At 39.4% G+C, this 72,089-nt stretch overlaps 1 pseudogene; it reads right to left on the minus strand.

Annotated features, from left to right (window-relative positions):
* Positions 1–17,961: 17,961 nt before the first annotated feature.
* LOC124722079 lies at positions 17,962–43,527 on the minus strand (annotated as a pseudogene).
* Between the last annotated feature and the right edge of the window lie 28,562 nt (positions 43,528–72,089).

Genomic DNA, 72,089 nt, shown 5'->3' on the forward strand with positions numbered 1-72,089 from the left:
GTATGCTTGAAAATAACAAACGATCAATATTTTAATTAAAAAAAGTACTGACAGCAGTAAGCTGTATTTATCACAATTCAAAAAGTTTGTAAAAGCTGTGGACTCTTGTTTTATCATGTCAATCCATTTGTGCCAATGGCTAACAGAGTACCATTCACGATCATGTCAAGTGGCAATAACAGTTTGCTTGCATCATAAATATTGAGTGTCAAAAGTTAATTCTAACAATATGAAATAGGACAGATTGCTACTCACCAGTTAGAGCAGGCAATGGGCAGCAGACAAGCATACTGAAAGAAAAAGAAACTGTCAGATACTATATACTCAAAAAAACACTTAGGTACTGAACGAATTATCCAAATACCAAATAGGGCTGAAATCAGTAAATGTGACATACATGTGAAGACAAAAAAATAATTACAGTTTCAGAAAAAACTGGACGATTTATTCAAGAGAAAGAGCATCACAAATTGGATGAGATGGTCCACCTCTGGCCCTTATACAAGCTTGGCTCTGGCTGATTGAGTTGTTGGATGTCCAACAGAGGGACATCATGCCAAATTCTATTCAAATGTCACGGTAGATAGTCAAAATCTCGAGGTGGTCTAACGGCCCTGCCCATAATGCTCCTTACATTCTCAATTGGGGAGAGATCCAGCAACTTTGCTGGCCAAGGTAGGGTTTGGCAAGCACAAGGACAAGCTGTGTGCGGACAGGCATTATCTTGCTGAAATGTAAGCAATGTATGGCTTGCCAAGAAGGGAAACAAAATAGGATCTACAGTATTGTCAACAGACAACTATGCTGTAGGGGTGACATCCATGTCACACCTACAGCATAGTCGTCTGTTGACCAAAAGGGATCTGTTACGAAAAGAAATCGCACCCCAGATCATCAGTCCTGGTAGTTGGACCGTATGGGATGTGACATTCACGGTGGTATCCCACCGTCTGGGGCGTCTTCAGACACATCTGTGCTGATCATTGGGGCTCAGTTCATAGTGGGATTCATCACTGAAGCCAATTATATTCCAGTCAATGCAATTCCAGACCAGGGACGTGCCTGGGGACACACCAGATAGCAGTGCGATACCAACCCGGGTGCTGGCTGCCATACAGCCAAACGAGGACTGATGGTCTACTGTGCCATTTCTTTTCATAACAGGACCCCTTTGGTTGTCATCTGTGTCACCATTACAACACAGATATCTGTTGACGATATTATATACCCCATTTTGTTTCTCTTCATGACAAGCCATCATTTGCTTACATTTCAGCAAGATAATGCCTGCCCACACACAATTCGTCTTCATACTTTGCCAGCAAGGTCACGGGATCTCTCCCCAACTGAGTATGTCTGGGGCATTATGGGCAGGGCCACCCTACCAGCTCATGATTTAGACGATACAATGCGCCACTTGGATAGAATTTGGCTTGATGTCCCTCAGGAGGACATCCAACAAATCTATCAATACCAAGCTTGTTCAAGAGTCAGAGGTGGACCAACTTGCTCAATTTGTGAAGCTCTTTCTCTTGAATAAATGATTCAATTTTTCTGACATTGTAATTTTTTTTTTTTTTTTTTTTTTTTGTCTGTGCACGTACATCACATCTACATATTTCCATCCCACACAGATAATTCTTTCATGCTGCATAATGTTTATTTTTATCTTACGAGTGTAATCTAATGGACAGAGCCCACCTCAGCATAGGGAGTCTCTGCTGGTTGGGAGTGTGGAGGTGGACAGACAGAGAGAGGTGTACTAGGGGGACAGTAACAGTGTGTGAGGTTGGAATGGGAGCAGGGGAGGGCATTGAGGTGTGGGGCCACAGGAACGAAGCCTAGAAACTCTAGCTGCGACATATTCTTCACTCCTGTAAACCCCCGTTACCTAAACCTTTGCTAGTCTCTCTGTCTCACATATCTAGGCCTTTACCTGCTCCCACCCCAGCCTCACACCACCACACCTGCTTGATGAGGACTGTCCCATACTTTCTAATATCTAAAAATCTTCCTTCAATGCGCCAGTCTGCCACTCAGTGTCTCCTCTAGGTGGGGAGCTGAAAGCTATCCTATTTCATATTATTGTTATTCCATCCCAGATTTCCCAATGCTTAAAAATTAATTTTAGGCTTGCCATAAAGTATTACACAAACACTAAGTGGTTATTTTTTCTGATATTCAAATTATATTTTACTCTCATTTTTGTCCCTTTATCTAATCAACTTTGCAGTGTGACATTTCTGACGAAAGTACGAGTTATTCAGAAAGTAGGTAAAAAGTAGTGAATTCTTCCTTTGAATCACTCTCACTTTGTCTCAGGCGCGAGCAAATGTGTGTACCCGTATATGCGTTTAGCTGTATCAAATTATCTTCCCCAACACACAAAATGGGGGTCATTATTCAATTTATCTTGAAAGTATGTGTGAAACGCACTTTCCACAAAAATGCTCAGATGCATAACTCTCAAAATATGTGTTTGAACAATAGGTCTGGAATTTTTAAAGACAAGGTGAAGAAACCATTGGATTGTATAATTTTTTTATTAATCACAAAGAAACAACATGATTCAAAGACATCAACAACAGCATTGGAAGTTCAAGTGAATTGTCTGCCTCCAATTCTGATCACAGAGAAACACTCCAATAGGAAAGAGGGCACAACATCCTGCTCCATTTTCAAAAGCTGCAAACCTGTAACAAAAAAAGGTCATGTGATAAATATTGTTTACATATCGATTACAGTAACAGAGGCATATATGGTCTAATAGGAAGGGGGAACAGAAGGGCAGGACATGGGGAACAATGAACAGATGAGATGTGAAACCACGGTAAGTTAATAGTGGCGATAATGCCAGTTAATGACGTGTGGGAAAAGCAACCACTCTTGCAACTCAGAGCTACTCTTGTTTCTGCAACTGATCTTCCGTTCTTTCATTGTTCCTATTTTTCTCATATTAATAATTCTAGTTATAGAAGGTTTTCTAACTAAAAGCTTATTAGCATTTTGTAATGAAACCGATAAACAATACAGTCTCATTCTCTAATGGAAGAACACAGTACATCGCATTCGTAAATAACTTGATCCAACAAAACTTTTCATATGAGTATCTGGACATTCATTACATGACATTTAATTTTAAGTATCAATACAAACACTTACATAAAACATTATTTACACTCAAAACCCATTATTCAAAACTGATGTCCATATGTGTAACTGTTTACAGTAGCAATTATTAATATAGTTACTATTGCTAGCTTTAATATGGATTGTTAAAAAGTTTAGAATGTTAACTTAAAAATGAACTGTAAGCAAAATCTTTTCTGTTAAAAAGTTAATGTTGGAACCACTGGAGAAACATTATAATGTATTATTGTAGTCATCATGTACACTGAAAAAAAAAAAATTGCAACACCAAAAAGTAATTAACGTACAGTAATGAAATTTCAGGAACATATATGTCTAAGTAACTTATTTAAGTGATTAACGTTGCAAGATCACAGGATAATATAAGTGCGAGATACACCATTGCAAATGTGATACACTAATACATTGAAATCCAGTGTAACTGCCCGAATGTAAGCATGGAAACGTACATGCATTGTGCTGAATATGAGTTTGTGGGATGAAGTTCCATGCCTGTTTCACATTGTCATCAAAACAGGGATGGTTAATGCTGTTTTTGGGAGACACTGGAGTTGTTCGATGATGTCCCGTGTGTGCCGAATTGGAGCCAGACCTGGTGATCAAACAGGTCGAGGCAACATGTTGACATACTGTAGAGTATACACCCATGCCTCCATCTTTGCTACCCTCCCTGTTTACCTCTACCCTGTTGCTTCATAACCTGGGTTGTGAGTAACTGAATCCACTTTCTCTTCTTCCCCTTCTTTCCCCTCTCTCCTCCCTGATGAAGGAACAAAGTTCCAAAAGCTAGGATACGTAAATTTTCTGTTATGTTTTGTGTATCTATTGGATGTACTGGCCAGCCCCTCTATCTCTTTGTTAGTATTTGTTTCACGTCTTTATATGAGATTTTCCATCATCACAATAATGTTAGTTTATAATTTATGGACAGCCTAATCCATTATTTCCTGTCAAGGTTTGAAACTTTAGTAAATCATAATTTTTGTCTTGGTAAAATAAAGGTGATTAGATGTTTCCCTCATGCACATGTAAGAGACTGTCAGTTCACATCTACGTTTATAATCTGCAATCCACCAGGAGGTGCATGGTACAGGGTAAGTCCCATTGTACCAGTTATCAGGGTTTCTTGCTGTTTCATTCATGTATGGAGCGTGGAAGAATGATTGTCTGAATTTGTCTGAATGCCTCTGTGTGAGCAGTAATCTTTCTAATCTTATCTTCACGACCTCTGTGAGAGCAATATGTGGGGGGTTGTAGTATATCCCTAGAGTAATCATTTAAAGACAGTTCTTGAAACCTGCCGCCCTACCTAAAACCTCTTTCCTCATTACCTTAGCCAGCTTCAACCTGACACAACTTCTTCACTTTTGAAGGCCAGACACACCAACAATTAAAGGGAACAGCCATGGGTACCAGGATGGCCCCCTTGTACGCTAACCTATTCATGGGTCGCTTAGAGGAAGCCTTCTTGGTTACCCAGGCCTGCCAACCCAAAGTTTGGTACAGATTTATTGATGACATCTTCATGATCTGGACTCACAGTGAAGAACTACAGAATTTCCTCTCCAACCTCAACTCCTTTGGTTTCATCAGATTCACCTGGTCCTACTCCAAATCCCATGCCACTTTCCTTGACATTGACCTCCATCTGTCCAATGGCCAGCTTCACACGTCCGTCCACATCAAACCCACCAACAAGCAACAGTACCTCCATTATGACAGCTGCCACCCATTCCACATCGAACGGTCCCTTCCCTACAGCCTAGGTCTTCGTGGCAAATGAATCTGCTCCAGTCCTGAATCCCTGAACCATTACACCAACAACCTGAAAACAGCTTTCGCATCCCGCAACTACCCTCCCGACCTGGTACAGAAGCAAATAACCAGAGCCACTTCCTCATCCCCTCAAACCCAGAACCTCCCACAGAAGAACCACAAAAGTGCCCCACTTGTAACAGGATACTTTCTGGGACTGGATCAGACTCTGAATGTGGCTCTCCAGCAGGGATACGACTTCCTCAAATCCCGCCCTGAAATGAGATCCATCCTTCATGAAATCCTCCCCACTCCACCAAGCGTGTCTTTCCGCCGTCCACCTAACCTTCGTAACCTCTTAGTTCATCCCTATGAAATCCCCAAACCACCTTCCCTACCCTCTGGCTCCTACCCTTGTAACCGCCCCCGGTGTAAAACCTGTCCCATGCACCCTCCCACAACCACCTCCTCCAGTCCTGTACCCCGGAAGGTGTACACGATCAAAGGCAGAGCCACGTGTGAAAGCACCCACGTGATTTACGAACGAAACTGTCCATTCGCATGAATGGACACAGGTTGGTTGGTTTAAGGATGAAAGGGACCAAACTGCAGAGGTCATCGGTCCCTTTTTCCAAAATACTAAAAATACCCACAGAGATTAAAAAATGTTCAACAGAATAGGAGACAGACGACACAGAACAAAAGAAACGTAGACAAGGACCAGACAAAACAAAATAAAATCACACAGAGTGCGACGGTGGTCAGCCGACCATAGGAACAAAAAAAAGGAAAAGTCAACCACCGAAAACACATTAAAAACTGAGTTTAAAACTGTAGGCCAAAGGCCAAAATCAACAAATAAAACACACGCATTTATATTAAGCGATGAAATCCCCCTGCCTGAATAAAACGCAAAACTAAGTCCGCTATGGCAGAGTCGTCAGTTAAAAGCGCAGGGAGCCTATCAGGCAGCGCAAAAGTCTGCCTGAGCACAGTTAAAAGGGTGCACTCCAACAGAATATGGACCACCGTCAAGGACGCCCCACAACGACAAAGAGGTGGATCCTCACGACACAGTAAATAACTGTGCGTCAGTTGGGTGTGGCCAATGCGGAGCCGACAAACGACGACTGAGTCCCTGTGGGTGGCTCGCAGGGATGACCGCCAAACAGTCGTCGTCTCCTTGATACGACGGAGTTTGTTTGGCACAGGCAGGTTGCGCCATTCAGTGTCCCAGAAATCGAAAACTTTGCGGCGTAATAGTGCCCGCAAATCAGTCGCCGGGAGGCCAATCTCCAGAGGTGGTTTACTGGTGGCCTCTTTCGCCAGGCGGTCACCATTCTCATTGCCGGGGATCCCAACATGGCCTGGGGTCCACACAAAGACCACAGAGCGGCCGCTACATGCAAGAGTATGCAGGGACTCATGGACAGCCATCACCAGACGAAAACGAGGGAAATACTGGTCGAGAGCTCGTAAACTGCTCAGGGAATTGCTACAGATAACGAAGGACTCACCTGAGCAGGAGCGGATATACTCTAGGGCACAAAAGATGGCGACCAGCTCGGCTGTGTAAACGCTGCAGCCATCCAGCAAGGAACGTTGTTCAGAATGGTCCCCTAGAGTAAGCGCATATCCGACACGACCAGCAACCATCGAACCATCAGTGTATACAACGCCAGAGCCCTGATACGTGGCCAAGATGGAATAAAAACGGCGGCGGAAGGCCTCTGGAGGGACGGAGTCCTTTGGGCCCTGTGCCAAGTCGAGCCGAAGGCAAGGGCGAGGAACACACCATGGGGGTGTCCGCAAAGTGGCCCGGAAAGGAGGTGGAACTGTAAAAACCCTAAGCCCGGAGAGAAGCTCTTTGACGCGGACCGCGATCGTACAACCTGACCGGGGCCGATGTTCAGGAAGATTGACAACCGATTGCGGGAACAGGAGACGATAGTTTGGATGCCCGGGCAAGCTAAAAACATGGGCAGCATAAGAGACCAGTAGATGTTGGCGCCTCAATCGCAGTGGAGGGACACCTGCCTCCGCAAGTATGCTGTCCACAGGGCTGGTGCGGAATGCTCCTGTCGCCTGTCGAACCCCACAGTGGTGAACGGGGTCCAGCAGTTGCAACGCTGAGGGCGACGTTGAGCCATACGCCACACTCCCATAATCAAGCCGGGACAGCACAAGGGCTTTGTAGAGCTGCAGCAGCGTATTACGATCGGCACCCCAAGTTGTGTTGCTGAGGCAGCGAAGGGCATTCAGATGCTGCCAGCACTGACGCTTGAGCTGACGAATATGTGGAAGCCAAGTAAGCCGGGCATCAAACAGCAATCCCAGAAAATGGTAAGTGTCAACAACCCTGAGCATGGCATCCTGAAGATAGAGCTCAGGGTGGGGATGGACAGTTCGACACCAACAAAAGTGCATAAAACAAGTCTTCGCAGGAGAAAATTGAAACCCATGAGCTAGGGCCCATGCCTGCGCCTTGCGTATGGCTCCCTGCAACCTACGTTCTGCAACACTAATGGTGGAGGAGCTGAACAAGATGCAGAAATCATCAGCATATAACGTGGGTGAGACAGACGACCCTACTGCTGCTGCAAGGCCATTAATGGCCACAAGGAAAAGGGGCACGCTCAATACTGAGCCCTGTGGAACGCCGTTCTCCTGGATATGAAGTGAACTATGAGATGTGCTAATTAAAACGCGGAATGTCCGAACAGATAATAAATTCTGAATAAAAATGGGGAGAGAGCCCCGGAGACCCCACCCGTGCAACGTGGCAAGTATATGGTGCCGCCACGTCGTGTCATATGTTCTGGAAACAAGGTGTTGGCGCCTGGAAATAGCAGTGCGGATTGCAGACTCAAGAAAGACCAAAGTATTGGCGGTGGAACGTCTCTGACGGAAGCCGCTCTGGCACTGAGCCAGAAGACCCGAGACTCGAGCAGCCAACACAGCCGTCGACTCACCATACGTTCCAGTAGCTTGCACAGAGTATTTGTCAAGCTGATGGGCCGATAGCTATCCACAGTAAGCGGGTCCTTACCAGGCTTCAGCACCGGAATGATGGTACTTTCTCGCCACTGCGACGGAAAGACACCATCGCTCCATATGCGGTTGAAGATGACAAGAACACATCGCTGACAGTCCGGGGACAGGTGTTTGAGCATCTGATTGTTGACGCCATCTGGCCCAGAGGCTGTATCGGGGCACTGTGCCAGGGCACTTTGGAGTTCCCACAAACTAAATGGGGCGTTATACGTCTCAGGGTGGCGAGAAGCAAAAGAAAGCCGTTTGCCTTCCTCCCGGCGTTTAAGCGCGCGAAACGCAGGCGGGTAATTCCCCGACGCAGAGGCCCGAACATAGTGCTGTGCGAAATGCTCGGCGATTGCATCAGCATCGGTGGATACCGCCCCGTTGATGGTAAGCCCTGGGGCACCTGTACAGTGCTGCACTCCAAAGGTGCACCGAATATTCATCCACACCTGGGAGGGTGAAGTACGGGAACCAATGGTGGAAACGTACCTCTCCCAGCACTCCTGTTTCCGCCTCTTGATGAGCCGCCGTGCCTGAGCACGGAGACGTTTGAAGAAAATGAGGTTTTCCAAAGACGGGTGCCGCTTATGTCGCTGAAGAGCCCGCCGACGTTCTTTAATGGCTTCAGCGACCTCCGGAGAACACCAAGGCACTGCCTTTCGCCGGGGGCACCCTAACAAACGAGGAATGGTACGCTCCGCAGCGGAAACAATCGCTGCAGTCAGTGTCTCAACCGCCACATCGATGGTACCGTGGGGGAGAGATGCAACAGTGGCAGCAGAGAATGTTTCCCAGTTTGCCTTGCTAAATGCCCATCTAGGCAGGCGTTCATGGGATCGACACTGGGGTAGTGAAAGGAAGATGGGAAAATGGTCACTACCACAAAAAAGTCGTCATGGACTCTCCAGTGGACCGATGGTACAAGCCCTGGGCTGCCCAACGACAGATCTATGGCCTAGAACGTGCCATGCGCCACACTGAAATGCGTGGCAGCACCAGTGTTTAAGAGGCAGAGGTCGAGTTGGGAGATGAGATTCTCGACATCTCTGCCTCGGCCAGTAATCTTCGATCCACCCCACAGGGGATTGTGGGCGTTAAAATCCCCAAGGAGAAGAAAAGGCATGGGAAGTTGGGCGACAAGTGCAGCCAGTTCGGTCAGGGAGACTGTACCACCTGGAGGGAGATAGACACTGCAGATGGTTATGTCCTGGGTAGTCCTTATGCGGACAGCCACAGCTTCCAAAGATGTTTGAAGGGGCACAGGAGCACTATATACAGAGGTAAGGACATACACGCAGGCTCCACCTGACACACTATTGTAAGTGCTACGGTTGCAGTAATAACCCCTGTATCCACAGAGGACAGGGGTCCGCATTGCCGGGAACCAGGTTTCCTGGAGAGCAATGCATAAAGCAGGTGTCATGCTTACAAGCTGACGTAGCTCAGGTAGATGGCTAAAATAACCACCACAATTCCACTGGAGGATTGTACAAAGTGTGTCCTGTAGAGGCATTCAGGCACCGAAAATGCAAATTACTGGGCAGGGTCACATGCTGCCACCGACTGAGTGACGGACGTCGCTACGGCCATCGTTTCTGAGAAGACGGCGAGACCCATGGTCATCAGGGGACGCAAAGAGCTCGACCTCATCCTCAGAGGCTAAGCTGACAGGAAGCGTTGGTGCGGGAACCACTGGGTCCTTATCCTTCTTGGAGAGCTTCCTCTTCTCTCTCTTGTCTTTGGGAGGAGGGTTGGCATGCTGGGAGGGCTTTCCTGACGCATTATCAGGAACAGAGGAAGAGCATGAAGCCCTTCGACCAGCAGCTGGTGGCTTCTTCAGCCACTGGCTAGTGTCTTGTGAGACACTGGGGAAGTCCATGGAAGGGACTCCCCCAAGGGATCCCTCCCGAACAAGTGAGGCCGGAGGAGGCTGTTGCGTCTCCGGCTGAGCAGCCAGAGAGAGCTGTCGCTTCCCCGGCTGAGGAGCCGGAGAGGGCTGTCGCCACTCCAGCTGAGAGGTGGGGACCGAAGTCCCCGGTTGCTTGGGGTGCACTGCTCCCAAACTGGGTGTTTTGGGAGCAGTGGAAGAGAGAGTGGCCCCCACCGGTGGTGGGGCAGGCGAAACGTGACTGTTCGGTGGGCCAACTGTGAAAGGAGTCTTTGCAGGAACTGGTGGCTGCAGTGTTACAGCAGCATAACTCTTCAACATAGGTGTGGGGTTGAGCCATTCTAATTTCTTCCTCGCCTCTTGGTAAGTTAAACGGTCCAGGGTCTTAATTTCTTGTATCTTCCGCTCTCGTTGGTAGGCTGCACAGTCTGGCGAGCAGGGAGAATGATGCTCCCCACAGTTAACGCAGGTGGGAGGTGGAGCACACGGAGCATTTGGATGCGAAGGTCGTCCACAATCACGACACGTGGGGCTGGCAGTGCATCTGGAGGACACGTGTCCGAATTTCCAGCACTGGAAGCATCGCATAGGGGGCGGGACATAGGGCTTGAAATCGCACTGGTAGATCATGACCTTGACCTTCTCAGGCAAGCAGTCGCCCTCGAAGGCCAGGATGAAAGCACCGGTAGCGATCCTATTATCCTTGGGTCCCCTAAAGACACGACGAACGAAGTGTGCACCTCGTCGTGCCAGGTTCTCCCGTAGCTCGTCATCAGACGGTAGCAGAAGATCTTTATGAAAGATAATCCCCTGGACCAAATTTAGTGACTTATGGGGAGTGACGTTAACAGGTATGTCACCAAGCTTCTCACAGGCGAGCAACGCCCTTGACTGTGCAGAGGAAGGTGCTTGTATCAAAATGGCCCCGCTCTGCATTTTGGAAAGAGAGGCCACTTCCCCGAACTTATCTTCAAGATGGGTCACAAAGAACAGAGGCTTAGTCCCCAAAAATGAATCCCCATCAGTTCTGCTGCACACAAGATATCGCGGTGAATATGGCTCCTGTCTGTCCGCAGCCCTGCGTCCCTCCCAGGGCGTGGCTAGGGAAGGGAACGATTTGGGGTTATATGCCACAGCATTAAAGTCTATTTTACCGCGCTTAGAGACGTTGGTGGTCGTGCGACCACCGGATTGAGATTGTACCCGCTTCATTGCGGGGTATCCGCCCCGATGCCACCCACTCCGACCAGGGGCTCTCCCCACGGGTGCCATCCTGCCACAGCAAAGGCCACCTAGCAGGATGGTCGTTGCCGGGAGTCCTGATGCCCCGGAGAGACGGGCATCTACTCCTTGGCTTACGTGGGGAGGCGGCAGCGCAGGCATCGGCAGTAAGATCCCTGTGTTGTCAGGGGGCTACAACCTAGAGGGTACATGACGACCCCACCACAACGGGCTGGCTACCGTGCTGGATTTTGGGTGCCATGGGTAGCCCATAGTGATCGTGGGTGCAGATTATGATGCACTAAGGGCGTAACTTACACAATCCATCAGGTGTGTATGCCCAAAATGAGGGATGGAGGGTGCAGTTACGACACCCAGACGATAAAGAGTGCCAAGGTCTTAGGGCACAGAGGACTGATGGTGCACCATGTAAGGGGTCCTTCCCCAAAAGGCCTTACTTCTGTTGAATTTGGAAAAATGGAGGTCAAACCCTAATGGGGACCATCACATTAAAGGCCGAAACAGTTGAGACTCCTTTTAGTCGCCTCTTACGACAGGCAGGAATACCGCGGGCCTATTCTAACCCCCGAACCCGCATGGGGGAAATGGACACAGGCAGACAGTGATTGTTGGTAATGAGGATCACCCTGTGGCTAAACATGCCTTGGTGCACGGCCAGCACATCTTGGCACAGTGTTACACCGTCCGGGTTATCTGGATACTTCCCACTAACACCAACCTGTCAGAACTCCGGAGATGGGAACTTGCCCTTCAGTATATCCTCTCTTCTCGTTATCCGCCAGGCCTCAACCTCCGCTAATTTCAAGTTGCCGCCACTCGTACCTCACCTGTCTTTCAACATCATTTTTGCCTCTGTACTTCTGCCTCGACTGACATCTCTGCCGAATCTCTTTGCCTTTACAAATGTGCTTGTGTCTGTGTATGTGTGGTTGGATATGGGTGTGTGTGCAAGTGTATACCTGTTCTCTTTTCCCCCTACAGTAAGTCTTTCCGCTCCCGGGATTGGAATGACTCCTTACCCTCTCCCTTAAAACCCACATCCTTTCGTATTTCCCTCTCCTTCCCTCTTTCCTGATGAGGCAACAGTTTGTTGCGAAAGCTTGAATTTCGTGTGTATGTTTGTGTGTCTGTTGACCTGCCAGCACTTTCATATATATATATATATATATATATATATATATATATATACACACACACACACACACACACACACACACACACACACACACACACACACACACTCTCTCTCTCTCTCTCTCTCTCTCTCTCTCTCTCTCTCTCTCTCTGTTCGAATTTTACGATTCCAACAGGATAAAAACATGCCGTGTGAACTTATATTTGAAGAAATTCTAGCAGAACTAGAGAACCATCAAGAGAGTGACGATGAAGATGATATATAGAATTGGCGATTATTCCACCCGATGCAGATGTAATAACAGATGAAGAAGACACTGACGAAAATGTACTGTTGTACAAGATGACGCCGGTACTTTAGAGCTCACAACCAGCTGAGATGAAGTTAATGCTACAGTTGTACATCCAGAAGCCAAAAGAAGGAAAGCATTGGGAGGTGGAGGAGAAAGTGGTATGTTATCTACAAAAAAAATATATATGTAAGTGGTATAAATGTCAACCAATGTACACAAACAATAGTGAACCAGGGAAGAGCAACAAACATTATGATGCGGAATGTCTAGCAAGTAACACAGTGCCCCAGGTGTTCGAGGATTTTTTTTTTTTTTCTGAGAAACTAATGGATACTATTATTGAACAAAGCGAAATTTATGCTTGCCAACATAACAGAATAAATTTTCTGCTAACCGAAGAAGAACTAAAATTATTTATTGGCGTACTACTTCTGAGTGGTTATCATAAGCTTCCCCACAAGAATAAGTACTGGGAACAGGTTCCTGATGTCGGTGTTCCTTTAGTCTTCAACTCCGGGTCAAGAAATAGGTTTTGGGAAATAAAGAGATTCATTCATCTCAATGACAACTCCAAAATAGACAGAAACGACAAGATGTACAAACTGAGGTTATAATTTGAAATGCTGAAATAGGAATTTGGTAAATTTGGCGTATTTCATTCAGAACTCTCAACTGATGAAATAATGGTATATTATTATGGCAAACATTCAGCTAAAATGTTTCTGAGGGGAAAGCCTATGAAATTTGGATATAAAATTTGGTGTCTTACAAGTTCCAATGGCTTTCTTTATAATTTTTCACCATACTGTGGCAAGATTGACAACAAACAGGAGCCTTTAGGTGCAAGGGTAATAAATGAACTAACCAGCATGATTCCAGAATCAGAGTATCCGAATTATAAGCTTTTCTTTGACGACTTTTTCACCAGTGTTGACACACTGATCACACTCGGAAAGAGTAAAATGAAAGCTGCAGGAACAATAACAGAGATCCGAACTAATGCATGTCCTTTGATTGACTCAAAAAGAATGGCAAAAGGAAGGAACGAGGATTCTATGACTACATATTTGACAAAGAGAATGAAGTTCGGGTTGTGAAATGGAGTGACAACAAACCAGTATGTGTAGTGACAAATAACAGTACTATTATTCCTCGAGTTCTACTAAAAGATACTCACGGGCAAAGAAAAAGGAAATATCTGTGACACTGCCACATATCATTGAAGAATACAATGCCCATATGGGTGGCATATATCTACTGGACAAGCAGATATCACTTTATAGGACGAGGATAAGGTCAAAGAAATGGTGGTGGCCATTATTCACACAGATGATGTATATCTGCGTAGTAAACACATGGCGTGCATACCAAATTGCTAACTCTAATGAGAAGCTCTTACTTCTGGATGTCCGACAGAGAATAGTGATGTTTTTTCTATCAAAGAAAAAAGGATCAGTACCAAAACAAAGAGGACCACAAGGAAGCAAATTGATGGAAATGGAAATGTCGTGTGGCTAGGGCCTCCCGTCGGGTAGACCATTCGCCTAGTGCAGGTCTTTCGATTTGACGCCACTTCGGCGACCTGCGCGTCGATGGGGATGAAATGATGATGATTAGGACAACACAACACCCAGTCCCTGAGCAGAGAAAATTTCCGACCCAGCCGGGAATCGAACCCGGGCCCTTAGGATTGACAGTCTGTCACGCTGACCACTCAGCTACCAGGGCGGACAGCAAATTGATGGGAGGACGGGTGAGCACAGATGTACGACTAGATCCAGGAAATCATTTCTTTGTGCCAAGTAAAACACAGAAGAGATGTGCTTACTGCAAGGAAAAAACAACAAAAATTTGTGATAGGTGCAATGTTGGTGTACATGACAAGTGTTTTGCTTCATTTCATACTGAATATACATTCCATAATATTAAAATATTCTTTATTTAATGTTTGTGTTGCTTCTTAAAATATTATGCATGGAGAATAAGACTGTGAATTTGGATAGCGCATTTGGCCAACGTCCCAAAAATGGGACGTCTGTAGTTTTTGTTCTAATAAACTGAAACTTTTCAAAACAACTTTTTATTCAATTTATCACTCAATGTAACATATTTATGTATAAAAGTTTGCAAAAAAAAGATCCAATAGAGTTCTGGCCGGTAGAGCGTTAAGGGAAAACCAGATGTAACACAAAATGTCTGGCAGAAAATCTGCTACAGGAACTACATCACAAACCCCGACTGCTCACAGATTATGCAAAGGACAATGGTAACTTCCGAAAATTCTCAAAAATACACATTTATTTGCATTGATATACAATGAAATTCAGGGGTGATGTATATTTTGGCTGAGCTGTGAACCACAAAGCATTGATTTGCTACGTAAATTACGTATACAAAACACTGGTAGCACTAACTTACAAAGTATAGTTTTGCAGGCATCTCAAAATTCTGAAACTAAGCTATTTCTCACATAATTGGACAACAAAATAAGAGACAGACTATTTTGAATGAGGATGATAGGCATACTGTTCTAAAAAATTTTGAAAGAGCACAATTTAGTTTAAGCCTACAATTGACGCTAATAGTACTAGTTTATCACGAGATTCCCAAATGTTTGAAATTTCACAACATATCAGAATTCAAACAAGTATCGATACAATTAATGAAAAATTACGCAGAAGTGACATGAACAGCAAAATATACTAATATAGAACTCCAAATAGACACATTATCTAGTACAAACGGTCCCCACATAAGGGAAAATTCCTAAGTCAGCTTTATTTAAATGGGTAAATAAAATAAATAACAAAACTGGAAATTGTCCCTCCTCTTGCAATGGATTGCTACTGGACAACTGCTTTTGTACATTAAATGGAGAGTACAGTACACATCTAATTAACACCAATGGATTTCTTTTCACAGAATAACAATCTTTGGATACTGTACTGCATAGTGTGGGAATTCTGAGACATTCTGGGTTGCTGCAGAGTGATTCATTTTCTAAAATAGACAGTGTAGTGGTGTACACTGTTAACACACTAGGCATATTACACGGGCCACTTGTTCACTCCTTTTGTACACACATCAGTTAGACTGAGGTAGCAATGGAGTTTAAAAGAAGACATTCATACATGGCACTGAATTTAAGATAGAAGTGAATTTAAAGCAGTATTTGGAATCTCTTCATGCAATAAACCAACAGTCTGCTGCTGATTTAATGATTTCTGAGACACACTCTTGAAGACTGAAGTCAATAATGACAGCCACTACTGAAGGAAACTAGCTTCACCTCTGGATAATGATGACTGAAGAGGACAGCTCCCCACTGTCTCTACAAACAAAATGAATGCAATCTTTGAATCAGATCAGAACTAGTTTGTTGAGTTCCTGCATGGCAATCTTCAGATCAGAAAAATAGTTGTTAGATACAACACCTTTTAACACTTGAGTAAAAAAACTTGCTGCTAAATCCTGATATTAAACAGTTGAAAAATTTGATTCTCAGTGGTCAAAAGCAGCATACAATAACTAATGACAGAAAACAACTGTACCAATCTTAGAAACAAACATGTGATAGACCTTCTCAGAACACACCCACATGGCAAAAGTGAAAAAGAGGACACAAAAATTATTAATGTCATTGGATGAAAACGATACTTTTCAACTTAAGATAATATAGTTACTAAAAATATTTTTAGTTAAGCAACTAGTTTCAGCTCGAAAAGCCATTTTTCGGTTTACACACATAGCGAGGTCTCACAGAAATAAAAAGGCAGCAAACTCACACTATGTGCTACTGTTCATCATGGCTTACAAATTACAGTAGAAATGCTACTGTTTGTTGTACTTTAAAAACATTTAAAATGGCTTTTTGGGCCAGAACTAACTGTACAGGGTGATTCAAAAAGAATACCACAACTTTAAAAAATGTGTATTTAATGAAAGAAACATAATATAACCTTCTGTTATACATCATTACAAAGAGTATTTAAAAAGGTTTTTTTTCACTCAAAAACGAGTTCAGAGATGTTCAATATGGCCCCCTCCAGACACTCGAGCAATATCAACCCGATACTCCAACTCGTTCCACACTCTCTGTAGCATATCAGGCGTAACAGTTTGGATAGCTGCTGTTATTTCTCGTTTCAAATCATCAATGGTGGCTGGGAGAAGTGGCCGAAACACCATATCCTTAACATACCCCCATATATATATATATATATATATATATATATATATATATATATATATATATATATATATATATATATATATATATATATATATAAAAAAAAAAATCGCAGGGGGTAAGATCAGCGCTTCTTGGAGGCCAGTGATGAAGTGCTCCGTCACGGGCTGCCTGGCGGCCGATCCATCGTTGACGTTCAGGTAGTTACGGACAGATAAGTGCCAATGTGGTGGCGCTCCATCCTGCTGAAATACGAATTATTGTGCTTCTTGTTCGAGCTGAGGGAACAGCCAATTCTCTAACATCTCCAGATACTGTAGTCCAGTTACAGTAGCACCTTCGAAGAAAAAGGGACCAAAATCTTTATTGGCTGAAATGGCACAGAAAACGTTCACCTTAGGCGAGTCACGTTCATACTGAGTTGCTTCCCGCGGATTCTCAGTGCCCCATATACAGACATTGTGACGGTTGACTTTCCCGTTAGTGTGGAAAGTTGCTTCATCACTAAACACAATCTTTGAAACGAAAGATTCATCTGTTTCCATTTGAGCAAGAATAAAATCACAGAAATCGATTCTTTTAATCTTATCAGCTGCAGACAGTGCTTGAACCAATTTCAGACGATAAGGTTTCATAACTAACCTTTTTCGTAGGACTCTGCATACAGTTGAATGTGGAATTTGCAGCTCTCTGCTAGCTCTGTGAGTCTATTTTCCTGGGCTGCGAACAAATGCTTGCTGGATGCGTGCTACATTTTCATCACTCATTCTCGGCCGTCCAGAACTTTTCCCTTTGTACAAACACCCATTCTCTGTAAACTGTTTATACCAACGTTTAATACACCACCTATCAGGAGGTTTAACACCATACTTCATTCAAAATGCACGCTGAACAACTGTCGTCGATTCACTTCTGCCATACTCAATAACACAAAAAGCTTTCTGTTGAGCGGTCGCCATCTTAGCATCAACTGACGCTGACGCCTAGTCAACAGCGCCTCAAGCGAACAAATGTACAATTAAATGAAACTTTATAGCTCCCTTAATTCGCCGACAGATAGTGCTTAGCTCTGCCTTTTGTCGTTGCAGAGTTTTAAATTCCTAAAGTTGTGGTATTCTTTTTGAATCACCCTGTATAATTAAGGAGAGGTCTTATTAAAATACAACAGCTTAAATGGAAAAAATATCACCTTCATTCATTATGAAGGTTGTCGTAATGTCAGAGACATTTTGAATGTATCACACATATGTAAATTTAATTACCTGAGCAGATCAGTATCCTTCATCACTCCAAGTAATGTTGTAAACAGGATATGCAGTCTTCAGAATTTCTACAGTCTTGCTGTGGTCTGCCTTCCCAAACCCCTGAAATGAAGCAGTCCTTGGGTATTTTAAAACTAAAGTACAATTAAACAGTGTGCTACATATCACAATAATAATTAAACACTAAAACGAGAACTCTTAACTACAACTACATCATAGGTAAACAATGTGCTTGTACGTACACTAAAACTGCATCTAATACAGAGCACATGAAACCGTAAAGCAATCTGAAATTTTCTACACCACACATCACAACACAAAAGCAGCAGAAAAAGGGAGTGTGTAAAGACCTTCAGAACAGATGTGCAAGATGCAGCATCAGAATTAATTTTTCTATTGATGGGTCTGGCATTGTACACAACACTGAAACACAAGCAGCAGTAACCGTGCAAAAAAATTAAACACGTACCCACAATCTGCAACTGTATTAACTGTGTTAAATGAAACAGGTAGGTCACAAAATGTGTGAAACACAGTCTGAAAAGTATAAAATAGGTGCGAGGGGTACAGAGGAATCATTTGGTCTGCTCCAAGTGCAAGGAATTGTTGATTTGAGTAATTATGACAACTGTCCTGGCAACTGGAAAAAGTCTTGTAAAAACACCAGGCTCACCACAATTCATGTGCTGCCGTAACTATACTCAATCAAAAGATACAGAAGCTGATAATAATAATAATAATAATAATAATATTAATAATAATAATGTTATAAAATTATGGGACAGAAGATCCTCTCTCTCTCTCTCTCTCTCTCTCTCTCTCTCTCTCTCGCTACATATACAACTCTCTCTCACTAAATATACAAGTGGAAGCAAGGATTGTGGCCTCAAAAGTAATCTGAAAGGTGTAAGAAAAAATCCTGAATCAGATTGAACAGCACAGTTGGTATCAGCATTGTCCACGGAAGGCAAGGTTTCAGGATGTAGTCCTGGCCCGGCACATAGTTTTAATTTGTCAGGAAGTTTCATAATCATGGCTGCTACCCAGAACAACAGTAGCCATTTCAACCATAACACTTGTCCACAACACCACACCCAAATTATTGTACACGGTTGTAAGAAGCATGATGATGATTTACAGGTATTAACATCTGGTGACATTTACTTCTGACCATCTAACAAGGTATTCTATAATTTGTGCCATGTAACCAAAGCAGAAACTGCTTTCCCATGGAGGAGCTTGGCGTATAACATTCTTAAAAGCTTTAAAAATACTTGAATTATAGGGCACACAACATATGAACAGAAACTTCACTGTTCTTAAAATATCTTTTGTTAACTGTGGTCTGCAGCTTATACGAATTGTAGAAATGACATCATGTAACACTTTAAGCTGTTGATAATTTTTTTTTACGATGCAACCAGTTTTGGTCAAGACCATTTTCGAGCACCTGTTGTTCCCACAGCATAGAAACAGGAAAAATTCAGGCAAAAAGGATATTTCAAAATTGTAGTAACAATACATACAATGCTTGTGGATATTTAATTTATATTTCTGACATTGTATTCTTTTGATATATATAGTTTTTGCTGGTAATCAAATTCTGTAAGTGTTGCTTGTATTGTTACTATAATTTTCAAACATTCTTTTCATCCCAAATTTTCCCGTATCCGCGCTGTATATACAACAGGTGCCTGAAAATGGTCTTCAACTGAAACCATTATGGTCTTCAACTGAAACCAGTCACACAGTAAAAAATTAAGTTGAATAACAGCTCAAGATGACACATACTGTCATTTCTACAACTCACTGCTTTTGGTACTACCTGTGAGTAGCTGTACACTTTGATGACCTTGGCACTGGGGTCGTGCTGTATTCTGCCACCACCAGTGCACTCTGTATCAACGCCGAGGCCATTCACCCTGTCCATCGTCTCATCATAGACGTCCGAATGGAAGCCAACTCACTTGTATCCTCGCACCTAGTAACAGGAACCATAGTCAAACTTTGAACAAAATGTATCAAGAGTACTAAGCAAGAAGAAAACACAAAAGTAGCAACGTGAGTGGAAATTGTGGCATCAAAAATAATCTGAAAACATAACTTAACGGAGCTGTTGTTATATCCACTATCTATAGGAAACACACACAGGAGCTTCTGCTGCAAATGCAAATGAAAGCTTTTGTATATTCAGACATGTGTTCTCTCGGAGAACACTGAACATAACGTAAATCATCTAGCTGACAAGGTAGTTGGCAACATCAGCACATGGCTTTTGGAGAACGGATTAATACTTCACTGCCAACAACTGAACTCTTGTAAAATAGAAATAGTCTTGTCCTGAGCTGGTCGAACAGACATTTTAAATTCTTAAGACTGAAGATAGATGAAAAGCTCTCTCAGAAGTATCATGTTCAACACCCTAAGCAGAAAATGAACACTTCTGTCTTCACTATACACTATGTCTTGGACACAAACACAAAAGCTTGTTTACTTTTGCTCTGTTATCTCATATGGTGTTATAGTTTGGGCCAATTCTGTGCACTTGGCAAGGATTTTCTCATCCCTGAAAAATGCAGTCAGTAAGCTCTGCAGTGCCAGCTTGTGAACATTCAGGGTTGCCGCAAGTTCCCCCAAGTGACGTTCCCCGATTTCCAGCAAGTTTTAGCATTTTTCCCTGACAAATTTCGAGGTCTCAAGGGCAAGTAAAGACAAGTTCACAAAAAAAAAAAAATAAAATAAAAAAAAAAAATAAAAAAAAAATTGTAAGGACTTCTGTATTTCTTCCCCTCATGAGCAAAAATCTTAAGTACTAATTTCAGCATCTTTTGTAATGAACAGTTTTTAGATGGAGAAAGAAAGACAATGGTATATAATATTCCATTAAGACCACTGATGTTATTTTATTTCAATAAAACTAAACATATTTGGTGACACAAATACGCATTTCCTTGGAGTCACAAGACAGATTTAAAATACCTACACTGATTTCAGAAATAACCTCAGAAAAAAGTAGGCCTATTGAAAGAAGTATATAAGGCAGGCCAAAATATACAGGTACATAGCATACAAACCGCCTGTGACTGCCACAAGTTGTTCTTCCTATCGCTCATACTTTCTAATATACAGGGTGTACATTACATCTGGGAACACTTTCAATTATTTATTGCACAAGAACCAAACATAGCACAGATATCACACATATGTCATTTTGAAGAGAAACCCTGAAAGTTCTTTTTCATGTATACCACCACAGCATACTTTGGTGATTTGCCAATAGCACCAGTCATAAATATGGCAAGTTCAGGTGCGGAGAGAACTTTCTGTGTGTTGGAGTTCAACAAAAAAAGTGTGTGCTACAGCTGTTCAATGGATGTTTAGAACAAAGTACGGTAAGAAACCACCAACAAGGAAGGCACAACAAATTTATTATGATGGGTTGCTTGTGCCCAGCACAGAGAAGCAGACATCCCAGTGTGAGTGAAGTGAATTTGGATTGCATACGAGAGACATTCATAAGGAGTCCAAAGAAATTGGTGCGTCGTGCATCCCATGAACTCGAAATGGCTCCACTGACTGTGGCAAGTCATGCGACAGAAGTTGTCTATGAAACCATTCAAATTGGAGCTAGGGTAGAAGGTCAATAACGACGACAAAGACAAGTGTTTTGAGTTTTGTTCACAGTTGCAACAATTGAATAAGGACGGGGATGGAATTTTGATCGCTTAAGTTTTAGCAATGAAGCCACTTTTGACACTAATGGGAAAGTGTACAGGCATAATTGTCGAATCTGGGGTACAAAGCATACACACGAATGCATTGAATTTGGGTGTGATTCGCTAAATGTAAATGTTTTTTTGTGCTTTGTCGTGTCGAAAACTGTACGGGCCATTCTTCTTCGCCAAGAGCATTGTCACTGGATATTCCTACTCGGATATGTTGCAGCAATGGCTGATGCCTCAGATGCAATTGGGCTCTCCGTTCATCTTTTAGCAGGATGGGGCTCCACCCCATTTTCATCGTGAAGTTTGTGGGTACCTGAATACGGAGCTGCCGCATCGATGAACTGGCCGTGCTACAGAAGGGAACAGCTGTTTCATGAAATGGCCTCCCTGATCACCAGATCTCACTCCGTGTGACTTTTTTTCTGTGGGGACACATTAAAGATCCGGTGTATGTATGGTCTCTACCACGTGATGTAGCAGAGCTCCGGGAGAGAATACGAGAAACAAATATCGCAATTGACGATGCCATGCTGGGACAGGTATGACACGAATTCGATTACTGTATTGATGTCTGCCGGGACACTCATGTTTCGCGTACTGAATGTTCGTAAAAAAAAAAAGATATGTACATCCTGTATAAATTATTTTCTAAGCCCCAAAATGTACTAGAATAAATAAAATGTTTATAAAACAATGTACCGCACAATGTACTTGCAGTGAGAAAGTCACAATTCCTGAACTCCATCGCCCGTGGCCTCTGGCCTGCCGAGGAGCACCACAGTCCTGAGTCCTCGGATAAATCACGAAAACCCACTGCATTATACCACACACAAACAGAGCCGGCCTGGGAGCAGATCGGCGAGACTAGATCCGATGGGCAGGGCTTGCACATTATTGGGAAACGATGGGCTTCAAATCGGCAGCCCCAATCCGTTAGAGAGACCCACAGAAACGGCCTGCGGTTTTGGCCCATCATGGAAGTCCATTCATGTGGCCAGCTTTACACAAGTCACTGACATTATGTTGACGAAATGAGATGGTGGTGATAAATCCATCAATTTGTGCAAATACTCTGAGAATTAATGCTAATGAAGATAGGTAGCAACTCACCGTAAAGATGATTGCTGAACCATGGACAGACACGTAGAAAAGACAATCACACTCTCATAACTAAATTTTCGGCCATAGCCTTTCTTAGAAAATAACACACACACACACACACACACACACACACACACACACACACACACACACACACACACACACACAAAAAAAAAAAAAAAAAAAAAAAAAAAAAATCACTCAGACACAACTCGTGCACATAAGACCGTTGTCTCCAGCCACTGGGTCAACAATCTCCAAGAATCATATCAAAACAAACCACCCCTCACGCCTCCCATCGGCAGCTACTAGGCTAGTGGCAAGAAGTGGTGGCAGCACTGACTGCAAGCTGAGGGGAGTGGTAGGAAGTGGAGAAGCAGTAAGAATGAGGGAGTAGGGAAGCGGTGCATGTATTAAGCTGCATCCAGCCAGCGACGATGCAGGAAATCCCAGTAAACAAACTGTTTCATCTACTGAGACAAAAAACAAGATTTCTCCAGGTTTTTTTTCCAAATTTCCCAGCAGGGCAGAAAAAAAGAGTGATACACGTAAGTATTCAAATCCACACACAAAGGTTACCTTGTGGTATGCTACAATTCTGCACAAGAGACCCTCACAATACATGAGAACTTCTCTATGCAACATGTAATTTATCCTAATTTCTCTTAATTTCATATTTTATTAATTCTGTAATTTTTTGTTTATAAATTTTATATTCAGCTTTCTGTAAACTAGGTACCACCTCATCCCACGAGCTTTGGCTCAAAGTCTCAAGATACGCGATAAAAAAAATAAATGTCAATCCCAAAACCTCACACGCCAATATAATGATCTGCATGCAATCATTCTGTTGATAATGGCACATTAAATTTGGAAAAAAAAAACTGATGCCCTTGATAATTCAAAGCTGTCATTTAAAGTCACAATTGTATGTATTATAGAACACTGTACAGGAAAGATGGAGTTGTAAATGTAGCTGTGTTTTAGTGAAAACGACGTTTTTTTCAAATGATGGAGAACCAATGGAATACTTGTTGGTAACATCTGCTCTATACCATAAACCAGCACAGTACGGCACTTTATGAAGTTTAGTCAAAGGCCTGTTTTGTGAGATAATTTCTTTCTGGAAGTTGAATGCATTGCTTCCGTCACCAAAGCAGGCGTAAAAAAAAAAAAAAAAAATTGCATTCAGCCCCCTCACATCATTACATCATCAGTGCAAACCAGACGATATTTCTCGTGTAAATCTACACGGCTATCTGGCAGTTCACACTTAAGGATACAGGGCATTTTTCCAGCTCAATATTATATTTCTTTCAGGCACTGTTTATAATGTATATGTTTTAAGATTTTTTGTTGATATCAGGTAATAGAGCACACTTTCTAAACAAATTAGAAGTATTTTGAATATTTTTGAACCTGCTTAGAGTTATTTAAAAAAAGTAACAAGGAAATTCTTCCTCAAACTGAGGTACCATTTAATCCAATGTTATACATTTGAAGGAGACCAAATTTTTACCAGACATGCATGACATGGCTGAGATACTAGACCTATTTAATTCCACCTATTACGTATATTACAAGGATAAAAAAGTATCACATCTTACATTTTAATATTTATAATTTTTTCCAAATAAAAATGTTATTTTTTCTATGATTTAGCTGATTCTGCAATAAAGCTTAGGTCTACTACATAAGTATGGACTACCAAAAGTTACAGAAAAAATTAGAGCAATGCTTTATAAACTTTAGGAAATATTTGTACCTGAATTCTGAAGAAAACAACTAGCGGGAAATTGCGAATGAACATATGAGTCCAATTAAACTGTGCCTCAGAACATTCCTGAAGCATAGTCTACATCCTGCAGCCTTTCTTCATCTTCAAGCTTCCTCTTGGCATTCCTTTTAGCACTTCTTGCTTCTTTGGTAACTTGAAGAGCGAATCTTTCAGCTTCATGCACCCATTGTCTGTCACACAGAAGAAATTGATCTTTCATATTAGAGCCACATTTTATACCTAAATTTCTCAGGACTTCCTACCTTCCTATCACTCCGCCATTGAAACATAGCACACCATCTAGTACACCAACTTTTAATGTATTTAGTCCTACAAAAACATTCTTGAGTAATCTTTCCCGTATGGAATGGTTGAAACTTTCATTTGTTTTCTGAGTGCCCCCATGAAGACATTTACCGTATTTACTCGAATCTGAGCCGCACTTCTTTTCCGGTTTTTGTAATCCAAAAAACAGCCTGCGGCTTAGAATCGAGTGCAAAGTAAGCGGAAGTTCTGGAAAATGTTGGTAGGTGCCGCCACAACTAACTTCTGCTGTCGAATATATGTAGCGCTACACAGGCATGCTTTGCAGGCACAAAGATAAATACTGGCGCCAAACCCTCTGCATGAGTGCATAAAAAAAAAAAAAAAAAAAAAAAAAAAAAAAAAAAAAAAAAAAAAAAAAAAAAAGGGGGGGGGGGGTGGCAGACAAGTTTTTCCTCCATCTTGAGTTTCGACCACTGCATTTTCATACATTATCCAACGAAGTAAATACAAATTCCGTATTGTGCACCTTTGAATGTAGCAGCATTTCAATGCACTACGAAAATCCGACTGGCAAGACTGTTTGGGATGTTTGTCAATATGGCCAACTTTACGTTCTGAATTTTTTCCTAACTGTGAGAAGAGATGGTTCCTTATAGGAACTTTTATGAATTGTGAATAGCATGCAGTATTCTCTTCACATAAGAATAATTAGAATATAAACATTTTGCCATGTATTCTTTTGTGTTTGCTGCTAACTCATTTAAATCCTGTCTGCCTAATAAACTACGAAACTAGAGTGAGACAACAGCAAACGCGGAAAAATATAGATATCATCCCATGTTTATATTTGTATTATTCTTATGCCTAATAGTGATACAGTCAGAAATGAAGCACGGCAATTGACTAGATTTTTAAATCTAAGATGACTAATTTCAGTGCAGAATGTAATGTACTAAAGAGGTGCCCGCAAAGATTTTCAAACGGAGAAAAATTTTCGCTAAACTCCCGTTCAGAATATCTTCTATCATACGCTGTCTATTATTTGGTTCTTGTTGATCATTCTCAAAGAAAGCAGGAGTGTAGGTAACAGCAAATAGCAGTCTCTTGCCATTGTTTCGCTAACGAAGTACGCGAAAGAGGAAGGGTACCCGTATAATACGGACGGAGCGCCTGACGCATAGCAATGGCTACCTGGTAAAGCTTAACTACTGAGCTTACGACTCGAACCAAACTACTGTAGCTGTATCGTCATTCATTTGACCTAAATTGTGCCTCATATTACAATGGACCAAGTTTGTTTCGATTTGGAGGTGCGGCCTAAAACTTTTCTCTCCCCTTGAATTTCAAGTCTCAAATTTCAGGTGCGGCTTAGATTCGGGAAAATTTTTTTTCCTGGATTTCGAGTCTCATTTTTCAGGTGCGTCTTAGATTCGAGTAAATGTGGTACTAAGCAAAACAGGGTCCACTCAGATCTCTAAAAATTGGTTTTATTTCATTCATAACAGGCTCAAGAAGATAATGCTTATGATATTTTGATAGTATATTTGACCACTTTCCTTTGCTTTTTGGTAACCACACCTAAGAATCTGCTCCTTTAGGGCAAAGTCCATGAACAGTGTGGTCATCTGTGGACAACTTATGAAAGTAGGTGGCCCATACAGCTTTCCTCATTGCTGTATCATCATTCAGAGGTGCATTTTGTCTAATGGCCAGTCCTTAATACCTCTGAAGGAGGTCTGTTTCAGTTTCTGTCAATCTGTCTCAGCAGACAGAGATTTTCAATCAGATAGCAATTTTCCTTTCATTTTTCTTCTTAGCTTCCTCAATCTAGCACCCATCCTCTTTTGCACATGTCCACAACACTCCAGTTTTGTTACGAAGCTATCACCATAAACATTGAACTCATTAATTTTATTGAAAGCTTTAGAGTACCCATCACCTAGGTACTTTGTATATCTAACGTTATAAACGGGCACTGACCTCTGAAATAATTTTAGAGCTCCATCACACTCCATACCTCTACTGTAACCATCATAATTATTATAACACTGATGTTCAATATGTCCTTCAGTGTTACTATGTCAGATGTGGCAATAATTAGATAAGCACTCAACATCAACAACTTTTCCATTCTCCACAGAAGTAGCACTTAAAACACCATTCAAGGAACGATGTCCTCGATGTTGCCATGTCCCATCAAGTGCAACAGCAATGTCCCTTGTTTCACTAATATTAACAGTTTTTTCTACTGCACATTTCATAGATGCTTTAGACACAACCGTCAAGGCACCTAAAAGTATTCTTATGTACTTGCTGAAACTACTGGGAGGAGGAAGGTCAATCAAATGACAAAACGTTTGTGCAGCCTTTTCTTCCTTTTTCTATTGCACGCATTGCGTACACTAACCTCAAATTCACATCATATGAATTATGCACAATGTTCAAAGTCATTTTCGAGGTAGATTTATTGCAGGATCTACACAGACCAACTAATTTTGACGCTAAACCCTTCCTGCTACTTTGTTGTTCAGTTATTTCCAGACAGCCTACACCATCACATTGTTTACATTTTTCCACTTCCTTTATCAAAGAAGATAAGATACCCACACCAACAACAACAAATCCACTACAAACAGCGTCATTTTTAACACAAAAATTTGAATCACCATGAGGCGTGCCATGTGCGAATTTCTTCACTGAAGAACTGACACATAGGTTACTTTCAACAGTGTGGCTTGTTTTGTTTGTGAACTGGTTACCACAGAATTTCCTTTTATTGAATTTCTTGATGTGTGGCACACTAAAAAATATGTATTTTCACAAATATATGTAGCGCTTGGGAAACAAACGTTTATTAACATGTGAACAAACTGCTTCAGAACACAAAAGTAAATACTTGCAAAGATAATCATTTACAGACGCTAGAAACCTGCGCTGTTACCAACATATACAATGTATCATACATATAATCGCTGGAAACAGAAAGAAAGTGCACAGTTCTTTTCAAAATAATACTGGTTTCTGTAACAGAAATAAAGGGGGCATGGCAGTATACAAGGTGCGAATGTAAAGTAATGACACTGATGTGAAAAAAAATGTTGCTTACAGTTTTAGTCAATTTTCGTGTTGTCTCCTTCAAAGTTCCCTTCTGATTGCACACACTTTTTTTAGCACTTCTGCCATTGATGGTAACATTTCTGGAACTCATCTTCTGTAATATCCTCCAAGACCTTCGTCACAGCTTTTGGGACATCTTGCGTTGTTTGAAAATGGTGTCCTTGACCGCCATTTTGATTCTTGGACAGAGAAAAAAGTTGCACGGAGCAATATTTGGTGAATAAGGTGGCTCTGGCAGTACCGAAATTTGTTTTGAGGTAAAAAATTACTGTACTGACAGAGCAGTATGGGATGGTGCATTATCGTGATGCAGAATCCAATTATCAGCAATGTTATTATTAGACAAACCGTTCCTCGATTGATGTGCAGTTCTCCTGTAATCATTTTCATGGATAACCTTCTATCAGATTTTATGAGTTCATGCACCCTGGCCAAGTTGACATCCGTCCGTGAGGTTGACAGTCGTCCACTGCAGTCTTCATCTTCAACATTTGTTCTGCCTTCACTAAACATTTTATGCCAATCAAAAACTTGAGCTTTTGACATAACCTCCTCTCCAAAAGCCTTCTTAAGCTTACCGTAAAAGTTGTCATCGCGTTTTCACTCAATTTAACGCAAAAAGAAATGGCATACTGTTGCGCAATATTATGCAGTTCCATTTCTGTGATGAGAGACACTAACACGTGTTAACTTATTACAGCACAACTAATGACTGAGCAGTTGCTTCAACATGCCGCTTGAACTAGAAGCGGCTTATAGACCAAGGTCACAGATATTGTGCCTACGCAAGCCTGCAGGGGTGCCACATCTTGCAAAGAAAATCAGTCTCATTACTTTATTGTCGCACCTCGTACATGACCGTAATTTTAAAATTTGGTATGTATAGGTCATTTTTCATTTCAAACCCTACAGTGTATATATCAATGTAATCAGGAAAGACTATAGAATTTAATAAAGTCATTTAAAAAATTTTGATTTTTCCACCATTTATAAGTATCCTGTATCCTTAAGTGTTCGGCAGAGGATGCATCGAAAAGCCTTCAGACTATTTCTGTAACATTCCACTCTTCAACAGCTTCTGTGGGAGCTCTGATTTCTCTTACTTTATCACGATAATAATTTCTCCTTATGTAGGTGGGTGCCAACAAAATATTTTGCCATTCAGAGGAAATTTCCTGAAAACATCTCATCATAACAAAAAACACCTTTGTTTTAATGACTGTCACCCCAACTTGTATATCATGTCAGGGTATATGCGGACAAGGAAAAAAAATTCCCGGATTTCTCAGTCAAAAATACACTTTCCCCCAAGTGAAAACATACTTTTTCCCTGTTAACTGACGGTATATTTTCTCTTGGAACTGTATAACTTATAAGTCCTTTGATTATGGTTTTATACACGGGCGTAGAATTTCCTGGCGCTTTAGGAAAAAAAAAACACGCATTTTGGAAAGATCTTTGATGTGCAGCAACATGTATGCTGCATATTTTTGTATTAGGAAAGTATAAACTCGAATTCCACCAAACACCGCATGTTACTTTCCAAAGCATTGAAATTGAGATTGGGATGCGCTTTTGTAAGTTAGTCATAGCTCATTTCATGCAATTTCGCCAGCCGATCACAGCAGGTATTCAGAGCTTAGGACACGTGATGTAGTCAACCAACAGCAACATCACTGTTAAGTAGCGCGAACACACAAACAGAAAAAGTTAATGGCTCAAATTAATGTAAATAGTGTTGCTAAACGAAACGCAAAGCCTTCACATATAATATTGGTCTATCAGATTAATACGCTGCAAGAGAAGCTAAGCTTTCTCATAAAATGTTGGTCTTTTATGCGCGTATTACAATTTAAGATGTATCACACAAAGGTGCCAGTAAAATTTTTAATAACGACATAAATGTCTGATCTTCCAGGCTCAAAATTCATCTAAATGGCTCATCATCAAAGAGTTGATTTTTAAATGAGAGTCAAACACTTTGTGATTTAAGAAATTCATCGTACATTATCTCACATAGTTCTGGTGTAACTGTTAGAATGGTACTTTGATGGTAACGATTTTCAACACACCATTCGAAATATTTTCCCACGACCTGTTAGAAATAGGTTCGTTTCTGCAGTTGCCAGAGAGCGCCAGATGACAGGCGTCACCGCGCAAGCGCAGCTACGATGTCGTAGGGAGCCCGCATGTTCGTACGTGTGAAACATTAAAAGATCTTACATTATGTAAGAAACAAGACATCAGAGGATACTCCAAGAGAATTGGAATTTCATGACCCATACTAAAATGTTCACATTTAAAGTGCAAATTTGTATGTCCAGAATCCCACGACCTGTTATTAAGCTTTTCTATGTGGTTTTTGGGATGTAAATTTTCTTGGAGTACCAGTACTGTCCTGTCTCATGTTTGGTTCTTTATTACGGCGTAATGCCAAATGTGCTAGAAGTTGAAAATGTGCACTTGAAATGCAGCAAACACAGTGTCTCAAATATATTGTCTGCCTTAGTGGAAAAGATTAATGAAAGAAAATTTCTTTGGCAAACCAACAAAAATAACTTCATTGTTCTAAAAGGCAATTAACGCTTGACTGTCAGAAAGATGGAAATAAAATAAAATCTGCAACTAATAACACAGTTTAGCCTCCATTATTATGTGAATGTATTTTAATTCACTTGATAGCTCCCGGCCACAGAAATCTGTTTTGTCTTCATTTGATGTGGGAGCAGTAAATAAAGAGGAAACAGCAAAAACACTAAATGTAAAAATGGGTCACGTGTAGACTACCCACTTCCCAACTGTAATTCAGACTGTTCTGCGCAGCAGTCCCAGATCTAGGGGGAAAAAGGGATGGGTATACACTCACACACACACACATATCCATCCACACATATACAGACACAAGCAGACATATTTAAAGACCTATTTTGTGGGGGTGTTGTGAGGGTGACATGGTATTAGAAGGTGGAAAGTGTAACATGAGGTTGAAATGAAAATGAAAGATAAAAATATATGGGGAGAGATAAAGGTGAACTAGAAAGCAACTGGAAATCTGGTATGAAAAAAGGCGAAAAAGTGTTGGTTAAGTTGATCCTGTGGTGAACTTGGGTTGGTAGACAGCGATGTGCATAAAGGTTACGTGGTTGTGTTGCCGCTAAAACACGTTAAAGGACGGAGAAATTCGGGAAAATTTCGAAAAAACGTGTAATATGTCTGCTTGTGTCTGTATATGTGTGGATGGATGTGTGTGTGTGTGCGCGCGCGAGTGTATACCCATCCTTTTTTCCCCCTAAGGTAAGTCTTGCCGCTCCCGGGATTGGAATGACTCCTTACCCTCTCCCTTAAAACCCACATCCTTTCGTCTTTCCCTCTTTCCTAATGAAGCAACAGTTTGTTGCGAAAGCTTGAATTTTGTGTGTATGTTTGTCTGTCTGTCGACCTGCCAGCACTTTCATTTAGTAAGTCACATCATCTTTGTTTTTATATATATACAAAAATATGTTCATTTTGTAGTGCACGTCTTTCTGAAGGGTCTGATGCATGCAACATGTGTGTTTGAGGAAATGTAAGACATGTCATAAGTGTGCCAAAGTGCAGTGTCTCGTCTCCTCACACAGCATTCTCCTATCGCACGTCACTGTACTTCGCTCTGTGGAATTGAAATGTGTATATTTTGATATTTTGTAATGGATGCCATCAAACCATATTCAGGACAGTGGAAATTAAAATGTCCTGTGGTGCCTCTCCTGTTTACAGTTGGCCGGTTTGACATTCTGTCCCTCTTTTTTTTAAAAAAAAGAACTCTTCAGAAAATGTGCACTCTTTGTTCCCTATCAGCTAACAACTTGCTGCTTTGTGTGACATAAAATTAAATATAGGATATATAAACCCAGTAAAGACATGAGACAAGCAAGACAATACATGTTTCTTCAATCCTTAGCTCCTAGAATTTTTTACCCTCTATAATCTTGGTACAGCTTTACATGGAGTGCTTTCCTTCTGTGAAAGAATCTATTACCTCATCAAAGTTCGTCAAACATTTTGCTACACGAAAAGTCGAAATGTCGTTGTCTAATACTGAAAAAGCTGCTAATACAAATAGGACCCAAGACTGGTGTTGTTTCCCGATCTGATTACACCTATTTTGTCACTGTCTGCTAGATAAAACAAAATAGGCCTTTCTAATACTACAACAATTGTAATACACACAAAATAAATGAGACTGTTTTGGCACAAACGGTCTGTTTTGTAAGGACAGAAAATAATTCACAAAGTACCAATATCAAATGCCTATTAGGCCAACTACAAGCAAAAAGCTTTACGTTAGGAAATAGTTTCACACTTCATTCATACACTCCAGTTCCTCAAGCACGAGATCGAAAAGTAGTAGTATGAAATTTTTATACGAACTTGGAATCGTCATATTGTTCCATAATTTGTGTGATGCCCCCATTTCTTCACCTTCATCATTCTAACAAACAGTCTTGTTATCGCTAATTCTGTAACTATTCCTGCCAATGCCAAAGCTTATTTGCAGGTTAACTTCATTAACTCTACCAGAATCACCGGTTTAGCTATCCCGTGATTATTCTCCGGTTAGGCGTTGTTACATGGTCGTACAACAAATTTTCCGTGCTTCTTCCAGAACAGAACTTAAAGTAGCTGCTAGCTGGGGACTGTACAACTCGCCCTTACTAGTATAGCGATCTGCCCAAAAATTTTTTGTCAAAATTTCATTTTCTTGTATACACCGCAAAGGTAATACGTAATCATTCTTACGTGTTATTCGTTTATTTCCACTCCTGTAGTCTGAATCTATGGATTCCGCTAGTAATTACAACAACGCTCATCATTTGCAAACACAATCAACCACACAATCAGACAGCGGTTGGTATTCATCCGTTCAGCCTTACTTCGCTCAGCTCTGTCAGATTCCACTGACAGAGGAAACATGTACACTACGCACGCATTCACAAATCAACTTACGATTCATTCAAAATCAACTTAGAATGTGTTAAAAATGTTCAAAAACCGACAGGGATGAGTTTCAAAGTAATATGAATAATCGATAAACTAACGAACTAACGTGCGCTGGATGCGAGTCGCTTTGTGAAACAAGGTTTCCTCCCCCGCCCCCCCCTCAAGAATATGAATTTCCCCCCCCCAGATTTGGACCTCCTGCGCATGTATAAATCTGGCAGCTTGGGCGCTCCAGTAAAATTTTTCCCAGTAGCATCTAGCTGCTTGCTGCGACTGCTTACACAGCCAACAATTTCTGTAGCCAGAAGCGGGAGAAGGTACTACTCAACTGTGCATGCGCATGATCGAGCTCGTAACTGCTAAAATGAATTTAATGTAAACAGTTGTGACGTCACGCTCAGCGGAGGCAATTTGCTGTTACGAAGCATTGCACAGTCTTCCTAAAGCCTTTGACACATTTTACTGTTGGCGGACACTTGTATGAGCACTGTTTTGTTGCTGTATATGGTGCATTTCCCTTGAAATTTAAGTTTTATTTTCGTTTTTTCTCTTGTTCATGTTTTATTGCTGCAGTATTGAGACACAGTAATATCCTTTGTTAGAGTATCGGTTCTTACCAATCAAAATTACAAAAATTTAACTGAAAACAAAAACAATGAAAAATTTCCCGGGTTTTTCCCCGGATCTTCCGGGTCGTATACACCCTGCATGTCCATGGCGCACTCCCCCTTCTTAGCTATAAAACAACATAAGTTGCTCTTCTTTGAATGCTTTTTTATGTCCTCTGTCAACACTATCTGGCAAAGATACCATAGCACACAGGGCCATAACTGTAGTTCAACAGTGTTTCAGTGAAAATCTTTTGTGCGTTTTCAGTTGTATCGCCATCCACCATCTCACTTCCAATTTAACAGTAAACACTGAAACACTATGTTATGCAGATAACAACCAACCTTAGGCTACAATTCCCCATTGCAAGTCACCGACATCAGAAGAAAAATTCAACTGAGAAAATTGAAAAATGATGCTAACGACTGTCTCTCAAATAATAATGTATCACAAAGTTGACCAAATATTAGTTTACCAGTTACTGACCACTAATTTGCTCGGTTCTTTGCCATCAGGACCCTCTGGACCAAAGACACGTGTTAGAACATACTTAAATGTTCCTTCTGGGTCGATATCCACATCAGGAACAGCGGCAAGCTTCTCTGCTGCTGTCATTAGTGTCCTGTTAAACAGATGTTAAAATTATTCCAGAAATATTTATATACAACAGGTGAGAGAAGAATAGTGCTGCAGTCACAATGTAAACAATACAATTCTGCATCTAGGATTTATACTGGAAACAATGTTTCCTTCAGAGAAATAATGATCTAATATTTGGATTTTTAAACGTGTGCCTATTAAGTAAATACAAGCATTCCGTGGAAGATCGTACACCATCCAAACCATAAAACTATCAATTAATTGTATCCAAAGGGAAACATACTTGAGAAAGCCATAAAATTACAAAGAGAGACAACTGCATTCTCGTAGAAAGAATTCGCTGGGTGAATTCCTTCATGTTTGGTGGACTCAAAAATATTTTTTAAAAACATTTATTGGTTATCGTTTAGAAAGAGCAGCCATTTTTGTTTCAGGCTTTCTTACACTTTTATAAGCGTCTGTGGTTTTTTAAATTATTCAGTAATGGATTGCCCCAGACCTTTCATATAAGAGGTATTTATTTCAGCAGACACTGGACTATAAATTAAAACCATGATCACCCTGCTGAATGTATTAGGGAATACACTTTTAATGTCTCAAAGTTGTTGGTTGTAAATTTAAAAAACCCATTTTTAATACTATCTTTCCGAAGAGTAGTTTCTTAGCCTTAATACATTTTGTGGTATTACACTACTCAGTACAGACACCTTTTTTTTTTTTTTAGAGAAACAATTATGACAAGCTTATACTTAGAAACACTTTAAAAACAAATCTTTTGAATTTTTTCATTCTTTGGTCTGCAAATCTTTGTTAATGGACCAGATATAAATCTGAAAATTACACATTTAATAGACCTTTATGATATCAAACTTCTGTATAAATTTCAACCTTGAGATTCCATGGACAAAAAAAATTTCAAATATGAGTCAAAAATATGTTTCTTACTGTTTGCAATATCTGGGCTGATGGAAACAGTGTATAAATTACATAATTTAAAAATATCTAGGATAACTCTTCAAAAAATGAGACAATTCATTACATTATCCCGTTCTCAACTTGTTTGTTTTTGCTACATTGTTTATTGAACAACAGAGATATTTCTTCACTCATGTTGGGCACAGAGTTAAATGTTCGCCTAGTCACAGTCATAAATTCCAGGGGAGAAGACAACTCCTTTAATGCATTTTTAACGGGCCTCTCGTGTTGATCCTTTTCAAATTTTTTAAATGGGGTTCTTGGTGCTGGTAAAATGTAACATCCACATCTTGGTTTTGACGAGCAATGTTACCAACTTTGGCAATCCACCACTGTTCGTCATAGACACAAGCCACTATGTACTTACTTTGAAGTGTCAGTGGTACAAGTTTTCCACAGTGATGACATTCACTATCAGAGGATGTTGATGTGAACTTACAGTTGAGCAAGTTGTATGACTGAGGTATAAAACAATGAAAAGATCGGGTGCCTTTAATCTTCTGACAAGTTTTGAATCTTTCCTCCAAGACATTGGCATAGAGTTCTCATATTTCCTCACATTTAATGAAACATACGTAATCCCTTTTACCTATTCTTTAAAGAATTTGAACATTTCTTGACGTGTCCAGATTTGGTTCTCATAGGTCCGTTGCAGACTAGCTTTTGTGACAGCTCGCTTTGTTGTACCCTTTATGCCATCACACTCATTCTTCCCAGGACATGATGCAAAAAAGTGCTATTCTGCACCGAGCCAACAGTCTTTTTTTCTTTGAGAAAGGAGATATTAATATTTGTTTGCTTTTATATTGGCCTGCAGCACCATCAGAGAAGTTCATCAGTTTGTTTATGGAACTGTCGTGCTGTTTTACGTAGTTTGTTAACTGCAGGTGAAAAGCATGCACTGCTGTAGCTTTGTGCTCAAAGTAATCATTTGCAACACAAAAACTATGACTCTAGTCTATCTGGATCTTTATAACAGAACACAAATGGACAAACTGTGGCCTGTTTGTTTACCCAGTGGCGCCCTTGTATTTCACTTGAACACCAAAGGAATAGTTTTCAGAAAAGTCAGCAAGAACTATACATTCATCAACTGCCAAGGTTTGCTTTTGCCCTTCAGAAATTTATCCTGACTTTGGCAATTAAATGACACACTATTGAGTTTTCAAGGTTAGTAACCAACACTTAAAAAAACTATTCTCGTTATTTTGAGACTCCATTGTTCAACTGCACACTTCAAGGGCTCATTATTAACTAAGTGTGAGTGAACAGATGTTGGTGGAAGGGGGATGACAACACACAGATTTGTACAGGCTTGTCTACATCTACATGGATACTCTGCAAATCACATTTAAGTGCCTAGCAGAGGGTTCATCGAACCACCTTCGCAGTTCTCTATTATTCCAATCTCGTATAGAGCGCAGAAAGAAGGAACACCTATATCTTTCCATTCGAGCTCTGATTTCCCTTATTCTATTGTGGTGATCGTTTCTCCCTATGTAGGTCAATGTCAACAAAATATTTTCACATTCAGAGGAGAAAGTTGGTGATTGGAATTTTATGAGAAGATTCTGTTGCAACAAAAAATGCCTTCCTTTTAATGATGTCCAGCCCAAATCCATTATCATTTCTGTGACACTCTCTCTCATATTTCGCAATAATACAAAATGTGCTGCCCTTCTTTGAACTTTTTCAATGTACTTCTGTCAGTCCTATGTGGCAAGGATCCCACACCGCGCAACAGAATTCTAAAAGAGGACGGACAAGCGTAGTGTAGGCAATCTCCTTAGTACTGCCAATAAATTGCAGTCTTTGGTTAGCCTTCCCCACAATATTTTCTGTTTGTTACTTCCAATTTAAGTTTGATATCATGAAGATCCATTAAGTGTGTAATTTTCAGACTTTTATCTGCTCTCCTTACAAAGATATTGTAGGTCAAAGAACGAAAAAATTCAAAAAATCAATTTTTTAAAATAGTGTACATTTTGTGTAAGCTTCTCACTATAAGAAGTAGTTATACTGTATAGTGTAATAGCACAATAAATATTAAGGCTGAGAAATTACTCTTACTTTGGAAAAATACAATTAGGATTGATAAAAAATCTACTCACCAAGTGGCAGCAGAACTCGCACATAAAAGACGGAAGAGGGGTGAAGGAAGAGAACTGGAGAGGTCTAGGAAAATTGGTAGATATCGGGAAAGTCACCCAGAACAGCGGGTCAGAGGAGACTTACCGTAAGTAATGTCTTTCCTTCTCATCCCGTACGGTAAGTCTCCTCTGACCCGCGGTTCTGGGTGACTTAACCAATATCTACCCCTTTTCCTAGACCTCTCCAGTCTTTCTCCTTCACTCGATTACTTCCCCTTCCACCCTTCTGCCTGAAGAAGGAGCCACTGGCTCCAAAAGCTTGCCAATTACAGCTGTCTTTTATGTATGTGTTCTGCCGCTGCTTGATGAGTAGAATTTTTATCTATCCAATTAAATAGTTTAAAGAATACGCTTTTTTAGCTTGCAATCAACAAGTTTGAGCCATTAAAAGTAGGGCCTATATTAAGGAATACATTCAGCATGGTTATCATGGTTTTTAATTTATAGTCCAGTTAATGATTCTTCAACTCAGTACTGAATAATTTAAAAAAAAAAAAAAAAAAAAAAAAGAAAAGAAAAAAAAAAGAAAAACAGATGCCTGTAAAAGCAAAAAATAGCCACTGTTTCTAAATGTTGAGAATAAAATTTTTTAAAAAATGTCTTTAAACCCATTAAACATTCGGGAATTCATCCAGCAAATATCAATTTTTTTCTGAAATGACCGAGCGATTAGTTAGTTTTTTCCCTGGCCCACTAGTCCTAGCTTACAGAACAGAAATTTTGATTTTTATCAATACCAACCGTCTGCTTTCACCTATCACATAATCAAAATGCTGGACATAAATCACTCATCGAAATCAGCCACACACTGCAACGACAATTTTATCTATTCTCATAACGAAACAATCATAGGCTCCCCCACTTGCATTTAAAAATAATGCAGAAGCAATATAAATATGGAAAAAAATGACATACTGTTTTAGAGATAAGGGATCTAAAATTCTTTTATATATTTTTTGACATAATCTCACAAGCATTTCACAACGCTGTATCCAATTTTGACAAGCCAGCTAGCGCCTTTAGGGTAAAGGCACATACTGGTTTCCATTCTGTTCTCAACAACATTGAACACAACAGAAACTAATCTCTGTCTACCGTCAGCTTCAGCATATGCCTTTCGTCTGAAGACTACCACTGACTGGTTGAAACTAATTACGGCATTGTGAAACGACCCATGTGTTTGTGTGGAAGTTTTGTGCATGGATATCACACACACCACATCATCAGTAGCATGCTACCAGTCAAAGGCAGTGTCAGTAGATCCAATCAAACCTTCGGAACTCGGCATTAGGGAAGCATCCGATTTAATCCATCTGCTTTGACCCATGACGTCATCCATATGACAGAAACGCCTACGTCCAGAGTATACAAAATGTCGTCAATATTGTCACTATGTACACATGCCAACAAACCTGCAGGAAAATAGAAACAGTGAAAGTAATCTTACTTCAATGATAAAATGAAACTACAGAACAACCGCGGGAAATAGGGGGTCTAGGGCAAGGACAACCTAATTTTAACAATACAAAACATCACATCACATCACATCACCCCTAAAAAAGTCTCAACCTACGACATAATGCTACAGCCACAAAGCCAGCAGGAATCATACAGTTCACTCGACCTATATAGCTCAAACCAAGCCCACAATACCAAAAAACCAACATCTGCAATAACGAAAATGGCACTTACGCAGTTTAGGGGGTACATGCGCTGATCATGAGAAAAATACCTATTTTTGAAGCAAATATATTTCTGAAGATATGAGCATATATATGCGCGGAATACCAAAAAAGTACTTATTTTCATATGGAGGTGGGGGAAAAAAAAGATTAACTGTCTGCTTTCACCAGCTTATTCATGTTGCTATGCCAATATGCTGCAGACACTTTAATATATTTCTTCACAGAGTTCTTTAGCCATAGGTAATGCTTACAGTTTCATACATCCTAACCATGATAGCTATTGTTGGCTTTGCATATTGTTGCATATGGTATATGTCCCTGTTGCTCACAGTTATGCGTCTTGATCAGTGCGCCCAACAACCTATATTTTTCTGTTGAGGCTGTCCGTTTTGAAGTATCGTATATTACTGCGTGTGCCAAAATGGCGAGAAATTTTCCAGATTTGAGCGACTTTGTAATGGAAGATTTATACCATGTTATGGAGAACACCCGAAGCTCAATACAATGGGCTAGGCAACAAGATCTTATGAAGAACGATATGGTGTGTGAAAATGGGTATTGTGTTGGATACAACGAGATGAAGCTGGAGAAAACTACAGGGAAAGATGGCGAAATTTGGAGCTGCTCCATTGGCAGGGACTGTAGAAAGAAATGTTCAATCAGGAAAATGTCATTTTTTGCTGGCAGTCATTTAGACATTTCTAAAATTTTGCAACTGTCTTACATGTGGGTTTTCGAACTCAATAGGCAAAAGTTTTTAATGAGGGAGCTCAAAATTGGCAGTGAGCACACTGTGGTCGATTGGTGCCAATTTTGTAGAGATATCTGCCATGAATATTTCTTAATTGAGCCAATAGTTTTGGGCGGCCCTAGCCATACTGTTGAAATAGACGAGAGCTGCTTCGTCAGCACCATCGAAGTCATAGGTGCGAGAGCAATGGGTCTTTGGTGGTTATGACGTTGAGACAAAGCAAAGCTTTATGGTTGCTGTGCCACAACGTGATGCTACCCATTTGCTGCCAATTTTGCAACAGTATGTTTTGCTACTGGAACCACAGCAGTTTCTGATTTGTGGCAACTTACAACACCATAGGTAACTTGGGCTACAATAATCTGGCTGTTAATCATTCGCTTTATTTTCTCGATCCCTTTACAAACGCAACCACAAATCACATGAAGTCAGTCTGGCAAAAAGCTAAAGAAAAAAATCCTATAAGGCCTTTCAGAACTCACCGTGCTATGCTGAATAACTACCTGGCGGAATTTCTCTGGCGTCAATGTTTTGGGAAAATCCATTCCACAATTTTGTTATTAATTCCACCTTTCTTGAAGAGAGAGAGAGAGAGAGAGGAAAAAAAAAAAAAATTAAATTCCGTGCATACATATGCAATATGTCATTTTTGATACAAAAAAAATTTTGAGACAGTTAACTGATTTTTTTTTTGCATCCAAATGAAAAATAAGTACTTTTTTGGTGAAGAGCGCGTCAGATATGACTGTAACACTCAAGTTTTGAAATAAAAAAATTTTTGGTATTCAGCGCATATATATGCTTATATCTTCAGAAACACGTGTTTCCTTCAAAAATAGGTACTTTTCTCGTGATCAGCGCATGTACTCCCTAGACTGCATAAGTGCCACGAAAAGCAGAATCAGATGTTTCCCTCGACCTATACAGCTGAAAGGAAGCCCAGATAGCAAGGAACCAATACAGCTGAAAGGAAGCCCAGATACCAAGGAACCAATAGCTACAACCCGAAGAGTGGAATCAGACATTTCCCTTGACCTATGTAGCTCAAATGCAGCTCTCAATACCTACCAGCAATAATAATAATAATAATAATAATAATAATGAAAACAATGTAAACTTCACACACCAACATAACAAAAAACACCACAAAAACCAAAACCTTCAACAACTCGAAAACGCAAAAACTTGTATATACACCAGATCAATTAAAACCAACCAAAGTACGATAAATGTAAAACAGACAGAACATCAGAATTACTACAGATTAAAACAAAAATAAAAGTTTATTACCAACAAAAGCATGCAACAAAATCACCTAGGTTGACCGCCGCTACACACACACACACACACACACACACACACACACACACACAAAACTAATCAAACCTAACAAAATGCCACACACATAAATAACCATCACTGAAAAATGAAGATTTCCAAATCCACATTGCAGCACTGGCTACCCAGACTCAAATAAACCAATGTTACCATAGTGATAATGAACCCAATATCACATGTTAAACTCAACAAACACAAACCAATTCAAAAACACACACACAACACCATTATCTCATGGGTCAAAGGAGACAGGTGGAACAGAACACTTCCAATGGCCCCTTAACTTAGTTCCTACCTCACGCAGACAGACAGGATGTGAGGACAAGAATGAATAGTTCTGAAAAATAAGATTAGTGTTTCACTTTTAAAAGTGTTAATCAGCAGTAGGGCCTCCTGGGATCTTGCTTCCTTGACTATCAGTAGTGACCAGCCATACTGTTTCTTTATAAAACAATTCCTTAATAACTTCATTGTTTAATATTTGGATTCTTGCACTGATATCACCTCACGTGTAAGGTTGTTCCCCCTATTGTTATCTAGACAACGAACTTCAACTCTAAGACATGATATCACGGTACATAAAAAGATTTTTACATGTTAGTCTGAGAACGTGGACAGTGACTAAGAAGGCATACCCTAAAATTGCACTTACTTTAAGTTTTCAAAATGTCACAACCCCTTTCTTCTGTCATTTACCACTCTTTAACCTCTGGCAACAATCTGTTAATATAAAAACTGCACTGTTTTTAGAGTTCATGTTAAACCACAGACCTCTCTATAACTGACTGGTTGGAGAAAGGCAAGACAAAGAACTGGTTATGAACTGTTGTGTCCAAATCAATCTTTGAAATGCCAACAACAGGATTAGTTAAAAATGTGATACCAAGCTTATGAACGACAACACCCTTAACGTGGTGGAGATATAAGACACAGAACTGATCAACTGCTCACATAACTAATAACACGAAAACATTAGCGAAATAAAATGCTAGAGACTAACAGGATCTCTGTGAGAAAAGGTAGTTTTGGGCCCATGATGTTCTTTCTATTAGTCCTTCAAATATATTAAAAACTTGAAAATACCAGACCACAATTCGAAAATGGAGCCTCACATAGGTACTTAAATGTATCTATGGAATGACCTACCTTAAATGTATCTGTGGAATGACCTACCAACCCAACTTATCCTAGATATATGTTTACACTAGTCTACAGATCAGCCTGTCAATGTAAATGAACACATATATACATCTTGTATGCCACAAGCATTCCCCCAGTCGAACACCATCTCCAGTAGGCCTAGACTTAAAGTACACCTAGCAAACAATACAGTCTAAGCTACCAGCCACAAAAAATAAACTTCATATTATGATCAAAACACACACTCAAAGTATTTCACTGAAACAAACAAAATATCATAGATGCCATATGACATCACAGTTCATATAGACTACCTATGGCTCATGTTGTTCACTGGACTCCAAACACGTTTATTTTTTCACACACAAGCATTTATTGCTTAGTCCAGTTTCTTGAATAAGTATCATGAGGCTATCATGGTTAAGTTTGTCAAATTAACTCCCAAAAACATCTTTTTGATAGCAATATTCTTGAATACTGGTTGTTTCTCAGATTCCACACCCCCTTCAGAATACCAGCTTGGTGCTTTCTGGGGTTTAGATATTAGCTACACAGTCATAGTTACGCTACAATTAAAACAAAACTTATTCACAATTCCAATTACAATATCTACACATTTCATGTACCGGTATTCGTAAATACAGATCTTTACATACTTGGTTTAGGTGAAATAATGCCAATGCGTCACAATTATTTCGATGTGAGCAATGAAACTTCACGTAAAACATGACTGCGATACAATGCATAATAAAATAAATATACCGAGGTCTAGAAATAAGCATGATTACACATAAAAGGGATGATTAATACAGTTCAATATTAAAAAATCTGTATTCAACAAAACCGTAGTCCTACAGAACTGGAGGGGTGCGACGGTAATGGTTTTATTTTATCAGTGAAATTACATACCAGTACTGGATGTTACTAATGCTCCAAAACATCAGACAGTATATATAATAATGGTATGAGACAACGAAGGGAAGATTATTTTAGGGCGTATTTTCATCAATTTTGATATGTTATGACTCGTAATAGCCCTGGAGACGTCTTTTATAACAATCGAATAATTTGTAGCAGTACACCGATAAAAATAACTGCTTGCAACTAGCAAGTAATCGCGCAACGCGCAACCAAACTTCGAACACACAAATAACTTCTTAACCCGATACGATAACATGACAATGGACACCATACGCATACTCAAAATAACAAACCTAGATAAACACAGCACTGGATTTCGTACGCCTCCAAACAAACTACTTTTCAGAGATTGTATTTTAATAAATGAAGACATACCGGAGCAGTGGATTTTAATAATACCGACAACCAAAGACAACAAAGCAACAGAACTACGCACTAGAACAAGCCAGTGTATTTGATTAATTTAAAATGTGAAGGAAAAAGCAGAGTTGTTATTTGCTGACATGAATCCATGGCTTTTTAGATTAAAGTTCTGACTTCGAAAGTGGGGGCATTTGATGACAGAATTAAAAATCATTATTGACAAAGCCAATCCAATCCAATAGAGACCGTAGATCTTACACTAATAACTAAACAAGAAATTTCCAGAAACTTACCTCCGCTTATAAAAATGTCCACAGTGTGCGTTAGAAAAATGTGTAGAAGAATGAAACTCAAGGAGAAAATACGAATTGCTTTGGAAGTAAAGGATACTTATTATAAATGTCACTATCTTTATAGTAAATTTTGCATATGATTTTTACGGCTTAATGCTTTGGTTGCTATTATTGTCTCATTGTAACACGAGAGTTTCTTATTTAAATTTGAACAAAACCATTAAACAGAGGCACATTTTCGAAGTGTTGTTTAACTGTTTTAGTCACTCAGTACAAAACACCTTCCTATACTCTTTACTAGTTTCAAAAAATGGTTCAAAAGGCTCTGAGCACTATGGGACTTAACTTCTGAGGTCATCAGTCCCCTAGAACTACTTAAACCTAACTAACCTAAGGACATCACACACACCCGTGCTCGAGGCAGGATTCGAACTTGCGATCGTAGCGGTGGTCTGATCACTGAAAATATTACTGCAACTTTTCTGAAGTGTATAATCCTCGACTCATTTGCCAGATTTATGCATTCTGTAATCTCACTAAATAACTCAAGGAAAATAACAGAGACAGTTCTATCCTTCTCCAATCCGTGCATGTATCATGTCTTCAGTGAATTCGGCACCGACAGGACATTACGAATTTTACTTTTTTAAATGTCCAACCACACATGCATATTTCCTTGTCCAGCAGTTCATTCGGTTGGGCAGTCTCCAGTATACGTTTCCTTCTGTGTTTTGTTTGTACAGCACCAATCATTCACATAGATTTTAACTTATTTTTTTGCCAGTGCACTGTTAGTATCTGCGAAAACAAAAACTGCTGCACAAGCTCTGCAAACAACAAATGTGATCTTACAAAACATCAAACAATGGTTCTTCGACAATAAAATGAAAACGAATGAAGAAATAACACAACAAAATCTTACATGTAGCCTTACGAATGCTGCATACCCCGATAATATGGAGGCTATCAAACTGCTGGGATTCCTGGTTGACAGCAAATTAATAATGAATGAACAAACAGTGTATGTGTGCTCCCAGCTCTCCAATGTACTGTCTGCAGAAAGTAAGTTGACACTCGGCGCCGTGGCTTATGGGAATGACTGTAAATGGGAGATGCCTCCACTGTCACTCGCTTCAGCCACCGCGCCGAGTGTCAACTTAGTTTGTGTGTACAGTAATATACCTTCTGAGGAGAACAGAAGGTGTATTAGCTGACCCATACCTTATAACAGTGCATTATGCAATATTTAATAGCCGCATCAATCATGGCCTACTGTTATGGGGATATTCTGAAGGCTGCAAGAATGTGGCAGTGCTACATAAAAAAAGCAGTCAGAATCTTTGCATCAAGCTAAAGACTGCAGCACTGCAGGCCTATGTTCACCCAATTAGGAATAATGAAATCTACATCCATTACGTGTTTTTATACCACATCAGAGTAAAAGAAAACCAAGGTGTTATCTGCATGAGGCAGGACATGCATAATCATGAAAGGAACATTGATACAATGGTTGCTTTAAAAATATTCAACTCATTGCCCCAGAAGTGCAGTTCCTGTCACCAGGACCATTCAAAAGGACAACTGCACAAGATATGAAAGAGTAATCTTCTCTCTCTCTCTCTCACACACACACACACACACACACACACACACACAAAAACACCGAAGCGCCAAGGAAACTGGCATAGGCATGTGATTTCAAATACAGAGATATATAAACAGACAGAATATGTCAATGCCTATGTAAGACAAGAAGTGTCTGGAGCAGTTATCAGATCGGTACCTACTGCTACAATGGCAGCTTATCAAGAGTTAAGTGAGTTTGAACATGGTGTTATAGTCAGTGCAAGAGAGATGGAATACAGCAGATCTGAGGTAGCGATGAAGTGGTGATTTCCCCATATGACCATTTCTCGAGCATATGGTGAATATAAGAAATCCAGTAAAACATCAAATTTACGACATCGCTGTAGCTGGAAAAAATCTTACAAGAATGGGAGAAACGACGACTGAAGAGAAGCATTCAGTGTGACAGAAGTGTAACCCCTCTGCAAATTGCTGCAGATTTCAATGCTGGGCCATCAGTGTGCAAACCATTCAATGAAACAGCATCAATATGGGCTTTCGCAGTCGAAGGCCCACTTGTGTATCATTGACAACTGCACAACACAAAGATTTACACCTCGCCAGGGCCCGTCAACAATGACTGATACCATGTTGCCTCTTTTCAAATTGTATCGAACGGATGGACATGTATGAGTATGGAGACAACCTCATGAATTCATGGACCCTGCATGTCAGCAGGCGACTGTTCGACCTGGTGGAGGCTCTGTAATGGTGTGGGACGTGTGCAGTTGGAATTAAATGGGACCCCTTATACTTCTAGATACGATTCTGACAGGTGACATATATGTAAACATCATGTCTACCTGCCTCCATTCATGTCCATTGTGCATTCCGACGGACTTGGAAAAATCCAGCAGGTCAATCCGACACCCCACACGTCCAGCACTTCCACTGGCCTCCAAACTCTCCAGACATGAACATGTTTGGGCATACCTGGGATGCCTTGCAACAAGCTGTTCAGAACAGACTCGACCCCCTTCTACTCTAGCAGACTTATGGGCAGCACTGCAGGATTCATGGTGTCATTCCTTCCATGACTACTTTAGACATTAGTTGAGTCCATGCCATGTCATGCTGCAAAACTTCTGCATACTCGCGGGGGCCCTACCCGATATTAGGCAGGTGTACCAGTTTCTTTGGCTCTTCAGTGTGTGTATCATACATATTTCCTTATATATATATGAAAAATGATAAATAACTCTTGCATATTTAATCTTCACACAGTCTGTCCAATCATGACTGGTAAACGACGCAGATCCAGAAATTAAAAACATCAAGTTACTGGTATTTCTATAGATACGTTAACTTTGCACACCTTATGTTATGGAAGTAAGAGCTCTGGAAACCAAGGGGCTGTTAGTTCTGTTTTGCATATATATCTACTTGATTAGTTCTCATTAGTTGGAAAATAATATTGTGGAAATATGAAACCTACCACCCCAAGAAACGACAGTGAGAAGATGGACGTCATGTAAAAATAAGCAAACACTGCAGAAAGTGCTAGATTCCCAATTTCTGGAATAGACAGGAAGATTTATGGGTCTCTACGTCAGCCAAACATAAAGAATAGAATAGTTTGGTAAATTCCATAAATGGATATAAGTCTGCCACAGCAGCCTGTATTCGAGATGACTGTAACTGCAAAATCATCTGAAAGGAAAAAAGATCAAGGTCAATTACAAATACACACTTTCTATCTAATCAAGTGCTTCAGATGAAGGATGTTTCATTTATTTATTTATTATACACCTTTAAAAATGCAACCAACATAATCTTTTGTGTACACAGACATAGCAATACAATTACATAAATAACAAGCACAGACTAAAAAATATTTTACGTAATTACTATTCGACATTAAATTGTCCATCATACTGCGTATGATGTATTCTGTAGAATCACATACATAAGTTTAATGTAATGAAACTATATTACTGTCTGAGATAATTTTTAAAGCCTATTTCGAACTCCTCTATTGTATAAAATGCTTTTTCTCTCAAAGCCACATCTGTGCGACGTCTTTAAACATATTGGTGACACATTGTGTACCTGTAGTGACAACATATTAAACTGTTTTACCCTCATGTATTTGTAACTGTTTCCTTAAGTCTAGCGACTGTGATGTCTGTCTTCTGTTTCAGGTGTGTATTATATTGACGGGCCACGTGGCTACACCACCGCGGGGTCGAGGCACCTTGCCACAGTTCCTGCAGCTCCCCCCCCCCCCCCCCATCAGAGGTTCGGATCCTCCCTCAGGCATGGATGGGTGTGTTATCCTTAGCGTGAGATAGTTTTAGATTAAGTAGTGTGTAAACCAATGACCTCATGACCTCAGCAGTTTGTCCCAGTAGGAACGTACCACAAATTTCCAAAATAACATCAATGGGTAGAGTGTTTTAGTTTGTAATAATGCTAGTTTTCTTTTGTATGTATTAGACAACTTAATATGAAGAGGAATGTAGCTGTTGGTATTTTTATTTTTTTTTTTTAAATAGGGTTTCCAAGACTCATTATTTATAGCCCCACAGATGCATCTGAACTCCTTATTTTTGCCAAATGTGATCTTTTTTTGCTCCAGGGAAATTTCTCAATAACACAATGGCATGTCAATTGTGCTTGGAAAAAGGTATAGTATGCATTTAGCAATAGCTTATCATTAACACATGACCTTAGTTTACCTAACAAATATGTAACACATACTAAGTTAGTAGAGATATATTTGGTATAATTCTTCCATGTTAATTTCGTGTGAAGACAGAAGTCAAGAAGTTTAGCTGAAGCAGTTATTGTCATCCTCTTTAATTGATAAGGTAAAGAGAATATTTACAGTTTGTCAGTATTAATACAAAATTCAGTGAGATGGAACCACTTACTGGCTGCACTGAAATGATCCCTACTTTACTGCTTTAATGCTCCTCAATTTTTACCAGCTGGAACAAAAGTGGTACCATCATAACATAAATTTTCACATACTAATCACTGGTTATGACATAACGTATCGTTAGTCACTAAAATTAGGAAGTATTATGTTATGTGGCTGGCATTTGGCTGAAATCAGAAATTAGTGGCTAGTGTTTGGTTGAAATCAGAAATCGGTCATGTGACATTCCTCACTCACTAATTTTGAGACACAGTATTGTATCCATCATATTTCGTTGTTTCCATGTTATAACTTGGATTTTTTGACAGTATGCAATTTGAAGGCAACGTCAAATAGAAGATTTATCACAAACACATCACTCTATATACGATTTGTTATAATTAAATATCTCTTAGACACATCAGTCCTTAAGAGATTTCAAGATGAAATGCATTCACTGTGGTTAGAGACGTATTGTTACAGATCTGAAAGAAGTAGGATAATATCCTAGAACACACTAATACCTTTTCTCTCCAGCTTTGCTTTTGTAACACATTCTGGGTCTTCTTATTTATGTAATAGAAGCATGTCCCACAATATTCGATGTTATTTACATGAAATGAGTTTCTTCTCTTTCATGGCTTCAAGCTTAAAAAATGAACGATGAAACTGCTGCTAGTGAAACAAGCAGTAAAGACATTTACATCATATGAAATTTATATTTTTTCTTATCACAAATACTTGACCTTTTTTTAATATGTCATGATTCCTGAGGGTGTGGTTAGGTGGGAACCTACAAGTAAAGCTTAAGTTACTGCGAGTGAAACGAGCAGCAATCATATGTATAGTCTTGCTTGTTACCAATACTTTGTGGTTTCTTTGAAATAAGCCACGATTTTTGAGAGTGTGGTTATACACAAACCAAAGAGCACAGCTTAAATTGGTGCAAATGAAATGAGCAGCAACCATATTTATAGTTTTGCTTGTCATAAATGCTGCTTGGGATTAGCCGAGCGGTCTAAGGCGCTGCAGTCATGGACTGTGCGGCTGATCCCGGCGGAGGTTCGAGTCCTCCCTCGGGCATGGGTGTGTGTGTTTGTCCTTAGGATAATTTAAGTTAAGTAGTGTGTAAGCTTAGGGACTGATGACGTTAGCAGTTAAGTCCCATAAGATTTCACACATATTTGAACGTTTTGTCATAAATATTTAGTTATGATCGAATCTTTAGCAGCGCTTTCATAAATGTGGTAGTCAAGACAAAGAGCACATTACACTGTGGGAGAAAGACATCATGTCACAGTCTGATTTCATGCAAATGCCAGTCACACACTGTGGTACTTCCTGATTTCAGTCACTCATAGCATAAGAAACAGTCCCTAATACAACATAAAAATGCTATCAAGTTATTGTGTCTTTTCATATAAATCTTTTCACTTATATCTACTTTATCAGCTTTCACTTTGTAATTTAAGTTTTCTTATTTAGAAACTATCATCAGAATTTCTAACACTTAGTGGAAATCAGAACCACCCACAGTAACATTATGTGTGTGATGGATGGATTCTATGGACTAATCCCACTAACTCTGATACGAAAGTGTGTTTCACTTTGCTTTTTGGTACTTTTGTTAAATATAGTTTTTAAGCATATGAGATAGATTGATCAAACTGTGAGGTCAAAATGCCGTGATGGAAGTGATCTGATTAATCTAAAAGAAGATGTTTTAGTCATTATTAATTAACTAAAACAGAAATAAGGATGTAGCAGCAAATTTCGAGATAACTCAACCTTACAAAATCCGACGTCTAATACGTAATGTGCTAATCAGATACAGTCTTTTAATATACCAATTAAATTATGTACAATTTTGGTTTTGTAGTAATTATTGTTTTCGTAACTTTTAGCCCTTCTGTCCCCACACCAAACCAGTTTAGTCAATATATTACAAACACGATTTGCCTCCAAACAACAGAGACAGAGTGTAAGGATACCTGAACATCATTTTGGTTGTCTTTGAAATTGTTTAAACGATAATTTGATTGAAAAGTCATTGTGTAATTATAACCTGACGCCATAAGAACGACATTACACATCACCATTGTAAAATTAGCTGTTATAGGCAGTTATCTACTAACCAACTAATAAGGGACACATTTGTTTGGTTTGACAGCTTCAGATGACAGTGTGTATTTTCTTTTCTGAGCTATGATATGGTGTAAACATTGATGGCAGCCATATTTAAATGCAACAAACGTGGATGTTTGCAGAAATTTATTCAGGAGTGGTCAAGGTTTTAAAATTTTCGTATTTGATATGGCCCTCAGCAGACAATTATACCCTAAGAATAAATTGTAACATGGTATTATCAGTTTTATTGTATCTCAAAGCATTGGTAGTTGACTCTGTATATTTTGAAGAACACACTACTTTCATAACCCAAAAGGCAAGCATATTTCATAAATAAATGCAAAGTAAATCTTTTTGTACTAGTAATAATGAATATGGATACATTCTTTTCAATTAAACGATCGAAAATGACATCTGCATATGATTCAACAAATCGGGAAATTATGGCAGACAATATTCACTAAAGATATTTTCGTTCATATAGTTATAATGTTTAGATTGTCACTGAATACTGCAATAGAACGAAAAAGTCAGACAGGCTACATAAACCTTGTTGAATATCACAAAAATAACAATAAAAAGTGACTGATTAAAATAGTAAATTTGAAGTCATCTGGCTTACAAAATGTAAAGTCTGATCATGTGAATGGATTTATTAGATTATTTTCACACCATCCAGTGTTTCGGGCTGACCTGCATAATTAAAGTAAAATGAAGCTTCTTTTTTGGTTTGTTTGGATAATGTGCAACCCACAGTCAGCATTCTAAGCTCCCAAAAAACTCAAGTTAACCAGTAGAACTGACTTAACAGCCTAGAACTGAAGAAACAAGATGATACTCTAACCCCAGGTTGTCACAATATTGTGCAACATGCCTACTGCACTTCAGGGTTCATAACTTTATAGCTACATGTAGGCAATGGTTTTGCCACAGTGGTAACACCGATCCCCATTGGATGACCCAAGTTAAGCGCTGTAGAGCTTGGCTAGCACTCGGATGTGTCACTGTCCCTGTCTGCCAAGTGCTGTTTGCAAGTGGGGTGCATCGAGCAGGTAGTTTGGAGAATTTAAAAAGGGAAACGAATAGCTTGAAGATTGATATATTTGAAATTAGTGAAGTGCAGTGGCAGAAAGAACAGGACTTCTGGTCAGGTCTGTACGGGGTTATAAATACGAAATCAATTGGGGATAATGCTGGGATATGTCTAATGATGAAGAAGAAAATAAGGGTGTAGGTTAAGTTTCTATGAACAGTATAGTGAACACATTATCGTAGTCAAGAAAAAAATGAAGCCAACATCCACTACAAAATTACATGTTTATATCCCAACTAGCTTTGCACATGACGTACAGATTGAAAGAATTTATGATGAGATAAAATAAATTATTCTGATAGTTGAGGGAGAGTAAAATTTAACTTTGATGAGGATTGGAATTAGGTAGCAGGAAAACGAAAAGAAGGGAAAAGAGTAGTAGGACAAGGACTGGGGGAAAGAATGAAAAATTCTGGTAGATTCTGCATGGATCATAATTTAATCATCACTAATAGATGGTTTAAAAATCATGAAATATGGCTGTACACATGGCAAAGTCCTGCAGACACAAGAAAGATTTCAAATACATTACCGGATGGTAGGACAGAGATCTCGAAACCAGATATTAAACTCAAAAAATTTCCAGGTGCAGATATGGATTCTGCAAATATTTTTATTGGTTATGAATTGCACATTAAAACAGAGGAAACTGCAGAAAGGTAAGAAATTAACGTGATGGGACACAGATAAGTCGAAAAAAGCAGAGGTTGATGAGAATTTCAAGGAAGAAGTAGGCAACTATCGACTGAAAGAAGCTTAAGAAACCCAACAGAAGGCAAATGGGTAACACTGAGAAATAAAATGGTGAAGATAGTAGAGTATCAAACAAGTAAAAAGAAAAGGACCAGTAGAAATAGCTGGATAATGCACGAGATATTGAAATGATTGACGAAGAAGAAAATATAAAAATACGGCAACTGCAACCGTGAAAAGGAAATACAGATGTCCAAAAAGAGAGATTGACAGCAAGTGCAAAATGGCTAAACAGGACCTGCTATATGAGAAATGCGAGGATTAAGAAGCATCTATAACTAGGCAAAGATAAATTCCGCCCACAGAAAGTTAAAGAGTCCTTTGGAGAAAGGGAAGCTGCTGTATAAATGTCAAGAACTTCAATGGCAAGCCAGTACTAATCAAAGAAGGCAAAGTTGAGAGGTGGAAGATATACACAGAAGAGCAATGCAGTGTAAATTATGTTGAAGGTAATGTTATGGAAAGGGAAAAGAAATTAGATGAAGATGAGCTGAAAATACAACACTGGAAGAAGAATTTTGGCAGAACACTGAGGACTTACGTGGAAACAAGGGCCTTGTAGTGGACAATATTCAGTGTGGATTATTAGACGCTGTAGAGAGCCAACCATGACAAACTATTTTACCTGATGTGCAAGATGTAAGAGACAGGCGAAATACCTTGAGAATTCAAGAAGAATGTATTAATTCCAGTTTCAAAGAGGCGGCTGCAGATAAGTCCGAATATTACCGAACCATCAATTATTTAGTCATGGTTGCAAAATACAGACACTAATATTCACAGAAGAATGGAAAAAACCATTAAAGCTGATATTGGGGAATATGTGTTTGGGTTCTGGAGTATGAAGGTACACACAAAGCAATACTGAGACTACGAATTATCTTAGAAGACAGTTTAAATGAAGATAAACCTACATTTATAATTTTGTAGACCCACAGAAAGCTTTCAACAATGTTGATTGGAATACAGTCTTTTAAATTCTAAAGGTAGCTGGGATAAATTACAGAGAGCAGAAGGTTATGTACTTCTAGCGAACAGACCGTATTGCAGTTATGAAATCGAAGAGCATGAAACATAACTTTAAACGTAATTTTAAATCTTCGTTAAATTTTTTCTCCCTTACATGGTTAGTGTCGAATATTTAACACCTTACCTCATTCGCATATTAATCAGACGTTTGAAGGTGTTTCATACATATGAGTTTGAATCTTTAAAGAATCAGGTGATGGGTTTACTGATGAGGCACGTAAAAGTTTTAGTTGATTTTTGCTGTTTTGACAGCAAAGTAACTGAGGATGGCGGAAGCAGAGAGGATATAAAATGCAGACTGGTTGTAGCTAGAAACACATTTCTCAAGAAGCAGAATTTGTTAACATCTAATACAAATTTCAGTGTCAGGAAGTGTTCTCTGAAGCTATTTGTGTGGAGTGTAGCCTTCTACAGAAATGAAATGTGCATTACAAGCAGTTCAAATAAGAAGAGAATAGAAGTTTTCCAAATGTGGTACTACAGAATAATGCTGAAAATTAGATAGGTAGATCGAGTGTCTAATGAGGTGGTACTGAATCTAAATGGGGAGAAAAGAAATTTATAGAAGGATTTGACTAGAAGAAGGGACCATTTGGTACTACATGTCCTAAGGCATGAAGGTAGCGGTAATTTGATAGTAGAGGGAAGTGTGCTGAGTAAAAATTGTAGAGGGAGGCCAAGCAATGAATACAGTTAAGCAGTTTCAATTAGAGGTTGCTGTATTTAGCCAACATGAGGAGGCTTGCACAGGATACAGTAAGGTGGAGAGCTGCACAAACCAGTCTTTGATTCAAGACCACATCAACAACTACATCACGTTTTATTGGTAGCATTATTATTATTATATTTTCCTTATTGCTATGCTTGAGACGCTAGAAACAAAGGGAATGGATACCGCTACTAGCTTCACAGTTGTGTTAGGCTTTAACCATAAAGATTGCACTGTCTGAGAGGCTAATTTTACATTTTTGAATTGGTGTGTTAATCCGAGAATGTTATTAAAATTGTATTTAGAGAAATACAATATCACTCTTTCCAACGATCTGTGTGCTGAGATGACGTGGATGCGACCACACCCTGCTCTGTACTGCTATGAGAGTATCACGCCACTTCAAGGCAGCCAATCCCGTGTCAGCACGTCACCACGTGACCGACGGAATGACGGCAGCTTACAGGACTTTGTTCTTCCTGTTTCTTTTGTGCAGTACTCTTGCCATACGACTGGGCAAGCTGACGCATTGGTTAGCTCACTGTACTCGCATTTGGGAGGACGACGGTTTAAACCCGCGTTCGGCCTTCCTGATTGAAGTTTCTGTGATCTCCCTAAATCGTTTCAGGCAAATGCCGGGGTGACAGCTTTGAAAGGGCACGGCCGACTACCTCCCCCGTCCTTCCCTAATCCGATGCGACCACCGATGATCTCGCTATTTGGTCCCCTCACCCCAAATCAACTCAAACCCTCTTACCAAATGAGGCAACATAAAAGAAATCTATTGCTTCTATTAGTGAAAACACGATTTCTCGAAAGTTTTTAAAAAAATGTTAATCATGACAAATAACAACCATCCTGTGGTTTTCCACACTCATGCAGCATATTTGTTTGCAGAACCATTATAGCCGTAGTTACGGCATGAGTGAATAAACACCAAGTATGAAGAAAAATTTACGACTAATCGTGGTAATTTAGAAATCTGATAATATCCGGTATGACGAACTGTCATCATACCCACTCCTGTGTGTGAGTTTTGTGTGAGGCGAAATGACGGGAAACTCAAAGCGGTCACAAGTCAGTGTAGTGCGATTTAGGTTTAACAATAAGTTGTAAAACGAAGGTGGTCTTACATAGCAGCGGCGTGCGAGACGAAAGTGGAGGAGGCTGGCAAAGAAGGCGTGGCCAATATCTTATTCACAATCTCTCGACGTCAGCTATTATCGACTGATCGAGAAAAAGAAGTAGTCCATCTTTAGGCAAAGCCTTTACAAACTATTTCATTATGCCTAACTTTATATGTAGAGGTGGCAGGAGGACGTTATTTGGATCTACAAGGTTTTGTGTAGAATGTTCTTCTCACCAGGGTTTAAAGACTTCCTCACAGACGAGTTCTTTCTGTACCAGTGTTCATCCCTAGCCCTACTGTCCCATTCACACAAGAAACATGGAAATTTGGTAAAGCCACCTTGCTGACCAAGGAGCATGCATGTTACTTTTAGATCGCCACATATCATCCAACCATGAGCAGAATAGCCTATTTTATTTAACATTATTTCTAGATTTTCATAGCTTTTTTTCATGTGTACAGATTGTCCAACAGGTATAGATGCATACATGTTACAATTGTCTAATAAAACAGCCTTAAAACTAGTTTTGGATGAATCAATAAACATCCTCCAATCTTCCTTGCTGTATTCAATACCAAACTCATTCATCAGACCTGGAATGTCTGAGCAGTGCACTAAATCACCTTCTTGTTGAAAAAAGTTGGAAAATTGCTGCTCACTCTTTCTATGCATGTATATGCTGGTTTCAACTGCCAATAAGTTCTTTTCTTTTAATCTAAAGCCAAGCAATTCAACTTTTTCTTTCATTAAGCCCAGATCCCTAACCAAATCGTTAAGCTCGGTCTCAGTAAACAATTTGGGCTCTAGACTTTCTGTATTACATTGGAATTCATCATCATCTGGTTCATCTAAATCACATTGTGCATCAGAAAATACTTCTGTTAGAACAGAATTTAAATCATCTGGTGGGTCAGGAAACAGCAAATCTACACCACACCTTACTGGTCGGATGGCAGATGAAATGCTAGAGTAGCTTATTACCTTTTTTGTTTTCTGCATAATGACCAGTAATATCAACACTGCAAAAGTAGCAATCATCGGAATGATTTCTTGGCTTCCTCCATATCATGTGAACAGCAAATCTAAAGGCTTTTCTCTCCTTTTTGAACCATTTTCTCAGGTCTCCAACACACACACAATATACCTTGTGTGGCGCCTAAAATTTATCTTGATCACCAAGTTTAGATCGAAAGTATGATAGATAAACCTTTTTCAAAAAGTCAACAATGTTTCTTTGGTGTTTTTAATCACAAATTCAGCACAAATATAACAAAAACTGTCAGCAGAGTTTTTACAACCACGATTAAACACTGTATTGAGCACATGTACAGGAAACGAGAAAGTGAAGTTAGATTGACAGTATACAAACCACCATCTGTTAACACAAAAATAGAATTGACCTTTTGTGCCAGCAAATGTTTCTCATCTACATTTATTACACCTCATTTTAAATTATTTTAACTATACAAAAGCTGTTAAATTCTTTAAAAAATCGCTTAATTTAATGAATTTAACTGTAAAGTGTGAAGAAATGGTGGGTGATACAGTTTTTGAAGTATCATATTTAGATTTCCCATCCTAACAATAAAAAGAATAAGGTATTTTCACCAAAAAGTTTTCCATTGTTGGTCTGTGTAATTATTTGTTAATATGGATTTCTCTTCACTGTAACTTTTCTGGTGCTGTAAGCTGCATATTTTTCTCAAATTAGTAACTTTCTGCTAATTAGGAGATAGCATTTCTTTGGAAGTACAATTGTACTGACCATTCATATATGATGCAAAAACACTTGATAAAGGTTTGTTTTCAAACATGAGCTGTAACGTTACATGCATTCTGCTTAACCTTAATGAAAGTTATCTTAATCCATTTTGACATATAAAAAATGTTTGTTTTGTTTTTTTCTCTGCATGCAATAATTCATATTGTCACAGAGTATGCAGTTTCATGGCAAGTCACATCTCCGATGGAATAAACAGCCGAACCAGCAAGTACCACAAAAGTAAAGTAAAGCAGCTGCCGTCATTCCACCTTGCAGACATGTGGCGCCCATCCTTACCCATGTACATGCACAGACAGTCATAAACTTCCAAACAACATGCTATTCTAGAACAACATACTTATAAAAAACCGGTATGCTCACTATGATACTCATCATTTGTCGGCCTGGTAGACATTGTGCAACACATTACCTTACCCAAGTGGTATGTTATACTGTATGTCACCTTTTTGTGTATGTAAATGATGTCATCACAACCACAGGACATAGAGAAATAAATAATACTGCTAGTTCAGATTGTACATTTGTCTTCAGAAACGAAAATTGTTAAAACTTTGTAAAATAAAAACCCTTTACTTATGGTATTTGCACTAAGTAATATTTCATATAATTCCATTTCAAAACATCTTTACTCATGATATAGCCCTAACCTTACTTAATGATTACTTGTGGATTACTTACAAAGACTCAGTAAAAATTTATCATTTCAATGTATCTGATCTCAAATACTATGCTTGAGGTCGGATAAACACTGGTGCAAAGTAACCATTCTTCAATAGGAATTTGAATTCTTGAAGTAAGTTATAGTCTTAAAATGTTATGACCATATATTATTTTTTCATTGTCTCTATTTATGTATGTGGACCAGCCACAATGGTGGCTGGTAAACCAGCTGTACCTCTGTTTTAATTATCAATGGTCTATTCAGACACAGTGAGTATTCGTAGCCTAGTCATGCTGACTGGACATGGAGTAATTATTAATTCCTATTATGAATTGATCATAGTTGTATCTTCATCTGGATTACCAACTAAACTTGTGAGGAAACATAGGCTTAGGAGCCTCATTTCTTATTTCCTCTACACTTCCTTCAAGTAGGATAAGGTAAGCAGGCAGTTAACCTACTTATTCTAAGTTAAGCTAACATTCCCTAAAATATGTGTATAAACTAAATCATGTGATTTAACCATCCAAAATAAGTAAAAATTCCCCTCGTAAAAAGCTCCTAGCAAACAAAGGTACTGCTAACCATAAGAAAAGTACGAAACATTCTAAGGAATAGTTGTGAAACACGCAAACATCCCAAGTCGTTGGATGTATCCATTCAGTTCTGACAGCAAATTATAGTTTTCCATAGACACTTCGAGCTTTTCGGAGTTTATATATTAATCTGTCAATTCCAAACAATCAAATGTAATAAATGTTGAGAACAACTAGTGTAGTAAACTCGTTAACTTCCTACTTTCTGTGTTAAGAGCAGCACACAAAGTTAAGACAATTCTGTCCTAGTTATCCATTTCTGAAATGAGTATAAGAATTAGACCACAAAACTCAGGTTCGTTCCTATATTTGGCAACTTTGGAGTAATCCTCAAAGCTAATAGTATCCTACTTCTGCAGAAACCCATAAATACTCCTCCTCCTACAGAAAAATCCTTCATAAAGACCATTCAAATTTTATAGCTGTATTGGCCCTATATATATATGCCTCCATTTTTCCTCCATTTAAACTTAAGTAATACTCCCTTTATCCCACCTGCACTATTCATAATATAATTCATGTATATATGCGTATCATAGCACTCGTAAGATGTCCGTCTATACACAATCAAGACAAGAGAAGAAGTGAAGACTACTAAAAAAATTAATGAAAGAGCGTATCTTGTTGTCTCTTTAGATCACTTTGTTATATTTCTCTGCATTGCATTTCTCGACAGAGGAATTATTATTTTACGGCTACATGATAAAAATACATCATTCAATTTTTAAATGTCTCATCTTTTATAAATACTGTTTTTTAAGTCTTTTCGTAATATAGCACTGGGGACGCTATATACTCATAAAATATTTATTCTCACCTATTATGTAGTGAAGTTCATAGTCAGTGTAAAATAGTGACTTGTCTTGTTTCCAAATTGTTCGGTAATTGAGTAATTCAACTCATGCTTGCCAATATTTCAGGTAATGAAAGCTGTTTTTCTGTGAGCTCCCTCTCCTGGATTCGATTCTCCTTGGTACAGCTCACAACCCAAGTTGAATTATTATACATCAATGGCTAGTTTGAACACCTGATTCACTTTAGGATGATGCTTTTGCTGTAGCTTGGTTAATATTGCTAAAGTCTTCTTTTGTACTTTCATTACAGTTCCAGATAGTTTTCTATTTCAATAAGTTCGATAAATGAGCATCTTTCACAGCCTAGCCTCTTACAAAGCTCCTATAGAATCCAGCCAAATCTAAAAGTGATCATAGATGCTTAATATTTCTAGTCTCTGGACAGTCTTTTATAACTTGCATTCTTTCTGGACGTGGTTGTATTCCCATTATTCCCACACTGTGTCCCAAAAAGTCAACTCTTGTCACCAAAAGTATGTTTTAGAAACTTTTATTAGTAACCCTTTTTCTTCCAGTTACCTCAAAATATATGTCAATAATTGTCAACAGTCTTCCCAAGTCTTGTAGACTATTAATAAATCATTGACATACATTATTAATTCTTGCACTAATTCCCTCCCTAATAAATATTGAGCAGGAATGAAAACCGACACAGGAATGTCCAATTCGGTAATGGAGTAATTCAATCATGCTTGCCAAGACTTCAACTAATGAAAGCTATTGTTCTGTGATCACCCTCTCCTGGATTCCATTCTCCTTGGTACAGCTCACAACCCAAGGCGAATTGTAATACTTCCATGGCATTTACTTTAAACTGTAAAGATTTTCTTTCAAATAAGAAGGCTGTGTATGGCCTTGAGTGTTCATGTAATGCTACCTGCCAGTATCCTTCCATGAAATCTATGGAAATATGAAATTCAGCTTCATCAAAGTTAGATAACATCTCTTCTGTACTCAGGGTTCTAACCCTTTCTGTCTCTTTGTGTTTATGGAGTGATCATGAATCTAAAACTAAATGAACACCTACCACAAGTCTCTTAAGTACCCACAACAGACCCTAAAAATACATTGAGTTATATTGCTATCTCCTTTCGTATTTCATCTCTCACTGCAATTCGAAGGTTTATTGGTAGTGGATATGACTTGCAAAAGGAAAAAAACTGTGTCATCTTTTACTTTAAAGTTACAGAAGTATTCCTTCATTAGTCCCAAGTTATCTGTGACCACATCTTTACGTTTTAACAGAATACCTTCTAATTAAAATTTCTGTTCTTCTGGCACTACAGGTGATTCTCTTGCTATCGATTAAATGCCAACTCCTCTTGATTTAATACTTCCCTTCTTTTTCTTGTTTATTTTCATCTGTTGCAATAATATCAGTAAACACAACTAAATGAATACGCTCCTCTGATGATGGGCCTTGCTTAGATTTCAATGGATTACTTTGGAAAGCTATGCTAGCTACCTTTTTACCTATTTTCCACACAAATATTTTCTGGTTGAAATCCAATCGATAATAATTATCAAGTAACCAATCTTATCCTAACAGGATATCTATGGCACCAGCAACAATGTTTGATCGAAGTTCCACTTTTTAATCGTAACTGGTAGTCATATTTCTTTTTTAATTTGGTTCCCTTTATTACAGGTGGTTCTAGTAACACACACTCCCAGTACTGGTACTAGGAGGCAACAATATTTCTTCCTCATTAGCGCTAGCCATGATGTAAGATTAATGATATTTTATGCACAGAATATAGGTGAACATCAACTTTCTTTCCAAAAATGTCACTCACTACTATTGGTTTACAATGTTCTTCCTTAGCTGTTACTTTTCCTTCTTTAAACAACTACTCAAGAATAGGTCTCAGCCATGTGAGGATTACTGTCTTCTCTGAATGAGGGCCTACTATTCTATTATTAGTTTGGCATGGATCTTAGTGTCAAATCTTTTTCCTGAACTTTAGGGTGAATTTTACAACAATTCATCCACAAAGCTTTAATGTAGCAAAAATTATGTTTATATCTTTTTTAGTAATAGGTCAAATTTCGGACAACTTTTTCCATAATGAATCATATTTCGACCAAATTTTTTTCCAGAAATCCAAATATTTGTCGTATTTTTAAGTACACAAGAATATAAACACGAAAATTTTGCTCACATGACAATGTTTGAGGTAATGTTGTCACAATTAAACACAATTACTACAAAGATTTATTTATCGGGTTTATATTAGACAAGCAGTGTAACACATTATGTAGTCCATTCACTGATGTAAAGATTGTTGCACAGAGTCTAAAAAACATTCTCGAAGCCAACAAGGGTGGCTTCTGGCGTAATAAACGTAGCACAAGTAGTCGCCCCATTCAGTTTGAATACAAACTTAGTCCTATTCGACGAAACCAGGGGAGAAATTCTTCAGCAATGACAAGGAAATATTATTTTATAAACTATATGAAGTTAAGGTTAATGGGGGAAACGGCTTTATCGTGTAAAAACACTGCAACACCTCCAAACACAGTAGCTGCACGAAGATAAGTGCTGAAAAGGACAGCAGACGAACGCTGTTATTTGAGTAGACATGTCCATCTTCAGAGGTGCAAGAACTTGTTTAAGATGGTGGTGTCTTGCAATGTCCTATTGGAGAAGCTGAAGAATCCCCGCTTCAGACAGTTCTTGAAGTACAAAATAAATCCAGTTCCAGATGAAGCTACGCTGAGAAACGACTATTTATCTGTGTGCTACGAGGAAGTGCTCGATAAAATACGAACTAAAGTTGTTGACCAAGAGATTAGGGCGTCTATCGGAAATCACCAATTTGGATAGGGGTTAAATTGTAAATACTTTTGTTGGTGTTCTTAAAGTTGACGGACCTGGAGAAATGTTTCTCCTAAGGGTGTGAAGCTTTCAGCAGAATAAACAGCTCGACAACTGCCTTTGCGTTTGACAACTCAATGAAGCTACTGTCGCTAGTTGGTGTGAATAGAGACCAATAAATGGTGCTTCATACATGGCTGTAGCAGCCTACAGACTTCAGAGTCTCTATCCCAGTGTGGCACACATCACTTGCCTTGCACACGCATTGTACAGAGCTGTAGAAGAGGTGAAATTAAATTGCACTGATGTGAGTCAACCGATCTCCTCTAGCAAGATAATCTATGTGAAAGCTCCACTAAGAGTACAAAAATTATAGAACAGGAGCTTCCCTCCATTTCCCCCTCAGCTTGTACTTACACAATGAGGTTCTTGGGTTAATGTTGTTGAGTATTACTGTACCTATTACACCAAAACAAGACGATCTTTTCTGAGCCTGATAGTGATTAATAAAGTGCTATCAGAACTGCGAAAGAGTTCTTTACAGATACGTTGTCTCTAAACTTGACATACATCAACGCGCTGTGTCGTCCGAACAAGACACAGGTGCAAAGATGGGAGCTGGTGCCAGTGCCATAGAGACTCTCCACTTGCGCGAGTTCCACCTGCGCCACTGTCGGCGCTGAGCATGGAGGTAAGAATAGAGGGAGACGCCGTGACGTCACAGCTGTGAAGCTATGTGAAGCTGAGGGTAGCCATCTCAATCCGACCGAAACATTGCTGCTGTAAGCTTGTGTGCATAGGCTTGTCGCTCACTTTTGGAAGGATTTTGCGCTATTATGGTGACTTGTGTGGTGTTCGGATGTACGAATCTTTCTGATTGTGATGCGAAATCGAAGGGAATAACATTTCATGTGTAAGTTGTCTCGTTAAGTGTGATTTTACAACTTCATTGTGAATGAACGTGTGCTGCATCGGTACTTGTACTATAGCGTGTTTTTCTCCTGTAGATTTCCTAAAAATGAAAGTCGGAAAGCTCTGTGGGAGAATGCCGTGAGGAGGAAGAATTGGTGTGCGTCTAAATGGAGCACTATATGTTCTCAGCATTTCCGAGAAGAGGACATAGACCGAACTTCCGTTTCAACAGTAAGGCTCCGAGAAAATGCTGTACCATCAGTTTTCCCTACACACCCAAAACATTTGCAAAAGGTATGTTAATTCAAAGAATTAAATTCTTAGTTTTCAAGTTCACGTTTCAGTATAATATGTACGTATCGTCGATAATCGAAGTGTTGAGTAACTCACTTTGTCTTCATCATGTACCAAATTAAAAGCTAACACTACATTAACTGGCCTAAACAGGACACTGTGTAGATTTGCCATTCTATGTACCACATTTCAGTAAATATTGGTGGTAATGAAGAGTGTTTCCCAGTAGTGTAACGTAACTGAAATGTCCCAGTACGTATTACAAACAAGATGTATTTATGGGGCTTTGGAGGGAGGGTATAGCTAACTTAGTTTTCAGTTTCTATTATTTAGTTTGTGATACACGTATATTACTGAATTAACAACATTGTATCGTTTACATTGAAGGCTATCTGTTCGTAATATTACATTAAAAACTATTTTTAATCAGAAGACATGCGGAATTTCGCCTTTACGAGATTTTATTTTAAACAAAAACTTTGAAACAACCAATCTGATGACGTTACATGCGTATATGGTGCAATTAGCCACTGTAATACACGCAGCGCTATAGCACACTGACAATGTTTTGGTCAGAGTGACATGGCAGCGAGCCACGCCCCCATGGCTTCAAAACGTAGTACGGCTGGGATACGTAGCGCCATCTCCCCTTATTCTTACCTCCATGGCGTTGAGGGTAAAGATATCGACCTCGCCTCAGCCAATTGCTGACCGATTACAGTCCGCCAATGACCAGACGACAACGGAAAGAAGCCTGCTCGGACGATAGAAGAGCAGCTCTCGCCCACTTGTTTATAGATCATCGTCCAGGGCTGACTCGGACAGGGAACGTCATTTAGTGAACTCTTAAAAGTGAACAGACAGTTCTTGTAAAAATTTCATTTGCTATGTACTGTGAAGTTTACCTTCAATCATTTGCACTTAGCCATTGAGGGCCTCTTTTGTCTTATATTATATGCAGTATTGCAGACTTAATCATTCAACAAGTCACAAAGACAAGTAAACCTTTTTAACTAATTTGTGTGACTTTGTTGCTAATTTGTTGGAGTGTTGTTGAACCTTCATTCACCTATCCTGTCACCTGACCCTGGGGCACAGTTGTGTAATAGTGGCAGGGACAAATTGTCTTAGCGGTGTACTGCACCAGAAGCCATTCCACAAACTCTCAAACTCAGCCTGCCGTAACACGGTGGCAACTCGGCCTCCACAGCAGTATCGACGAGCCCTTTACAAAACTAGTGACGTGAGTTTACAAAACAACGCCAACTTTCCAGTGGTATCAAAAGGCATCACATGACTGTAAGCTGATGGTACTCAACTGTGTGATGCCCTGTCTATTGTGCAACATAAGCAAAGTGAGTTGCATTGAGCTCGTGTTCATCTGATCAATAAAGTGAACAACAAACTGCAAGGTGTTCTCCAGTCAATCAGCATATTAGTACTTACATTACTGTTCACGCAACAAGCTGACACTTGGCACGGTGGTTGATGAGAGCGACAGCTGCTGGACATACCTTCACATCAGCCACCACACTAAGTGTCAACCTAGTTTCGGATGATGTTGTTTACATTACTAGAATGAATTGTCTATGCCTCGTTACTTCCTTGATTATTTCTCCTATTATTATTCCACATCCTTACTTCACAATAATTCGTATTACTTTTTCGTTAAAATGTGTGTGGATACCTTTCTCTTCATTATTGTCTGGTTGGCAGTTGTCACCTTGTGCGTAGTCTCCTCATTCTTTGTTCAGTATATCAATACCTTTGATAAATGTCAATAAACAGATTGCCGTCATCTGCTAAAATATTATATATCTTTCTTGACATAGTAAGGTATCCTCTGCACCAACACTTTGATTACAGGCTGTCCTTTATAGGATTGTCCACGTATTTTGAGCTTTTTAGCTACCACTCAATATACAGGGTGTCCCAAAATAATTTATACGCTCTTTGAAACAGAGAATATCTTTAATTAAAGGAGACAGAAATACAATTTTTATGGGTAATAATTAAGAAGGCGGTGAAAAACATAACAATGATTTCTTCTGTTTCAGGATTGTCAGCGAACATGGCGTTATCGTTTGAACAAAGGAAATGGACGCTAAAGTGTTACTGGAAAACAGAGAATGTGAGTGTCGTATGCTGACATGTTGTTGTTGTAGTTGTGGTCTTCAGTCCTGAGACTGGTTTGATGCAGCTCTCCATGCTACTTTATCCTGTGCAACCTTCTTCATCTCCCAGTACCTACTGCAACCTACATCCTTCTGAATCTGCTTAACGTATTCATCTCTTGGTCTCCCTCTACGATTTTTACCCTCCACGCTGCCCTCCAATGCTAAATTTGTGATCCCTTGATGCCTCAAAACATGTCCTACCAACCGATCCCTTCTTCTAGTCAAGTTGTGCCACAAACTTCTCTTCTCCCCAATCCTATTCAATACCTCCTCATTAGTTACGTGATCTACCCACCTTATCTTCAGCATTCTTCCGTAGCACCATATTTCGAAAGTTTCTATTCTCTTCTTGTCCAAACTAGTTATCGTCCATGTTTCACTTCCATACATGGCTACACTCCATACAAATACTTTCAGAAACGACTTCCTGACACTTAAATCTATACTCGATGTTAACAAATTTCTCTTCTTCAGAAACGATTTCCTTGCCATTGCCAGTCTACATTTTATATCCTCTCTACTTCGACCATCATCAGTTATTTTACTCCCCAAATAGCAAAACTCCTTTACTACTTTAAGTGTCTTATTTCCTAATCTAATTCCCTCAGCATCAACCGATTTAATTTGACTACATTCCATTATCCTCGTTTTGCTTTTGTTGATGTTCATCTTATATCCTCCTTTCAAGACACTGTCCATTCCGTTCAACTGCTCTTCCAAGTCCTTTGCTGTCTCTGACAAAATTACAAAGTCATCAGCGAACCTCAAAGTTTTTACTTCTTCTCCATGAATTTTAATACCTTCCCCGAATTTTTCTTCTGTTTCCTTTACTGCATGCTCAATATACAGATTGAATAACATTGGGGAGAGGCTACAACCCTGTCTCACTCCTTTCCCAACCACTGCTTCCCTTTCATGCCCCTCGACTCTTATAACTGCCATCTGGTTTCTGTACAAATTGTAAATAGCCCTTCGCTCCCTGTATTTTACCCCTGCCACCTTCAGAATTTGAAAGAGAGTATTCCAGTTAACACTGTCAAAAGCCTTCTCTAAGTCTTCAAATGCTAGAAACGTAGGTTTGCCTTTTCTTAAACTTTCTTCTAAGATAAGTCGTAAGGTTAGTATTGCCTCCCGTGTTCCAACATTTCTATGGAATACAAACTGATCTTCCCTGAGGTCCCCTTCTACCAGTTTTTCCATTCGTCTGTAAAGAATTCGCGTTAGTATTTTGCAGCTGTGAGTTATTAAGCTGATAGTTCGGTAATTTTCACATCTGTCAACACCTGCTTTCTTTGGGATTGGAATTACTATATTCTTCTTGAAGTCTGAGGGTATTTCGCCTGTTTCATACATCTTGCTCACCAGATGGTAGAGTTTTGTCAGGACTGGCTCTCCCAAGGTTGTCAGTAGTTCTAATGGAATGTTGTCTACTCCGGGGGCCTTGTTTCGACTCAGGTCTTTCAGTGCTCTGTCAAACTCTTCACGCAGTATGTTATCTCCCATTTCATCTTCATCTACATCCTCTTCCATTTCCATACTATTGTCCTCAAGTACATCGCCTTTGTATAAACCCTCTATATACTCCTTCCACCTTTCTGCCTTCCCTTCTTTGCTTAGAACTGGGTTGCCATCTGAGCTCTTGATATTCATACAAGTGGATCTCTTCTCTCCAAAGGTCTCTTGAATTTTCCTGTAGGCAGTATCTATCTTACCCCTAGTGAGACAAGCCTCTACATCCTTACATTTGTCCTCTAGCCACCCCCGGCTTAGACATTTTGCACTTTCTGTCGATCTCATTTTTGAGACGTTTGTATTCCTTTTTGCCTGCTTCATTTACTGCATTTTTATATTTTCTCCTTTCATCAATTAATTTCAATATTTCTTCTGTTACCCAAGGATTTCTATTAGCCCTCGTCTTTTTACCTACTTGATCGTCTGCTGCCTTCACTACTTCATCCCTCAGAGCTACTCATTCTTCTTCTACTGTATTTATTTCCCCCATTCCTGTCAATTGTTCCCTTATGCTCTGAAACTCTCTACAACCTCTGGTTCTTTCAGTTTATCCAGGTCCCATCTCCTTAAATTCCCACCTTTTTGCAGTTTCTTCATTTTCAATCTGCAGTTTATAACCAATAGATTGTGGTCAGAATGCACATCTGCCCCTGGAAATGTCTTACAATTTAAAACCTGGTTCCTAAATCTCTATCTCACCATTATATAATCTATCTGATACCTTTTAGTATCTCCGGGATTCTTCCAGGTATACAACCTTCTTTTATAATTCTTGAACCAAGTGTTAGCTATGATTAAATCATGCTCTGTGCAAAATTCTACAAGGCGGCTTCCTCTTTCGTTTCTTCCCCCCAATCCATATTCACCTACTATGTTTCCTTCTCTCCCTTTTCCTACTGACGAATTCCAGTCACCCATGACTATTAAATTTTCGTCTCCCTTCACTACCTGAATAACTTCTTTTATCTCGTCATACATTTCATCTATTTCTTCATCATCTGCAGAGCTAGTTGGCATATAAACTTATACTACTGTAGTAGGCATGGGCTTTGTGTCTATCTTGGCGACAATAATGCGTTCATCATGCTGTTTGTAGTAGCTAACCCGCACTCCTATTCTTTTATTCATTATTAAACCAACTCCTGCATTACCCCTATTTGATTTTGTATTTATAACCCTGTAATCACCTGACCAAAAGTCTCGTTCCTCCTGCCACCGAACTTCACTAATCCCCACTATATCTAACTTTAACCAATCCATTTCCCTTTTTAAATTTTCTAACCTACCTGCCCGATTAAGGGATCTGACATTCCATGCTCCGATCCGTAGAACGCCTGTTTTCTTTCTCCTGATAACGACGTCCTCTTGGGTAGTCCCCGCCCAGAGATCCGAATGGAGGACTATTTTACCTCCGGAATATTTTACCCAAGAGGACGCCATCATCATTTAATCATACAGTAAAGCTGCATGTCCTCGGGAAAAATTGGAGACATTGGAGAGCTGAATTTGGAATACCACCACCAACAAGAGTAACAATTCTAATAATCAGAGATAAGTTTGAAATCGAAAAAACAGTGCACAATGAGAAGAAGAGACATAGCGGACGAAAGAGAAGTTCAACAGACAACGAGGGTTTTGATGCAGTAATCCAGGCATACACACGATCCCCGAAGAAATATGTGAGGCAATGCTCTCATGGGGCTGGGATCTGCAGAAGCAGTGTTCATTCATACAATTTTGCCGTCTCAGAACTTTAAGCCTTACATTCCAAGACTTCTCCATGCTCTTAACGAGGATGATCCTGATAGGCGAAGCGAATTTTGTGAGTGGCACATTAACAGATGTGAAGAAGAGCAATGTTTCCAAGATCGAATTATTTGGTCAGATGAAGCGACGTTTGAACTTGATGGAGCAATTAACAACCATAATTGCGTGTACTGGGCCAGGGAGAATCCATACGTAACTGAGCAAAGGCATATTAATCTACTAGGAGTAACAGTCTGTTGTGGTCTGTCTTCTAGAGGGTTAATCAGGCCGTACTTCTTCAACAACACTGTCACGGGTGACTCGTACTTGGAAATGTTGTAAATGATAACTCCTGGTCTTAGCGTTGTGTCTGGAAATGAAGATTATTACTTTCAACAGGATGGGACGCCACCTCACTTTCACCTGGATGTGAAGGCATTTCTCAATCATACATTCCGTACCAGATGGATAGGACGAAGATGGAGTGTGGAGTATCCTGCTCAATCTCCAGATTTAACTCCTCTAGACTTCTTTCTTTGGGGTACTCTCAAGAATACAGTTTACACTGTGAGACCACACACACTGGATGACCTTAGAGAGCAAATTAAACAAGTCTGTGCTGCTATTCCGTTGGAAACAATAACATTGGCATGTCGCTCAGTTGTAAGTCTTTGTCGACAGTGTATTGTGATGGACAGACACCACTTTGAACATTTACCATCTTAAGTCGGGCCATGAGGCACCTAGTACCACTAAAATTGTATTTCTAACCCCTTTCATTAAAGAGATGTTCAGTTTCAAAGAATGTATACATTATTTTGGGACATTCTGTATTTCTTATAACTACCAGGATGCCAACTATTACTATAATATTTTGGGCCAAATAACTCTAGCATTAACTTTTCCTGTGTGCTGGGCAACCAGTACTTCTTACACATTTCCTGAAAATCATTCCAAGAAGGGAATTCTTCGAATGACCAGTTCCTCATTTAGCACCATCCTCTTCCAAATAACTCAGGGAAAAACAGTTTTTTAGATTCATCACAACACTTAAGCAGGGACTTATAAAATATCTTTAAAAACATGTAGAATGTACATCTGCCTCTGGGTTTAACTTAATACCTCCAGTTTCAATATTTGCATAAGTAGTATCCAATTTATTATTAAAGTCAGATTTTAATTCTGCAAAAACCTTGAATAGCTCTTCCATCTCATATTGGCATATGGTAAAACCATAACGAGTTTGCACCTAATATTCTACTGCTGCTAACTTGAGGCTAAACAAGTGCTGTATCGTTATAAGAGGCACAGGGGAAAGCTAGTGTGCAGGGGTTTACTCCAGTTCACTACTACCAATGTCACATCATCATAACATCTGTGCTTAACATACAAAGGATTACACCATAATATAATTGTGACATTAAATCTAAAATAAATGCTCCAAACTTCATCAGTGTAGGCTTAAGTATATTATTTTTAACATTTTAAGGTCTCAGAATGATCAAAAGAATATGAAGGGCTTATTTCAATAGTTGTACAAGTCCATTTTTGTCCATTCTGAGATATAGAGTCCTAAAATTAAATGAGTGCTGAAAAATCTGCAGTTGAGATACCAGAAATATTCAATTATACTATTGAAATAAGCCCTTCATATGTCAGGCAAAATATACGACCTTAAGAAAAAATAGTGGCACTAAATAATAGAACTAGAGAGCTAAAAACTGGTCATAATATACAAATGCACATCATGTACATCACAATCAAAAGTTATTTGGGTTTTTATGAAAAATTAAAGGTTCTAAATACTAGACTTAGAAACATCCTCAGTAAGATGTAAACATCTTCTATATGTAGCACCAATAAGTTACCTCTATTGGTTTTCAAATTATTTACTAAAAACCAAATTTGAAATGAAGTCCTTACTCATAATTGATTATCATTTGTATTTGTAATAGAAAGTTGTACTTACAGTACGCAATTGCAATAATGCAGTAATACAGCTATAGCAAGTTTCGAGACAGTTCATAAATAACTGTGAGAACAAGGAATCTTAAAAAGGCAGTTCAGAGGTCATGTTCTACTGTCGATTCCGCTTTAAAAAATTGTAGCCAGCTAAAACATTTTAATAACTAAACCAAACTTAATTCTATTTATATACAAATTGAGAAGATTACAAATTGTTAAACAATTATTATTAATTAATACGTGTCCGAGAAATGGGCCTTTTAGATTCTGACCCTGTCCCTAGGACGACTGACAGCAGATGTTCCCTTTGGTGGTCCACTGTGGCCATATATAAAAATGGCCAGAGAGGCAGTTAGGAGAGACACTTTGAACCTGGATATCAATATGTTCACGTCAGTCAAATGCCTGCTTGCCTGGTGTCTTGGACGACGTCAGAGCTTGGCAGAGTTGAATGCGATTTTCCATAAAAGCTGGAAGTGAACCTGTGAAGATATTCCACTATCCTGGTTCCCTTAAATTTCACAGAAGTAACTGTGTGTCGCTCACAATGCTGACAAAACCACGTGGCAAGTGAGGAAATTATTTTTCCGCTATATTGGCAATGAAGTAACTTTTGGTGATTAGAAATCAGGATGATATACCATTTTACTTGGAAGTTCCCACAGTGGTCATCTCTGCACTGTTAATAGTGCTGTTTCTGAAACGATTATTATTATTATTATTATTATTATCAGGGATATTATTATATTTTGTACATGTGAACTTTTACAGAATATAGCAATCAGTTAAAACTCAAAAGTTTTACTAATAGTCGTAGTTCCTGATCCTGCTGAGTAAGCAGCAAAGAGGCACATTTTCTTTCAGTGAGCATAAAGAGGAATCTGGACTTGCAGACTGGAAATTATGCTCAGTATGTTCTCCACTACTTTCTGCCAGATTGCAAAATTAGTTTCCAGGCTCTTGCAAATATCAAAGGAAGGTGTAAAGCATGCACACAAAATTTAAGTGCTTATTCATAACTACATAACAAAAGAAATGACCATTTGAATATTTACCCGTGACCCCATGAACTGTCAAGCTGGCGTATATATATTTCGTTCAACGTCTCTGTTTTTGGATGTAGACACTTTTAAATTATTTCACAGTAGGTACTACTGTCACAAAAAAGTAGTATGAATTAAGTACAGCTCACCACAGTTGCTGTGCAGTATGGTGTGTAGCGGACACTGATGACGAGCTGGATCACTGTGCCAGGTGGACTCCATTGCTGAAAGTTAATGGGTGGCTGACACATTCACTTCTCAATTCTATGACATAGTTGTGGAACCAATGAAACAGTTTTAGTCCTTAGAAATTGTGATTGACGATCTTCCCACTCATTCTTCAACAGCAGAGTTGATGGCTTTAATAATTACTCATCAACCAAGCAGGTATTCTAAAGTTTCTTTATTGAATTGCTGGTAATGGCTCGTGTGCTACTGTAATCTCAACTATTGGTCACATAGTTAAGAATAACAACAATATTTTTCGATGAAACCCCCTTCAAAATCGTTATTTTTTCCTGGGTTTCTGTTTATTTTTCTTATCAGATTTACAGCACAGAAGTAGTCTGGGCTCTTCAATGAGTTGTCAGGATGAAGTGTTTTCCCTTTTGTGATACAGTATGTTTAGATTACGGCCATTATTTCAATTTATGATCT

This window comes from Schistocerca piceifrons, chromosome X, assembly GCF_021461385.2.
Source record: "Schistocerca piceifrons isolate TAMUIC-IGC-003096 chromosome X, iqSchPice1.1, whole genome shotgun sequence".
NCBI lineage: Eukaryota > Metazoa > Arthropoda > Insecta > Orthoptera > Acrididae > Schistocerca > Schistocerca piceifrons.